General features: G+C 37.3%; 3 protein-coding genes across 6 annotated transcripts; all 3 read left to right on the top strand.

The window, feature by feature from the left end:
• Positions 1-4576: 4576 nt before the first annotated feature.
• Positions 4577-6791, top strand: LOC149831692 (FCS-Like Zinc finger 8-like). Its single transcript, XM_090012174.1, has 3 exons — positions 4577-4866; positions 4971-5725; positions 6248-6791. Exons 2-3 carry the CDS (start codon positions 4992-4994, stop codon positions 6384-6386), a joined length of 873 nt encoding a protein of 290 aa, XP_089868300.1. The 5' UTR covers positions 4577-4866; positions 4971-4991; the 3' UTR covers positions 6387-6791.
• A 20390-nt stretch (positions 6792-27181) lies between these two features.
• On the top strand, positions 27182-48433 carry LOC149831693 (folate-biopterin transporter 1, chloroplastic-like). 4 transcript variants are annotated; one of them, XM_090014069.1, is made up of 9 exons: positions 27184-27509; positions 28598-28860; positions 31078-31135; positions 31213-31344; positions 39434-39623; positions 39775-39946; positions 46263-46429; positions 46524-46616; positions 47196-48433. In XM_090014069.1, the coding sequence occupies exons 7-9, from the start codon at positions 46394-46396 to the stop codon at positions 47493-47495; spliced, it is 429 nt and encodes a 142-aa protein (XP_089870195.1). In that variant the 5' UTR covers positions 27184-27509; positions 28598-28860; positions 31078-31135; positions 31213-31344; positions 39434-39623; positions 39775-39946; positions 46263-46393; the 3' UTR covers positions 47496-48433. The 4 variants fall into 4 exon arrangements, 2 of the variants coding, with proteins under 2 accessions (XP_089870195.1, XP_089870196.1); XM_090014070.1 differs by lacking the exon at positions 27184-27509 and adding an exon at positions 28435-28504; XR_016433306.1 differs by lacking the exons at positions 46263-46429; positions 46524-46616; positions 47196-48433 and having other exon boundaries at positions 27182-27509; positions 31213-31314; positions 39434-41350.
• An 11066-nt stretch (positions 48434-59499) lies between these two features.
• LOC149831694 (uncharacterized) lies at positions 59500-59895 on the top strand. The gene has a single exon (XM_090013068.1). It carries the CDS (start codon positions 59500-59502, stop codon positions 59893-59895), a length of 396 nt encoding a protein of 131 aa, XP_089869194.1.
• Positions 59896-72089: the final 12194 nt, after the last annotated feature.

Raw genomic sequence — 72089 nt, forward strand, 5'->3', positions numbered from 1 at the left:
GGTATAATGGACTTTATTAAGATGCCAGTAAAGATCTTATGTGATAATGAAGCTATCATGCTCAAATAACAAGTGTTTCACCTTATATCGACATATGAAGTTAAAATACTTTGTTGTTAAATAAAGAACTAAAAATCATTTAATGTGTATAGATGCAATCAATACGAATGAAATGATTGTGGATCTCCTTACTAAAGGCTAGCACCGAGATTATATTATCAACATATAATTGAGATGGGTTTATTTGATTTTTTCTTATGTATGACAATACATTATGGTTATATGTGATCACATTTATTAAGCTATATTGATTTTCTATAATTTTTTGTATTGTTAATTATGTATAAAGAATCTCTTATTTGAGTAGAGAAAATAGCAAAATAACAATATTAAAGGACTAATAGAATGTATTAGAGACCAACATATTCATAAAGGTAGTCTTAACATGCTAAAACACTAAAAATGAATAATATTATAGTGCATAAAAATATGATATTTCATACAAAGGTGTTAAGCTCCATGACTCATGATTCATTCTTGTGATACCGAGTAACATGTGAACCCACATAAAAATTGAATCGAGATAACGATAAAGAACCCACATGAGAGAATATTGGGCATTTCGAATCAGGTCCAACCGTGAGTGACTCAGTTTGACACAAGGCACATTTAATGAAAGACATTAGTGGGGATGGGGTGACGTGAATGTGAAAGGTTCACATTCAATATGACATGTGAAGGGTTCAAATGTATGAATGTCATCCATAACCCCCACTATCCTCCAACTATATAAAGAGATGCATGGTTGCTTGATGAGTGCAATCGAGGTGCTCTCTCTCTCTCTCTCATTTGGGTTCAAGGGTCTTGCTCACCTTCGACTTGGAGGCCTTGGCTCATCACGGGTGTCGATAGGTTAAGGAGAATGTTGACCACCCACATCCACTGAAGTGTTGTTCGGATCGTCCAAGGTCACATCTGGTAAGTGGCTCTTTCACGATCCATTTTATGCTAACAAGTTTTACAAATTGAGAGTAAGACCGACTATTTTGCAAAATACACTAATTATATATGTTGCTTTATTCCTTGAAATAAGAATAAAAATGTAACTTTCTAGTTTATTAGGGCAATATGATAGTTAAAAGTCTAATCTGGTGCACAGTTTTTTTGGCCCAAGGCAGGGAATCATGTATTACAAACCTTAAGATATTTTTTATGATGAGAAACCCTTGTCGAGAACCAGTCTACTTACTAGACCTACCCCCCTACGAGGTAATCCTCCTGGTGGTGTCACTGACACCCAAGCCTTTATAGAGCCCACAAGTTAAAGGCACCCACACACACCCAACTAAAGTCTAACCTGGGACAAAGGGTCAACACCTTAATCTTAAGATCTGAGACCCTAGGATTTCATATTACATCAGATCTGAAATCTAAAGCAATCAAATACATATTCTAAATTGTGTGGTCAAGGGGTAAGCCCACGGAGTTTTACACTGCCAGGACAACGACCATAAGTACGGCAGGTAGAGCCAGTGCAGCTAGCTAGGTCTATGATCCTGGGGTGGTTTTTTTGTGTAAATATCAAAACAAGAAAAATTATGATGCGATACAAGATTGATCATCCTTTTAAAGATGAATAGTGCTTAAATTGACTCCTATCTCTACTTTATTTCGATAAGTATTGTCAAAGTTTCTATGCGTGAAATAGAATGGTACAAGATGTCATGGCCAGATGCTGAGTTTGAAATTTTTCAGAAGTGTAAAATAAACAAGTTAGAAGTATATATTGTCTAGAGATGTAATACAATTTGAGATATTGCTTTGCGTGCAAACTTTGAATAAAATGGCATATCCCAACTTGTCCTATGAAATGCATAGCAGGTGCTGCCAAACACCCCATAAATGTGGTTTCTTAAGGCTCATAAATTAAATGAAGAGTTCATCCAAAATGTATGAGCAATCGTACTTAGCATCATTAGTAAAAGGATAATATGAACAAAGTTAGCATATAAGAAATGACCTATATCAGGTGCTCCCAAACACCCCTTTTTTTCTTTTTTCTTTGACACGTTGCCAAATATCTTTTTCTTTTTCTTTGTGGATTTTCAAAATTTGCATTTTCTATAATGTTTTATGGTGCCAAAAATTTACAAGTCAAAATGTCAAGTATTAGAATAAAACATTGATAGTGTCCCGGACCGAGCTTGCTGGAATGTGACAGGTGCAGTGTTGAGCTCTATTGAGTGACAAATGCATCAGATGTGGTATTGCACAGTATGTGTTGAGCTATCAGTGACATGCAATGGTAGCATGGCATGCGATGAACAATGGTATCATCGTTGAGGCGATGGTATGTGATGGCACATACGTGGAGCATTGTTTGGTTAAGTAGTATGACAACGGATCAGAGGATGTTGCTTTTGGAGATTTGGTTAAGTACCTTCCAACTTGGATAAATTCACACGCGTAGCACTTGGTGCGCATAGGATATTTGGTGATAGTGGTATCGGGTCTAGCCTAAATTCATAGCAAGGCTTGGGACCTTCGGTCTAGGAAGGAGGAGTATATATGCACTTGGGTGCACTCCCTATCCAGGGAGTTCTCAGTGGTCTGTTTCTGTCAGGCGTATGGGGGAGGTAGCAGGTGGGTTTTTTATATGAGGATCTTGGTTGGTGAACAGTGTGTGGTGGTTGCCCTGCTCTCTTTGTAATAAGTTTAGCGGTTTTTTTTTTTAAACTCGATTTTTTTTTTGAAAAAACATGATAGTTGTTTTGTAATTTTTTAAGATTTTAATATATAAATATTATTTAAATTAAAATAATGTCTAGGTCATGTCATCACGTCAAAGCTTATCCAACTCGTGTCACCAGGAATAGTTGTGAAGTTAAATCCAACATATACATATAGCTTTCCCTTATATGGTTTTTCCCTACTTACATAACTTGGTACTATCATATAACCACTCATTTGATTACTAAGGACGTCATTGGGTAAGTTTTGCAATTTTTTGGCTGTTTCTGATTCAAATCTCCATGTATTTAACTGTTCCGGATACAAATAGTTTGCATCCAAGTTGGTTACATCCAACTTTTGTATGCATTAAGAATTTGAGCGGATCCGGTGCAATCACATTTCACAAAAAAATGCAATGCTCCGCCTAACCACGCAACATGTGTTCGTGGGTCCCATCAACACATGTCTTGTATTGTAGTCGGGGCAGCACATCACATTACACTGGTGAAACGGATCAGACACGACCATGCATGGTCCGACCCGTTTGCAGTCAGAGACAAAAATGTCATTTTGTAAATGTGCCCTTGCCAGACCCCCGTCCGCTTCCGAGAAAAAGGATAAAAAGTGATGGTGGTGGGGCCCGATGGATACTGGACGCGGAGGGCAGACGTTTGGGGCCCGCCGCGGAGGAGAACCTCCCCAGATGTTTAGCCTGCTGACGTGGCTCGGGTCCAGACGGTCCGTGAATCCTCCATTCCGTTCCCCTGTGGGTCCCACCAAAAACGGCACACCGTCTGAGGCTCCTAACAGCGTTAAGAATCCGTTCGGCGCGCAGTTAAGCACCGCGGCCTCATTAGTCATTATCACTCCTAATAATTACCCGGCACCGCGCGGAGTACGATTTTGGGGTTTGACTTTTAAATGACGAAATTACCCTTACAAGCTATTCCTGATTTTGAATTACATGGGAGCTTCTTCAATGGAGGGTAGCTTGGACATTTAGAGAGTCAAAAAGTCAGAACGTACGTTCTACAATGCGTAGGTCTTTTTTCGTCTTTGGTGGTAAACTCTGGAGGTTTTCGGTAAATTTTCTCTCTGTATTTAAATTAATCCGCTCTAGAATCCTCTCTTAGTAAAGGTCTTCCGTCAAAGCGTCAAATCATTTCTAGTTACTAATTTATCCCTATAAAAAAATTAAATTACCGTATCGCAAAGAGAGTTGCTGGTTTGGAAAGAGGTTATTTCTGTAATCACAGAGGTGCTGAGGCTCCCGTTTCCGGCTTGGGTTTAAGGGTACGTTCGCCATTTGAGAAAAGTCATATCAGGCCCCAAATTTGACGTTAAAATCCCTAATTCTCAATTATGCCCTCAGACTCTTTAAAAATGACATACATGATCGTGTTCCTACAATGCAATTCGTTAGGGACATATATGTCTTTATCAACAGTTATAGGGACGTATAAGCCATGAAGGGTCAGAAATTGTCAAATTCACATTCGCATTATCACTGAATATTCTATTGGGGACGACTTTCTTCAAATCAAAAGGCGAAAATACCCTCAATGATACCGTTTCCGTCCATGACTAAACGTTAGTACCTAATTTGGTAAATTCGTTTTGCGGGTGCGGTTGAACCCAGGTTAACTATTGTACGGCACCTGGGAGGTTTTAACTCTACGGAGAGACGTACTTTTGGCGTCACCTATTTTCTTTTCTTTTTTATTTTTTTAAAAAAAAAAGGAAAAATGTAATTAAGAGAAAAAAAATCAGAAAAATTGGGGAAAATTCGTCTATATAAACCCCAGGAGCTCCACCATCCTCTCTAAAGGCGGTTTTACCGAAACCACGATCTCCCTGATTCTCATGCAGACCGCCTTATACCTCCTGCAAATCCATGGTTGACTCCCCTTCCTGAAGGAGAACCACCCTTTTCTCTCTCTGAAATGAGGGTTTTCTCATATCACTCTGTTTCTCTCTAGAATGGTGGCGTTCTTATCACTCTCTCTCTAAAATGAAACTGATGGAATCAGTGATGTATCTCTTTTTGAGTACTCTAAAAATCCCACCTTCTCTGTAAAAAAAAATGGTGGGTTTGGGTTTTGAGGCAGGTTCTCTCAAGAACCAACCGCTAAGGTGAGCACCAAATGGGTTCTCATGGTGGTTTTTCATCATGGTTTTGGTTGTCTTGATGGCTTCCTACTGACCCAAGTTTTGTTTTTGTTTTCATGGATGGATAGGAGGGGTAGAGAGAGAAACTGATGTTGAAGAAGAGGTCTAGGGGTGTTGGTGGTAGTAAGACCAATCTGATGTGTGAGAATGGGCATTCTGGTGTTGTGCTATCACCCAGTGATAGGAGATATGGGAGGCCCAGTTGCTCATTTTTGAGCTCCCCTAGGTTGTTCATTGGGTTTAACACAAAGGGGTTTCAGGATGGTGAATCCATAATGAGCCCAACTTCCATTCTTGACAGCAAGCCAATCTCTGGGTTTGGGAACTACTTCTGGTCTGACAAGAGGTCTAAGTCACCTGAGCCAGTTGCTGAGTGTAAGCATCATCCATGGGTTGGGCTTGGTCTGGTTGATGCACTTGATCAGGAGATTAATGTGGAAAATGGGCTGTCTAAGCCAGAGAACAAGATGGTCCTGTTCGGTTCACATCTCAAGATTCAGATCCCCCTTCAAATGGAGTCCCCTGTTTCGGCAGCGAATTCTGCGGCGCCCGAGGCGTTTCTCAGGTGCCTTACGCCGAGGGAGATGGAGCTCTCAGAGGACTATACCTGCGTGATCACGCATGGTCCGAATCCGAGGACCACCCATATCTATGGAGATCGTATAGTAGAGACCTGTACTGCTGAGCAACCTGCTAGCAGGAAGAAGTGGCCAGTGTTTTCCGGTCGCCGGGGGCCCTGCTCCTTCCCTTCGGATGATTTTTTGAGCTTCTGCCATGCCTGCAAGAGAAAGCTCGGCGACAAAGATGATATCTTCATGTACAGGTCTTGTTTTAGATCTAATTGCAATGCATTTATTATGGCCAAGTCTTCTTGAAGTTGTTTATTGGATAAATGTTTGAATTGTTAGATAGATTGGACGGGGATCATTGTGATCACTATTGAAACAGTGAAAGGAGGCTACTGCTAGTGTTGGAATTATAATTTTGAAGTTTTCAATTGATCTTGATTGAGTTCCCTTTCCCTTTCCTTTAATTGATAAAAGAATGGGCTTCTTTTTGCTTTTTCTCCTTTATTGAAAAACTCTACTTTTTTGTAGTATGTGACTTCATCAAGAATTGTGGGTTATGCCCATCTTTGTTTGAACCTGTAGGCTGTCTTTGTGATATTAGAAATATTGTTCCACTTTGGTTTCTCTTGAAATTGTTCTTTGCTAGGTAACTGTAATCTTTGACACCCATTCTCTATTTTTTTGGTTGTTTGTTTCCTAATCTTGTTTCTCAAATCTAAGTCGGTTTAGTTTTTAATTAACAGCCCCTGATATTAGTTTTTTTTTTGTGATTTCAGAGGCGAGAAAGCGTTTTGCAGCAGCGAATGCCGGTACCAAGAGATTCTTTTTGATGAGAAAATGGAGAAACATACATCCAATTGGTTCGAGTCTCCTGCTCTGGCTCATGGTCGCGAGATCTTTGAAGCTGATTGCTGATGAGAGCAGCAGTTTTGCGGTTGGAACACTGTTCGATCTGTTTCCGAGGAGCTGTGTGTGATTTCTAGCAGCCAGGGACAATCTACATGTAAATTCTTTTCCGTTCGTCACCCGACCTGATCCAGTTTTTTAAACTTGGGACTTGCAGAGATAGTTTCTTTCATGTCGTCTTCGTGTTTGTTGATTACTCCATGAACTGCAGTCATCATATTAACATGCCAACAACCTCAAATTCTGCATGCCAGTATCAGAATTCGGAAGAGATTACTTGAGAGCAGGAGTTTAGTTCGTATAATACATACAAGACTATGTAATTTGCTCTCTGATTTCATCTGATGTTCTGTTGGAACTGTAAGTGGTGTTTGGTGTCAATGGTGATTACAGTGGGTGCTGTTGGTTTCTTAACAGTTTTTGCTAGATGATGTATGAACTATGAATTATCTTCTGTTCGATCATATTTTATGAATGATTTTTCCCCCCTCTGTGGATGTGATCAAACCCAGTGTGCTGCATTCATCCCCTGAACTCATGATGTAGGATTTCACAATGGTATTTAACAACTTGACGTGGAGTATTATTTCTTCTTGAATCATATTTTATGAATTTGGCTATGAATTCTCGTCATGGTGCTCCCCTTGAATATCTATCCGTCTTTGTTCTTCTTTGCTTTGTCTTACACAATCTGTTGCTTTCATATGATAAATTCATCTACAGAATACAAAATTCTACATTGGTGTAATTCTGTGGGGATGAAATCAAATTCTGTGGGGATGAAATCATGAGGGTTACTTGCAACTTGGAACATAAAAGATAGAAACTCTAGCACCCTATGTGCATGTAGCCAAGAAGGAAATCATATTATATATGAATGTCATAATCCCTTATCTTAAAAGTTATCTTAAAAGTAGATTCATTACTGTTGAAAATTAGGCAAAGTCTAATATTGTAGGCACTGGGCCCGTATTCACAATAATTTACTTATACTGTTGTGATTGGTATTATTATTTTTAGATGTTAAATCATAGAATTGGGAAACCGGGGATGCTCTGGTCGGCCATGTGACTCCAACATAAGACTCTTGGCATAAACAGCTTAGAAGTCCTGTCATACTTATCATGATCACATATAATGTGCTATGACAGTGATTCTTTTGTTGCTTTTCATATAAGAGGCCGGAGACTTTACTAATTGGCATTGGAATTTTTATATAAGGAAGAAGCTTTTTGTTTGTTGAAGCAACTGCTAGTTTATTTGTTAGTTGTATTGCATTGCTGTTACTTGATTAATATAAAACTGACAATTAATGGCTAGTTGGTGTTAGAATCTAATAATTATTGTGAATGAAGATGAGCATCTTTTTGGTGACCTATATATAGTTTGCCAGATTTCTAAGGGAATATATATATATATATATATATATATGGAAACCTACAAAATGGGCATACTGCTTAATGAAACAATGCTACTGGTTTTTGGGTGTGTTTTTTTCAAAATTCTGACATCATAGATGTGCTCAGTATCATTGATTTCAATTTCTGGAAAAAATGATATTTGAAGTCTCAAATTTATGAAATTGTAGGCTGTTGATTTTTGAAACCTTATAAAATCCATATGCATCTGAATCAAATGCTCCAAAGCATATAGATCACATCTCTAATTTTTAAAATTTTGAAAAAAGCACAGAAAATTCAATAACATTAAAGATTGTTTCTATTTTTTCTAAAATCTGACCATACAAATATGATGTACATGCTTGATTTTGTGGGAATAGGCTTTTGGATTGTTCAAAGATTAAAAAATCAATGGTCTACACTTTTAAAAAATAATCAATGCTTAAAAAATCATTTTTTTCAAAAAAAATGATCCAACTGGGATTTCTTAGCAAATGGATCATGCAAAACACAAAGTCAGATTTGAAAAAAGAAAAAAACCCTATCTAAGCTCGGTAGGGCACAAAAAAGATCAGCCATCTATCCTCATATATATATATATATATATATATATATATATATATATATATATATATATATATATAGTAACGAGTCCGTGGTAAATGAGTTTTTTGGGCTTTTTTATTTTATTTATAATTTCTGACCGTACAGATGTGATCTATTTACTTGATTTTAGATTAATCAGCTCTTGAAGCATTTGATTCCAACACGCTTGGGTTTTTATAAAGTTCTAAAAATAAACTGTCCAAAATCTTTGTAAATTTTTTAGGCTCCAAACATCATTTTTTTTCATAGAAAACACATGATCCAGGTGTGGATTCTTAGTAAATTGACTGTGCCCAACACATTTACGGGGCTGGAACTGCATAAAAAGCACGGGAGAAGTTCGAAAAACCCATTTAGCACGTGGTTTAGCACCTAATGGGTTTATCAAGAACCCATTTTCTTTTATATATATATATATATATATATAAACTAATCAAAGTGTGTTGGTCTTCCACTTGTGACAACATATGGAAGCAATGAATTAGTAAACTATGTTTAAATAAATCAATTTTTTTCTTGCCGGTTGGTTGGAAACTTGAATCCTACGTCACAACCAAAGTGGTATGCAGATTAAGTTTCCTAAGCTATATAATTAAGAGAATCATTAATTTTAGCCAGTTGGATAAGTGCATTGATCATAGAAGGCTTTATGCAACCACTACATGCCTTTTGTTCACAAGTAACACCTAGGGATGTAAACGTTCGGATTGGGGTCGGATGTGGCCAATACCATATCCGACTGATTGGATGTTGGCTAAACGGATTCCAATTCAAATTCGGATTTGGATGATGAAAAGCTCATACCATAACCAGTTATTTACATGTAACCTGATTCTGTTATCCATCAAGTCTGGGTATTTTTGGGATTCGGTTGCAAAAAATCAAGACCATATCCACATCTGATTATAATTGAATGTCATTTTGGCTTACCAAATCCGACTAAATGGAGTCAGATTTGTTGGGATAAAATCCAATCCATCTATCCCAGCTGAGTACATAAAAAACATTATCTCTTTTTCTTGTATTTGAGCTTATTCTGGCTGCTCTAAGTGAAGTTTTATAGATTTGAGAAATACTTTGACAATCAATGCTTAAAAATTCAGTTGACTTGGTTCAGTTGTGAGCTCATTTGAGCGGCTTGGTCTGTTGACCAACTCACACAATTTGGAAACTCTATAGTCAAAATCCATCTGGGCTTGTAGAAGCTTTCATTAATGGTGCAAGATTGCTTAGATGAGTCAAACATGACATCCTGTTGAAGTTGATCTTGAAGGGCAGTGACATTTTGCAAAGTGATAGTTACTGACCAGCTGCATCTGCCCAGGTCGCCTGAGTGCCAGCGGGCTTGGGGAGAAGGTGCTGACTAGGGGTGACAATCGGGTCGGGTTGGCGGGTCGTGTCGGTGGGTCAGCATACCTCAACACGAACCCGACCCGTTTATTAAACGGGTCGGCTGTGGCAAACATGAACCCGATCCATTTATTGAACGGGTAACCCGACACGACACAGTTAACCCGTTTAATAAACGGGCCGGGTAAACGGGTTCGTGGGCGGGTTGACGGGTCGGGTTTAGGGTTTTACATTGAAAAGTTTACGGGTTGGTGGGTCGGGTTCGGGTAAACGGGTTGACCCGACCCACCTAACCCATTTATTAAAATATGGTTGGCGGGTTGGCATACCCCTAACACGAACCCGACCCGTTTAACAAACAGGTTAGGCGGGTTGACCCGTTTACGACACGAACCCGTTTAAGCCAAACCCAAACCCGCCTAAAAAGCGGGTTGGCGGGTCGTGTCAGAAATTGCCACCCCTAGTGCTGACCCCCTTTGTCCTAGGTTTGACTCTCACCGGGTGTGTGAATCCCTTTAATTGGTGGGCTTTGTAAGGGCTTGGGTGTCAGTGGGGTTTACCGGTGAGCCCGGCGAGGGTTCCTCATCATAAAAAAAAATGGTTACTTACTGATCAACAATACAACTCACGGTAACCATACAGCTCACGTCCTCACTGAGCTAAGGACGGGACACTGGGGCCTGAACACAATAACATATTCATGATAAGTATTTTGTACAAATATACTGTCTAGTAGAAAACTATATTTTTATGTATGTGTAAGTGATGCATTCACGTGTATGATAATTTTTTTTTTATAGGCAAGCTGAGGTTAGGCAGACACCTACCAGATATCTCTTAAGCCCCATGTGACAGAGGGGTTAAAATCTGGGCCTTTAGCTTGGCACAGGACCCCGCTTACCACATGGAATACCACCTCGGTAGATAGGATGTGTATCTAACTCTTCATAAAATCTACATGATTTTTTTTTTTTTGAAAGGCAAGCTGGGGTTTGTTTTGAACTGCAACCTCCCACCACAAGGAGACGTGCACTGACCGCTCCTACCAACCGTGCTCAGAGCCCCGTTGGTATAAAATCTACATGGTTGGTTTAGTAGAAAATGAACTTATTCTATAGATTGAGATATCTACACAAGATTTGTTAAAATTTCAAAATAAAAGACCATGTTGGCAGAACACAATCCAGTGTGTGATACCTTGCAACTAGAACAGGCTAAATGCCAGTCGTCTCTCTCTCTCTCTCTGGGCCTGCGAGGCTCTGTCGGTGCCTGCTATCCGCCCTTGCTGTGGTCCTCTCTCTCTTCGGTCATTTGCCCTTGCTAGTGTTTTGTTTGTGTGTGTGTTCTTTTTCTTATTAATTAGCATTAAGCATGAATAATGAATGCTTGTTTTTTTGTTAAAAATATTAGAGCTTTTTTTTCAATCAGCATAAATCTATGATTTTTTTTAAGATTTTGGGTATTGATTTGTTTTTGTTTTTTTTTTAATTACATGATTATATAATGAAGTTTGGTTTTTCAAATGACATAAATATTTAATTAAGGTTTTTTTTTTCAATTAGCATATAATGTGATGTTTGTTAGGATTTAAGATATTTATTTGCTTTTTTGTAGAATGAAGTAAATGTTTAGTTTATGGTTTTAAGGTGTGTGTTTCTCTTTAATTACCATTAGGCATGAATCCATGAATATTATGTGGTTTGGTTTTTGTTAGAATATTAATGGTTTTTTATTAATTAATCATAATTACATAAGTATAATGTTTGTAGAGATTAGTTTTTTTTTAAATGACATAAATGTTTAGTTATGGTTTAAGGGGTTTTCTATGTTTTTTTTTTAATTTATCATTAGGAATGAATATATGAATATTGCAAGATGTGATTTTGGTTAGAATATTAGTGTTTTTTTATTACTTAGAATAAATGCATAATTTATGTTGTTTGTAGTGATTAATTTTGATTTATTTTTTTAGAATGATATAAATATTTAGTTTATAGTTTTAAGTTTTTTGTATTTTTTTTCTAATTACCATTAACATGAATCTATGAATATTGAGTGATTTGATTTTGGTTAGAATATTAAGGTTTTTTTGTCTAACATAAATGAACCATTTATGATGTTTGTAGAAAATGGGGTTTTGATTTGTTTTTTTAAACATATTATTTGTAATTTTTCTTAAAAAACATATTGTTTGTAATTTTTTTTTTACTTTGTATGCGTGCCCACCCTAGGTTAGAATCCTGGCTCCAAAGTGAGCTTTAGGTGAGTCAAATGGAAAGGAGATGCAAGTGGATGGGTTTTTTTACCAACCCTAGTTTTGTAGCAATGGTTTTTCAGCTAGATGGTACATACAGTCGGCGATACTATATTGTATACTTGGGATCAGCTTTACCAGGATATTTCTTCATTTTTTTTTCACAACAGTTCCAAGAGAGTCCGGATAGGGTTCTTCATTTTTTTTTCACAACAGTTCCAAGAGAGTCCGGATAGGGTGCAATTTGATTGCACAAAAATTGTGCATTAAGCAACTGATCGCCCTTTTGTGACCACACCTTTACAATTTTTTGTGCAATCATATTGCAACTGATCTTTTCAGGTTCTATGAAGGTTAGGGCAGTGGATCAGGTGCAATGTGATTACACAAAAAAGAAAAGAAAAGCAAAAGGTGCCTCCTCTTTGAATGCCACCTGTGGTTAATCAGTCAATTTGTAGGGCCCACTGCTTGAACTGGACAGGTGTCATTTAAGGGGATGGAGGCATATTTTTTGTGCAATCACATTGCACCTGATCCCCCGGGTACTTTACAAAATGGTCGGGTCAGCCCAAATACTTTGTAAAGTACTCTGGCCCGATATGCTAAAAACATTCGGACTCTCTCTCTCTCTCTCTCTCTCTCTCTCTCTCTCTCTCTCTCTCTCTCTCTCTCTCTCTCTCTCTCTCTCTCTCTCTCACACACACACACACACACACACACGGAGAATGAGAAAAAAGAATACCGTTATGAATATTATTTTGTATGAACAACACCATCATAAATATAAATAAATGAGTAACCCAAGGTTAAGACAGTTGACCTAATACTAGTAGCATTTAACCAGGTGAAATTGAACTTGTTGCAAATACTTAATATTAATGAAATTGGAAACTTAACAGGTTAAAAATGCACTTGGTTGTTTCTGGAAAGCTACCTAACACCAAATTTGTTTTCTTTTCAATATCCAGAGGTAAGATGGAATAATATGATTTATTTTCCGATAAAAACATTGGTGGCAAGCTACCAGATGGCTCATTAAATGGATTAAGCCTTTATTAAATGGTAAAATTATAATTTTAGTTTAAAATGTTTGATATTAGATTGGTAGCCGTCAGATGTGTTCTAAGCTCATTTTTTCTGGATTAAAACCTACTTTTAAGTTTTAATTGAAATCAGTCCTACTGATATTGATGCCAGGACTGCTGGAAGATCGGTATTAAACCCATAGATTTGATAGCAAAACTAAACTACAAGCTAGATCGTAAGAAAACTAGAAATAGCTGAAAATTAAACCAAAACTGAAAATAACAGGAAATAATAGAAACAAGAAATCGTCACATAACCAACTCTCTATAGTCTCCTACACATCTCATCTATTTATAGATGAGGAATTCTAATTTTGATAAACTTAAAACTTTCTAATTCTTATTAACTTTGTACTGTAGCAAATCAGGAAGAACATTCCTGAAACCTACAGATTTGATGCCGAAGCTAAAGCTGCACTAGATTATCTAGAAATATCTAAGAAAAACAGAAAATAGAAAGCAAAAGCAGGAAGTAACAAAGAAATTCACTGGAACTAGAAATATCTCACAATCCCACTCTCTATAACAAATAGATCCCCATTTAAAGAGGAAGATTTCTTAATTCTGGTAAAAACAAACTTCCTATTAAGATTAACTTAAAAAAAAAATCTATCATAAAATTGTGGAACAGATACAAGATCTAAATACAGGAATATCCAAAATAACAAACAAAAATTCAAAATACAAATGGATCAAAATGAATCCTTATAGACCCGGTTTTTCTGCTCCGCTCCTGCATCACTTTCTAATTATGATGAACTTTTAAACTCAGACACACTTCCTAATTCTGAATATGATCAGATATATAGATATAGAAGACCAAAAAGAAAAAAGAAAAAACAAATAACAAAATGCCGAATGGATTATGTTGGCCTGAATCAGGCCTCACCTTTGATCTGCATCACTAATCCAATTAATGTCACAAATCTTAGTATTTGGGATTTTCTCTTTTAAGGAAAATCTCACTAGATAAAACTTATATTTTTCAGAAAAATCTCAAGAATGTATCGAATTAAAAATAGTGTACACAAAATACAAAGAAAAATATAAATTTTTTAACAAAATAAAGTAAATTTTGTCACATCATTGTTATATGATCATGCACCGCAATAACTTCCATGAAACTTTTCTTTTTCCTTACACCATCTGATAGGAATTCTCAACCGATGATGATAAATTTCACCATCATGAGTGTAGCAAGACACTCATCATAAAACTTAGGCATGTTTTCTTTAGAATTAAGTTAGGATATGCATCATATTGCTTTCTCACTTGGTAACACAAAACCACATTCTTATACATGGCAGATCCTTATGTCTTCTTATGCACCTTAAAAAACTATGTTAAAAAATAAAAAATTTGGAGACATTTGTAGGATAATAGATCTTATATAGTTTCTAAATATGTTGACCATTTTACATTGTTCTCAACAGGGGTAACCAATATTCAGTAATAAGATTAACATTATCAACTGTTTTAAAAGTCACATCTCAGTATTCACTTACATGTAGGGGTGTCAACGGGTCGGGTTTGGTTGGGACCCTGGTGGAATCAGACTTGGATCAGATTTTCAGGTATTAAATCAGGTTCGGACCCTGGTCTAATCAGGTTCAGTATAAGAAAAACCATACCCAGTCCCAATAAAAACTACATGAACAAAACACGGACCATACCCGGTAAAACCATATTTTTTTACATTGAAAATTTGTGGGTCTTAATTGGAACTTGGGTCAGGTCTGGGTCTGGTATAAAATTTCACAAACTATACCCGGGTCCATGTATTAATCAATCAGACCATTGGGTCTGGACGCAGGTCTTAATCAGGTCTTCTTATTTATCACCATACCTGGACCCTATAGGGTTTGGTTCAGGTCAGGTTCGGGTAAACCAGGCCCGTTGACATCCCTACTTACATACTTAGGGATCTTTAATTTGTAGACAGTGATGGGGAGATGTAATTGGGTCAGACTCGTTTTGGATTTGGATTCAGATTCAGATTCAGTCCGATGAATGAAAGTCAATACTGGACCCAAGTCTGATTAGCTAATTGGACACATTTTATAAGTAAATGGGTTGGAATATCCATCAGATTCAGAGTTTGGTCTAGGTTCATATTTGGATTCAGATTGGATGAAAATATGCATACCAATCCAAAACTGATTATTAATTGGATTCTATGTGTTTTACTCGATCTAATTAATTAGATTTGGAATTGCTTGTATCTGACCCAAACCCTGTTTCCTTGGCATCCCTAGACATTAATATGCTATGTCACAGGGACACCATTTTGGTGGCGTGCCCCTGGTGACACAAGCGGACATGTGGACACTGACACGTACGGTGAATATTTTTACTATTAATTAAATATTTTATAGTTTTATTTCAATAAAAATATGTTTTTAATATTAAAATACCAAAAAGTAGTTTTATTGATTAATTTTTTTTTGTGTCCGCTTGTCCTATTTTCCAAAAAAAAAAACTTTCGAGTCGAACCCACATCAAGTGTCCTCGTACCCGCACCTTTGTGACAGTTAATAAGGCGGTGCACGTGTGCATGTGTGTGTGAACTATATAATCAATAAATATATAAGGAGAAAATGTGGTAAATGGCATCAAGTTGTCAAATTGATCTTAAAAAAATACGACACTAATACAATATACAGTAAATTGTATAAAAACAACTTAAGGTACAAGCAGTCAATTATATATTTATATACTGATTTCCACTTCTCTCATTTCATTCTTTAGGCATACCATTTTGGATCATATTCTAATAAAATAATAATGAATAAAATCTTTTGTTCATTTTATAGGTCTGCGTTATTTTATTAGGGGCCTACCTACTGCTTATTGACAAGTTGGTCAGGGTAATCAGACCGTGAGCACCACAACCGAGTATCTCCCAAAGAAAAGAAACTTACCATAGTTTATTCAACAAAACATTTTATATTTCCATTAGAAAAATTTATTATAACCAGTATCTGATATCCTTACCTACTTATTATATTGATTGCCAATGTAAAAAATGGTGTAGGAGTATAATCATTGCATAAAAGTATTGTCACAAGTATCTAAAATTAGACAATGTCAAAAAAGAAATAGACCACCATGTTCCTTAAATCACAATTTTCTATGTAGTCACTAAAATAAGTCATTGCATAAAAAATGTCATTGGAGTTCATTCACATACCATTAAAATGCTTAATAATACTTGGAAAAAATTAAGTATCATTATTAGATCGATGTTTATTATTTGTTGACTCGATAATGAAGAGATGTTGATCAATGTCAGCTTGATACGCCTCTCAAGCCTGACATATCTTAAGTGTGGCAAACAATAAACCAGAATTCAATGAAGTTCTGCATTTCTTGATTCAAAAGAATGACAGAATATACAAGGATGAAGCCCACAATGGCTCCCCATACCTGGTTAAGTGTGTGCCCCAGCTTGCTGCAAGGCTGAAGTAATAGGCTCTTTGATGGGTGAGGGGTAGGGCTGGTAAATGAACCGAGCAGCTCTTGATACTGGGCTCAGTTCGGCTCGTCAGGAATTGATTTGTGATCGGTTCTTATAGCTGGGGAGCTGAGCCATGAGCAGCTCCTTTAGCTTAAAGGAGTTGAGCCCGAACATAGGGTGTTCGGCTCAGGAGAGCTCGTATAGATAAAAGATATGTATTTTTTATGTATAATATATATTTTGAGTGTAATACATGAAAAGAATAATGCATAAAATATATATAAAAGGAGAAGGATGAATAAAAAATATAAACATAAATATGAACTATTAAGTGTAATATATATAATATAGAATTTTAAGTATAATAGATAAACAAAATTATATTTCATATATAAATAACATGAAATGTTTTTACACATGCAAGATCGTGTTTGGCTCATTTCATTCAGGGATGATCGGCTTGGCTAAAAATGAACACCTGCGCCGAGCCACAAACTCAATCCACTTGTAAACGAGTCGAGCCCAAGCCTGCCTTGTTCAATTCGTTCCACTCGTTTACCAGCCCTAGTGAGGGGTATAGCCTTGGGCCTTTATGCCATTAGGTATGACGACCATAGCTCGAGGCTGGATCAGGTTTTATCACATTGCACATTTGTGATGTGCCGCTGCACGCACCCTCCATCTTTACAGCCTGTCAACTATGGGTCCCAATAGTAGATGGTGGGTGTTCAGGTGCAGCAGCACATTTAAATGTGAAATGTGATTGCACTTGATCTTTTTTCACCATGGCCGGCAGGACTTAGGAGCATGGAAGGCTTCCCGACCTTTGTTTAATAAGAACGGTTGTCTTCAACAACAAGAATGGTTGAACTCGCTCCCATATTTTTCCTAAATTTTGGAATAAGTTGTAATTGTCACAAGGATGACATCCAATTGAATCCTTTTAATGAAAATTTTGTTGGCCCATATTGAATGCCTGCAACAAATTTACTGGATGGAGAAAGAAAGATACCGCAAGGATGAGAGGATTGATGGCTTGTTTCAAGGGAGTTTTTACTTTGTTGTTACAACTGTGCATCTCTTGAAGAGACGCATGAGCCCTTATAGATTACCTCCTTGGTGCTGTCATCTGCCCAAAAAATGTAGAGGAGTTATCACAAATTGTAAATAACCTACCTTACTATTCAATAACCACCCCCCACTATCTATGCATTCTAAAGGTCCACTACCTTGGTAGTCATTGGATTCTAGGGTGAGACCTAATGACCATAACTGAATCCATCTATCTTTCACTTTCAGTAGAGGTGAACAAATATATTATATAATATTGGTGCATCATGTATCATATATAACAAAACATCCAACAAGTGACTATGCATAATTTCAAGGGTTATATCAATATTTAAGTTTGATATTTTTCTCATGTTATGGGTTATTTTCTCATATAGACATGTGGTTTTTTCATTATCATATGAATCATGATTCTTTCATGCATATAGTATTAGTTTAACCATGACATCATGAGGTTTTACATACACTAGCTAGACTTTTCTCTTATGATATATCATTATCATGAATTCACAAACTAGGTTGATTTTTCAACATGATCATTTCATGCACTCATTTCACATAACTATATGGGTTTTACATAATATCAAAAATTTCAGTCATAACCTTTAATATCTAATGTCATGTGCAAAATTTATTCCTGTTTACTTTCACTGCATCATTAACTATGTAGTATATAGTTTTGTATCATCATGGTGAATTATTATGCACATATATAACTCTGTCATAGGACATCATCATGTCAACCTCGCACAAAATTCTCATGCATATTAGTGGAGTACTATAATTTTTTAGCATCCTATGAATTTATAAAAACGTAACATCTCATGAGTTCATAAAAAATGATTTGCCAAATATGTTAATGCTCTCACTTTTCAAGAATTCATTATTGACTATACTCTCACTATCCATGCGCATCATTACTCATGCAATATGCTTAAACTCTCTTCACCTTAACCACCACCTGATCATTTTGGATCAATATATCCATATCTAAATAGTCATAATTATTATTATAAAATTAATATAACCATATTGCATATCATGCATAAAACATCTAAAGCATGAAACATAAAATATATATTCATGCATTCAAATAAGCATTCATGCTAAATATCTACATACATGTGCAAGTTATAATTCAACTCTCACTTTTTTATGCATTGCAATGTCATATTTTTCTTGCATCTTGTGTAGTAAAATAAGATTTCATCACATGGTTAGTAGAGGTGGCCAACATCCACTAACCACGATTATTTCCTCACACGGTTAGTAAAGGTGACCAACCTCCACTAACCACATGGGCTCTAAGAAAAGCCATCATGACCACCAATCATTCTGACATGTCTTTTTTAGGAGGAATGCATGGTCCTTTTATGACCACCCATGAGTTAACTATCTCACAATTAGTTCAATATCAATTGCTCATATTTGTCACCAATAGTAAGTTCTTTGTCATACCGCTCATCAACCTATTGATGCAAGTTATCTATGTCAACATCTATATTGATAATAATTTTTAAGCATATTCATACTTAAAATCAACACTAATTGACCCTTATTTATATTCAAATTAAAAAATCAATCACATTGCATGCAATTTACATCCATAAGCTTCAAATATATCAAATCAAGCTTATTTAATCAATTCTTAAAATATAGCAAATGCTCTCAATTTTCATGTGCATTATGAAAAACATAAGTATGTTCTTTATTAAACATGTAATTATAGTTATTTTCTCTTACATTCTCAAAGTGAATCACAACCTGATCCTATCATCTTTGAATTTATGTATCCATATACAATCGTTATGTTTTGTTATCCAAAACCATAAACAAAAGCAATCACTTGTATGTTTTATGCACAATTTTTCATAATTATTTTTCTAAGCAATGAATTTTTCATTAAGCAATTTTTATTTTTTTACTTTTTATTTTTCAATTTTCTATTTTTTTTTTCTTTTTCAATTGAGCACTATTTCAATATTTTTTTTTAGGTTTTTGTGACCCATGTAGCGAGCTTTGGGTTAGTTACTCCCAAGCCAGATGACCTTAGGGCACCGGATGTTGAGTATCCCTCGAACTTAATTGCTTGAGTCACTAGACCTTACATTTTTATATTTATGTATAGTCCTCTTTCTGTCATGTCTATATCTCTTAGACTCTTTATTAAGTTCTTGTAATGGGTTTTTGGGTTGGTGGCTCCCAAACCAGATGGCTTTAGGGCACCAAGTGTAAACACCTCTCACAATCTACTTGCTCGAACCAAATAGGCTATAAATGCCGACTAGACAAGGAAGTGATCTTCTTCATTATCCTTTTTAGCATAGAAAGCAAACACTTCATTCTGTGTCGCAACCCAGCTATAGGAAACAACCAAGATATCAAACAAACTAAATGTATGCTCTTTTTCTTTTAAGCTCTTATTTTTTTATTTGATTAGTTTTTAATAAAAAACAAGACTGTGTATATTCATATGTGTGATTCAAAAAAAACTCTAACATTCATATACAATCTTTTCTTTAAAATCCACATAAATAAATACTCTTTCTATATTAGTTTTAGAGAAAAATTTTTACATAGGGTTTAAAAATCTCTAAAATGTCAGATTATGTAAAAACATTCATATATGCTTAAAACTTGTTTCTCAATGGCCTAATTTTATGAGTTTTTATAAAAAACAAATACATGGATAGAAAAAAAAATTATGTGTGCATCTCATACCCTCTCCCATGCTTGAATGACACTGTCCCTAGTGGCATATAATAATGTAATCATGCAGATGCTGATGCACACCTAAGAACATAAAAGAAATACATAAGGGAGGAAGAAAAAATACAACTTGTTTATGCGCAAAGTCTCATGAGTTGATGGTCGCCTTGACCTTGCACCACCACCATGCATACACAAATGCATGATTTCTTATTGGTCTGGCAAATGATACGCTCTTGAAAAAGTGCCATGTGTTTTGTAATTTGTAACTCATAACACTAAAGCACAAAAGATCAAGACATATATGCATGACAAAATCAAATCAAAAGAAAATAAAAATGAAAAGAAGCGAAACAATCTAATAAAAATTAAAGCATAAATGAAAAGAAAATAACAATCTAATCATACTCTTACTCTGTACATATGATAACTAAGGACTTTAACCAATACTTGGCCTTATCCTTCAATGAAAATGAGAAAAGAGTCCATTTTAAAGCATTGTTCTCAAAATTTTGAATTTTTATAGTGGAGCATATTTCAAGAAACTCAGCTAAATGTTTATAAAGATCTTCGTGACTAAGGCCATAAAAAGAAGGTAACATCTGAATCACCCTGACCTTAATTTTATATTGTGACACCCCTACAATAGGTCTCCTGATGCAAGATGCCTGGGTGTACTCTGTAGGTAAGAAGTACTCCCTCAGAGGGCGTGTAGGAGCAGTGGGTTCCATGTCACCTATTTCTCTTCGACCTTGAGGAGAATGAATAATTTTCTGAGGATCTTCGACAAAGGGCAGGTTATCCAAAGTCCAAAGCCCTTGCATACACTGGTGCCTGGACTAGATATGCACACGAACCTAATCTAATATAAGAATCTAATTATGCTAAACAAAAGAAAGTGAACCTATATGTACTAACTATGTTAAAACCTATATTAACTATCTATATATAAACTAAACTAACATATATATTAATAAAGCAAGTAGTGAACTATTGACTTAATAAAAGAGAGAACTAAATTAAAAGGGACAATTAAGAACTAATTAACTAAAAGACAAGAAAACACATGCTAACCGAAAATCAAGAAACTAAAGATTTAAACTAATTAATAACTAATTAAAGGTCTAATCAATCAAGAAATTCAAGAAAACAATACTAACCGAAAATTTGAAAGATTTTAACTAACTACTCAAGAAAGCACTAACCGAATTCAATATACTAACTAAAACTAACAAGAAGCAAACTAATTGAATAAAGAAAATAATTAAGCTAACAAATAATTAACTTATCTACCTAATATAAACTAATCAAAAGAATACTAGCCGAAATTCAAAACAATCAATTAAATTACTTCAAGAAACAAGAAAGCATTAACTAATTGTATTCAAGAATTAAAATCAATTAATTAATCTAACTAAACAAGAAACATTTAATCAACTAACAAACTAAATTGATGACTAACTAAACATGTTGGTGAATTCAATCTAACTAATAACAATCTGAAACAAAATAAAAACTAACTAGAACTATCTAATCTAATTAATTAATAATGGATTAAAACCAAAAGCAAGGAATCAACTAACAATAAATCTATTTGCAAGATAAAAATTAAAGTTGATTAAAACTGACATGAATCTAAGACTAATTTAACTACCTAATGAATTCTGAAAATAACTAAACTAAACTAAACTATTTCTAATCTAAACAATAAAATTAATGAATTACAAGAAAAACAAGAATCGTCTAGCTTAATAAACAATTAATCTATGCAATATTAAAATCTAAATCTAAAATAAAACTAACATGAATTAATCAACTGTAAATATAACTAATTAATTAAAAGTAGGACATTCTACAACTAATACGAATTAAGGAAAAATATTATTAACTATTCTAATTAAAAGAAAATGATAATTAAGCAAAAGACTAAATTGTCTAATCTATATTTAACTAAGCTAATTAATCTAATTAACTTTAAGCTCTTCTATTTTCTACTTACATTAAACTAAAAATACTATTAATATGATTAATGTAAAACAAACAAGAATTTAACAAAAATTTAAACTACTAATCAAAATAGGAATTACAATAATCTAAATTTGGCTATTATAAATCTATTAATTAAAAAGGATAATAACAAATAAAAATGATTAACTATAGAACAAGTTATTGAAATTAAATTCTGGACTGAATTAACAAATTAACTAATTAATAAAAAAAGAAACTAGAATACTCTATTCAACTGAATTAAAAACTCTTCTATTTAACTAATTAAGGCTATCAATTAATCTATCTATCAATAAAATAATTGCTACTTGACATTAATTAAAATTAATTAAGACTAACTATTATGCTGGAAAGGAAATAATGAACATGATATACAGGAATTAAACTATTCTATTGAACGAAAGTATGAAAAATACTTTAATCTATTTATTCTATTTATACCAATTTAACCAAAAAAGAATGACAAATAAGCACTAATTCAATAACGATGGACAAATGAAATAACCATTATCTAAATTGCTGGAAAACAATAAAAAGACATGAATTAACATGAACTAATTAATTATTGAACAAAAATAAATAAATTAAAATTAAATCTAACTATCAAAAATTAAGAAAGAATTAAAAAGATTAAACAAACCCTAATCAACTATTAATTTATTTTCTAAATAATTAAATCTACAAAATACCGAAAACAAAAAAAAACTGATCTAAATTAATCTAACCTAAATCTAACCTAACCGAATTAGAAATCACAAAAAATCTAAAAATAATCTAATCTACACTTAACGATTTTAATTAAAACGCAAAACTATGCCTGAAAAATACTAAAAATAAAAAAACCCTAATTTATCTATTTTTATTTTTTGAAAAACTTAAATCTAAAAATAAAGAAAATCAGATCTACTCTAAAACTTAATCAAATCAAAGCAAATAACTTAATCAAATCAAAGCAAATATAAAAATAAACTACTCTACGGATCAATACAGACAATTTTTATAAATTAGAACTTTCTCAATGTGCCTTTTTGGTTAAGTTCTTTGACCCAGATGACTCAAGACTCGACCAAAATACCAAAAAGAAAACGATTAGATATCAAAAACATATTCTAGATGGCAAATAACACATAATATCAAAAACTCAAAACAAAACAAAAAAGAAAAGGGACCAAGACTCAGGTTCTTTAAAAAAAAAAAGGGGTTAAAGACAAAATGTAGAGAGGGGGAGAAAGGTGCATCTCAAGGGCTGCCCGACGAATGTGGAGGTAGAAAGGAGCGGACTTATATCGTGGTTTTCATGCTACAAACATCTTTTTCATTGCTGAAATCCATTTTCGGCTGCAACATGTTAGAGACTGAGTTAACAAAGAGGGAGATAGGTGGTGGAAGAAAAGAGATCGGTCGGTTGCAAAGGGCGAGTTATTGACCGGCCGATTGTGAAGGTAGATGATGGTTCACACCAAATTCAAGTTAGAATCCTCCAGTCGTGGGTACCTGCAGCAAATACGAAACCAAACAAGAAAAAAAATATGCAATACAATGAAAGAAAAGAATATTAAAAATCGCATGCAAATATGAACAAGAGAGAAAAAGAAGAAATCTAGAAAACAAAAGGGAAGCAAGGGGATGAAAAGGGTGTCATGAAACCCTAGGCGAAGCCAATGAGAACAATGTTGGACGTCTCCTATATGTAGAAGTAAGTTTACAGATCTTTAAATCAAGACCTACTTTTAACTATTTACAAATTACTACCCAAACTTTTAAATTTTGCTAAAAACCACCTGTACCAATTCTAGATGGACTTTTTGGAAAATTTGCAATATGAATCATGGACTTTGGGTCTAGAGCACGTGTGAACCAGATCTAGACTTTATTTGTACGATTTTGGATTGGATCTGGATCCACTTCAAATTGGTACGTACCGATTCGATTTTCCAGAAAATACTCTAATTTCATCTTATGATGAAATTCAAGTCGTAGCTCCTTCGTACCTAAAATAACATAAACAAAGGTACTTAAGATATAAAAGATCATATGAATGCATGATTTTATGATAATATGATATGCATTCCATGCATTATCAGCTCAAATGAGCTTGTTCACTGTTATGATGGGTGTCATTTATTTTTAAGATAAATGACATCCAATGAATGATCATCTCTTTCTTTTGAATGCACTAACAAATTTTTTTTTAGGGAAGAAAGTTGTCACATTCACATTTTTCTTCATAATTTTATTTTTTAAAATTGTCATACCCTATGAGGTTCTATTTTTTTCTTTTTTAAAGAAACTTATCTAATAAGACACTTTAATTATAAATATAAATTTATCATGCATTTGAGAGGGCCTGAGAAAAAAGTGAAGGGCCCTTTTCTGTTTCTCTGACAAGTTTCCCATTATGACAATTGACAACCCTTTTTTATAAAACAACCCTTAATGGAGGTCAATCATGTGCAATCGCATTTCACAAAAAAATGTGATGCCCCAACTGATCACTAGGCATGTGATACCCACCAATCTTTTTTTTTTCTTTCTTCTTTTCGATAGAGGAAGCTTGGGTTAGGCAGACCCCTACAATTTAGAGTTGGAACTTGCAACGACCCAACACAAGGTGACGTGCACTAACTGCACCTACCAGACAAGCGGAGCCCCCCTCCCCCCGTTGGTCTTAAGCACACTTATTCAATGATGTCTTGCATTTAGATGGGCATCACTTTATTTTTCTTGGATCAAAATGTGATTGCACCTTGCAAGCATTGTGACCAATATCACCAAATTTATGAAATTCTTGCAAAAAATGCAAGAAATTACCTAAAAGTTAAAAACAATAATTTCTTATGATTTTTTGTCAAAAATATAAATATCATGTTTTAAACATGATGTTTATGTTTTCATCTGTTATTTATCATAAACACAATGTGTGTTTTATTTTTAATAATAATATTTTTATTTTTTATAAAAATAAATTTTTTTGTTTTTAATTTTTTATTATTGCAATTTTGCCAAAAAAACATGAGATTTACAAAAAAAACTATTTTTTGCAACTTTTTGGCTGACAAGATTTATGAAATTCTTGCAAAAAAACTGCAAGAAACTACCTAAAAGTTAAAAACGATAATTTCTTATGATTTTTTGTCAAAAATGTAATTATCATATTTTAAACATGATATTTATGTTTTTATCAGCTATTTATCATAAAAACAATGTGTGTTTTATTTTAAAATTAATATTTTTATTTTTTATAAAAAAAGTTTTTTTGTTTTTTATTTTTTTATTACTGCAATTTTGCCCAAGATTTAAAAAAAAAGTTTTTTTTTTTGCAATTGCCATTTTTTTTAGTTTTTAATAATTTAAAAATATTAAAATAATTGTAATATTATTTCAAAATTTCCTAACGCGTGTCATTTGTTGCCGATTCAACCGACTGCTTTCAAAACCCATTCAGGATCCGATATCATTTTGACAACATTACGATGCAGTGAATTTTCGCTGCATTAGATATTTTCGCAAAACTGGTTCAGCTAAAAGCCATTTCAAAGACCTTGGAGCGACTCTAAACCAACAACATATTTTTTGTATTTTTTAATATATTAATATAATTTCTAGCTTAGATTAGGATTACTTAGGTTTTTTAATTAGAGTTAGGTGCTAATTAGGGTCCCAAGTAAAAATCCTGAACGTTGGAGTAGAGTTAAGATAGAAAGTATGTAGGGTTTTTAAATAGTTTTTTTTTTTTTGTCTTTATGTCTCTTCTTTTATTTTAACCAACCCATTTAACATTTAAAGTAGAGTTTTCAATAAAATTAAAACTTTTGGAATTTTTCTTCTTTGTGTGTGTGTTTTCTATGTGAAAGACACATTATGAATTGTAGACTTGAGTATAGGTTGGTTTGTCCTAGTCACCGTTTGCTATGAGTGAAACGTTGTATTGGCCGGCCTATGCTAGAGCTAACCTCGTCGATGTTTCGGCTCACTAAGGACCTTTGAGTGTTGATCGAGTTACGGTCAGCATAGTCTTGTTGCACGCTCTAACTTTGTCCGCTCTATGGGTTTTCATTCCCGATGTCGCCATCAAAATCCGGGTTCGGGTCCTCTCGGCCACATCAAAGGTAAAATCATATGTATTAAAAAATTGCATATCGTAATCAGGACTCGGGTTGAGCTTGATCTGGTATAATTATTCCATAAACCATACCATACTCCATATGCAGTTAGAGGAGCTTGTGAGTTATGAGCCAACTCAACAGTTAATCTGACTTCTTTCTTTATTATTAAACCTGCATATTATTGAATCTGATATAGACCGAAATCAGGTCATACCCGATCCATTAGGGGATGTTTGAAAACTAGTTCCCACGCCCCCGCAAACACGGGACTTATGGACAGGGATTTGGTGCATCCTGCAGATATGCTTATTTGGCGTCTGCCACGACTCCATGCCCTACTAAAACAGTGGAGGACGGACACTCTCGGACAGAAAAACAAAAAAAAAAAAAACTTTCTTTTTGGAAAGTGTGGTCCTGTCCTGTTCGCGGACTTGCCGGAACTTCCCAGCGCGTCCGCGATTCAAACCCGCCCAAAGCCATATGAACGGCAGATCAGGCGCCACGTCATCGTACAAATATTCTCTGAAAGATTCAGAGCGTGGGCCCCACATAAATCATTGAATGGTCGGCATGCGTTATGTGTGGGGGCCCACCAACCTGTGTCGTGGGAGGAAATGCCGAGCAGTCCAACTTGTACTTTTCTGCACTTAAAACTTTCACCTTATGACAAGACACCTCTTGGTTGGATGAACTAAGTTTAAGGCTATTTTAGTAAATTCATTATAAGTATTTATTTGCTTTGCCCAACGCTCCGGCACTGTGGGTTGGACGGTAACACTAACCAGACGGCCCTCTCCCCATCTTTGTAACATGCACACTGACAGCACTCCCCGAATTGGCGTCCCCTTTCTCTCGCTTTTCCTCCCAACCGCCCTCGCGTTTTCCATCGGTTCCCGGGCCCCGATTCGGAGGCGCCCACCCCGGAGGACGCGTCGGGAATGCCATTCCGGCGATCCGGGAGCGAAGATGCCGGCGATCACCGCCTCTTTCGGGCGGGGTAGTGGCAAATCGGACGGTACCCTTTTGGAGGCGATCGCCCATTCCGACGGTCCCGACCGAGAAACGCTTCTAGGGGAGTCAAGAAATTGTGGGTCACGAAGTTTTTTTTTTTCGTAATTTCGTTTCTGAATTCTTTGTGGCGGTGGTTTGAGATTTTGATCTCGTGGTTCTCGACTTCTTTCATTGGGTGGTGATGATAAATCTTTGATTTTTATGATTATCGTGACGTTTTCCTTTTGCTGAGAAAAGCCTGAGAATGATGGTCTTGAATTATCTAGATATCTGAAGTTTAGCATTCTCGTGATGGATTAATCGGCAATTAAACTTGAATTTGTTGCTGGAGATAGTAGTTTTCATGGTTGGGAATCTTGAGATGCTACCTGTATATACGTTTTTTGTCGGGTGTGAGTAGGATTGCTTTTTTAGTGTCTAATTTGGTTCAAAATCGCGTCCCTTGCCGTAAAGCCAAAGCACCAAGCTCCCTGGTGGGTAGCCGAAGGGATGGACCATATGGCAAAGTGTCAATCCCTCTGGGCCCCACTACCTAAACTGGGGTTTCACTAAATATCAAAAATTTTGGTTCAGGGTTAACTACTTAGTCTACTTGTAACACATGCATGTATTGGTATAGGTCTGCATCCTTAAGGATATAACTGCATAGATGTGATAGTCATATCTTGCATACGTACTCGATAGAAACGTTGCATGTATAGATGTTTGCCAAGCATAATGAAAAATGAAAAATTGTAAAGTGACCGAAAGTTTTAGCTCTAGATAGACAGGATTGAAGAAATAGGACTCATAAAGCTGACCCCATGTATTTGGGATAAAGCTTGATGATGATAATAATGCACGATGCATACACAGAATTTATGTTAGGATCCTGGCGGTTTAAGGACTTGACTTTACGCACCTTAATCACCCTGGGCTTTTTGGTGTATTGGTTAGGCACCAAACATTTGGTATCAAAGAAACCTTTGTGTGTGTGCACACGCTCCTGTCTAACAGTGTTTGTGGAGCTATTTGCATATGTTTACATTCACAACCCACCCAACTCTGATTGTTGAAATTTAAAGAAAAGAAGTAATGTCATCTCTTGAAATTGTTGTATGTCAAACTTTGTACTTGTGAATTATTTTTTTATATGCTAATTAGTTCAGCTTCATTTCCATTCAGGTTCTCAATCATCAAAACACCAACAAATACCAGGCAATGAGAAATTGACAAGAAGAGATGATGAAGGGAAACCCCGTTCTCATAGTTCAAATTTTCTTCCCAGAATCCTGTCCTCTATGAGGAATATAAAATGCTTTGGGGTAGAGATGTCTCCAGACACTGTTGCAATTGCTATGGTTTATTTTGTCCAAGGAGTTTTAGGTCTTTCTAGGCTTGCTGCCAGCTTTTACTTTAAGGATGGTCTTCATCTTGATCCGGCCGAGGTAAGATCCATGTATCAACTTGCTAACTAGTTTGCAGCCTATAAACAATTAAAATGAAGTTCAATCTGGATAGTAAGTGATACCTTTTTGTGTAGTCATGCAGGTCAATACATTTTCGGAAACTTAGTTTTGCCCTTTTTCTGTGAGAAAAAAAAAAGACTTAGTTTTGTCCTCAGAATGTCCATACCCATCGTATTTGAGAAATTAGTGAAAACTATCAAAGATCATGATTTTTAAAGCTATGAGGAGTGATTGGATGGTTAGTAAAACTAGTGATTTATCAGGTAGATCGTGGATGTGTCCTGCGCCATCATATATTTAGAGTAAGGATGGCATTGTTTTTGACGGAAGCTATGATTGCTATAAAATTTGAAGGGCATATCAATTCTGGAGAGGGAAACTCCATACTTATCTGAAGATTCTGAACTCTAGGAGCTTGTAAACTTATTTCTTCCATGAAAGATTGTCTGTATAGTCTGTGGACTTTAGAATTTAGTTAGTTGCATATTTCGTAAACATAATTCACTAGATTAGGGGAAATTAGTAAAATCTCGTTTTCACGATTGTGGAACATTTGTCTCTTCAAATTGGAGTGTTGCACTCTGTGTGTGTGTGTGTGTAGGGTGGGGGGGCGGAGCGTGGGGGTCTAGATTTTAGATCTAGATTGGACCGATATAGGTCTAGGTCATACAAAGGCTTTAGATTGGATCCAAGTTAAAGTTGATATTTTGCAAGGTAAATTTTATTTTATTTTCTATTTCACTGTTGTAAAAACAAAAAGAAACCTGAAATTATCTCCCTTCTAGTTAATTATCCTGATAGTTTGCGTTAGTAGGTTAATCCAACCTTTGATCAGGATATGCACTCGGAAGTCTTGGATCTCCATCTATATAAGGTTATCCAACATAATCTATGACCAGAACACAAACCATGTTCGTCCTATTAAGATACTACTCAATTAAGTTTTTCTGTATACCCTCAAGCTAAATAAAACCAATGAGCTCTGGCACCATCATTTAGCACCCAATAGGGGTTATACGAACATAGTTTGATTATATTGACTCATATATTTCATAGATATCCAGTTCCTTTACTTTGGTCCATGACTTTTAGCTTGTGACCTAGCATACTAGATCATGCTTCTCCAGGGAGTTTGTCTCCATATTGAGTGCTGTTGACCTGTGACTCTTGGCTATAAATGAAAAAATTCCACTTTAGAGTCGTGAAAGTTGAATAGAAAAGGACAGTACTGCACTAGTTTTAGTTCTGGAGGTATGAAATTGTTATATATAGTAAGAATCCTATCCTGTAATACCAAGTTCTCTAGGTTCAGTGCAGACAACTGCTTGTGACATGGATGCTCTAGTGTCCTAGGCAACCACTATCTGTGCCTTGACCTTTTTTTTTTTGTGTTTTGTTTTGAAGAAGTATACCTTGATCTTTTTTAACCAAGTCGCCTACACCCTGTTGAAGAAATTATCAGAAATTATTGGGTCCACTTGAACCGTGGTTACCAGATGCTTATTTTTAGGTCATGATTACTGGGTTACTGGTTACGGGCCTCTGGTGCACTAGTTCCTCATATCTAGCAATCACAAACTTGAAAATTCTATGTTTGAATCTGGATATGTATTTGTTTGTGATTTAGAAATTTCAATAGAACACTATGAAGCTCAATCATAGCTTAGATGCATACTCACTACCCGAGTGTTAATGGACTAATGGGTCTCTATGTAACTAGTGACTAGCAAGTCAATGGCCTTGGTGATGACCTGAACCTTGTTTCTGTAGCCATCTGGATGTCATCAAACTTGTACCCCTTTAGGGGTGTCCTATTTTTTACTGGAAGTTTCTCATTTCTGCCCAAGTATGATTAATGTTACTAGTGTGTATCAATGTCGATGATTGTGGTTTGGTGATCTTTCACTCAACCAAGAGGCATTTATGATCCAGAGGACCGGTGATTGCTCTTAGCAATTTTTTTCCCTCTCCAATAAATGGTTGCTTTCTGTCACCTATGAGTTATATGTTTGCTTTGGGCATTAATTTGCACTAGAAATTGGTTCTGTGGAGATCTTTGGGAACTCCATGTTACTTTATTTAACCAATGGAACTTGTTATACAATGCACAGTACTTTTGGATAACACTGTTGCACTGAAGTATACTGTGAACTGTACACAGACTAATGATTTCCATCTGGTTAATTTAAACTTCAGTGATATCCAGTTTCTCAGCTTTACCATGGCTTATAAAGCCACTTTCTGGGTTTATCAGGTCAGTAGTCTTTATTGTTTGTCAAGAAAAGTCGGTCTTGCTTTGCATATCTTGCCTAACGGTCTAAAACTTTGCAGTGACTCCTTCCCACTTTTTGGTTACCGAAGATCATACCTTGTTCTTTCTGGGTTTCTGGGAGCTCTTTCATGGAGTATGATGGCCACCTTCCTGAACAGAAAGTACAGTGCTGCTTTCTGTATTCTTCTTGGGTCTCTTTCAGTTGCTTTTTCTGATGTTAAGTATTTGCAGTTTGCATGTTTATGTTAACTACTATCTTCATTTCTCGTTTGATAACTTCAACAGTATTTACCATGGTCTCTTTTGTTTTAATTATGTCTTTTAGTTGCCTTTCTGTGTGTTTCCTACTACTAATAGTTAGCCTTCTACAGAATAGCATATTGTTAGCAGTTTAGAGTAAGCTGCAACAGCAACTTGCTGTTGCACTTGAAATTGCATTATGCTTCAATTCCATGGTAAACACCAATTTTATGAACTATTCATTCTAATATGTGATACCAAGTGGGCATAGGATGTTTACAAATCTATGTCATGAAAATTGTTCGGCAACTCTAGTATATGTTACCATATTGACATGGGACCTATGCCACATGTATACGGCTGTGGATATGGGGATATGAGACACAATCCGTGAGCTAAAATGGAGACATACATAGCATGGGACCTTTTAGATCAATGTTGTCACTTGTGAACGGTGTCAATTGTAGCATAGGCTTGGGGTTAGCGAAATGAGCCAAGTAGCTTGAGCTCAGCTCATACTTATTTGATAAAAAAGGTTGAGCTTGAGCCTTAAGTGCAAAGATAACACATTTAACCTCCAATCTGGCATAATGAACGAGCTAAGATCAAGTGAGTGTGACTGGATAGGCTTGGCAGCCCTGTTGGGCACGTTACAAAATTAATTATTTCATCTAAAGGGGCCAAAACCACCGATAAGGGCAGAATGATCAGATTTCTCAAATCTGGACACTATTCATGCCCTTATCCTAAAAACATAAGAAAATCCATATAAAATCCAATAGTCCGCATTCTTGATTCATTAAATCTCTAAAATCAAGATCTACGTGAATCCTGCCTTAGATGACCCAAATATGATGGACTGTACTAGCGTGATGATGACACCCTCCTCTTTCATGCTTCGGGGAGAGGCGTGCACGCATGGCTAAGAGGCCGGGAGAGGACTGGGTGACCGCTGGTACGCAGTAGCAGCAACAACAACAGGAGAGGGGTGGTGACAACAACAACTGTGGGGCAGGGGGAGGCATGTCCGGGTGCAATCGGGCATGATGTAGCATGTGGCGAGAGAGAGTGGGTGAGCCCCCGGCAAGGAAGGTGAGGCCGCGGGGGACATGGCCAGGGGGCTAACAGGATCAGCAGGGGAGAGAGAGAGAAAGACATGTCTCTCCTGGGCTGGCCATACAGGCGTGGGGCAGGGGGTCGGCGCCAGAGAGGAATCCTCCCTCCTCTCTGGCGGCGTGCGATAGACAGACGGTGAGGGAGAAGAGTCTTTCCCTCTTAAGGCAAAACAACACAAGAACCATAACCTATTATTGAGAGAATTCCTGCCTTGAGTCTTCCTCTTCCTAGGTCACTTTGTTAACCCCACTTTTGGTCCACACCTCAGTGACCAAGCGATCATCCTTCTTTCGCCTTCCCTTCCTAAGAACCCTAAACGGCTGAGGTAAGGTATCTCCAAGATCAGGCAGGGCTGGACACCTGTAAGGCAACTCTCCTTTGTATGACTTAAAGCATGAGATATGAAACACAGGGTGGACCTAGGCTCCTATCGGAAGGTCCAAGCGATAAGCCACTGTCCCGGCCTTCTCCAAGACTATGAAAGGCCCATAGAAGAGAAGTGTCAACTTGTGTTGTTGTACTCGTCGTACAGTGCCTTGTCGGCTGGGTGGCGACTTGAAGAGCACAAGGTCACCCACTTGGAACTGTCGTGGACGATGCCTCTGGTCATATGTCCGCTTCATCCGCTTTTAGGTGACAGCCATATTCTTACGCAACAATCGCAAGAGATGATCTCTTTCCAACAAGGCTGACTCAACTGCATTCGCTCGTGCAACTCCACCAACATAATCGGCTATAGTCGAAGGGGGGTCGTTCATACACAGCCTAGAATGCAGTCGCCTGTATGGCAGAGTGGTAGGCCGTGTTGTCAGATCACTCGGCCTAGGGGAGGAGCCTCACCCACACCTTGGGTCTATCACTACAAAGGCACGAAGGTAGCACTTGTTCATTGCCTCGGTCTGGTCGTCTGTCTGGGGATGATAGGTAGTATTCATAGCCAGCTTGGTCTCCTGCAATCGAAAGAACTTCACCCAAAAGGTATTGATGAACACCAGGTCCTGAACACCTTGTGCATAAACAACTTTGTGATTGATGTGGCAGTGTACGAGGTGAGACACAACCAAGAAGTGCCTGTACCATGACAATGGACTTTCCCTGCATGGAAGGAAGTCCATCGATATGTCCTCCCATACCCTGTCCGGTACCAGAAGAGGCTACAACAATCTGGCGGGGGAGACAAACTTATACTTGAGTCTTTGACACACATCACAATGCCCCATAATCTGTCGAACCTGCTTCTCCATGCCCCTCCACGCAAACTCCCTATTCAAACGTTAGTAGGTCTGCTGAACCCCCTCGTGACCCGCAATAGGAGTTACATGGTAATGATCTACGAGAAGAGCAGTAAGATCGAACTTGGGAGGAACTACTATCCGCCCACGGTGCATCACCAAATTCCCCCAAATCTCAAGTTTGGGAGTCTCCCCTCTCTGGATCTGCGCTCTGATGGTAGAGAGGAAGTCGTTGACCGCATACTCCCTTTGGAGATCATCCAAGAACAGGAAAGTGATTGCAGTCATGCTGAGACATGTCAACTCATCCTCATGTTCTCGACGCCAGAGGGCGTCAACCACCTAATTACTAGCTCCCTTGCGCTACTGGATCTCAAAGTCGTACCCAAGAGCTTCAAGACCCACTTTTGTTGGGAGTGCTCACCTGTTGTTTAAGAATGAACTTAAGACACCTATGGTTTGTCTTGACTATACAATGTCGACCAATCAGATACGGCCGTCATTTATCCACGGTGAGGATGGCGGTCATGAATTCCTTCTCGTACATGGACTTCTCACTTGCGATGACCTTGTTTAAATAGGCGAGGGGGTGTTTTTGTTGCATGAGAACAACCCCTATACTTAGCCTTGATGTGTTGGTTTCAACCACGAAAGTCTTCATGAAATCTGGTAAGGCCAACACGGGCACTCGAGTCATAGCCTCCTTCAGGAACTCGAAGGTTGTGACCGCCTCAGAGTTCCATTCGAAGGCACCTTTCTTTAGCAGGGTGGTCAAGGGGTGGGTGATCTGAGCATACCCTTGTACAAACTTTCGGTAATACCCGGTAAGGCCAAGGAATCCCCACAGTCCCTTGAGCGATTGGGGCACCAACCAACTCTGCATTGCCTCAATCTTCTCAAGGTCCACCTCCACGCCCTAACCTGAGATGACATGTCCCAAGTAATGGATACAGGACTGGCCAAGGATGCATTTATCTCGCTTGGCGTATAATCGATGCTTTGCGAGAGTCTCCAGGGCAATCCGCACGAGGCGCATATGGTCTTCCCAAGAGGGGTTGTAGATCATAATGTCATCAAAGAAGACCAATATGAACCGCTGAAGGTAGAGTTGGAATACGACATTCATCGTACCTTGGAAGGTTGTTGGAGCGTTGGTGATATCGAAAGGCATTATTAGGAACTCGTAGTGGCCATCATGAGTCTGGAAAGTGGTCTTCTGGACATCATCTGGGGCTATGCGGATCTGGTGGTAGCTAGACCAAAGATCCAGCTTCGAAAAATAGTGTGTCCCATGCAGTTCATCCAACAACTCATCAATCATCGAGATCAAGTACTTGTCCTTAATCATAATTTGATTAAGGGTCTGGTAATCAATACAGAATCACCAAGATTTATCCTTCTTTACTAATAGAATCGGAGAAGAATACGAACTCTCGCTTGTCCTCACTGCTAAAAGGTTAGACATTTCAAAAGTCAAATTGGGGAAGCATGCAATCCAGATCAGTGGATATGATAGCAACACTACAACCATAATGGGGACCATAATATTGGATGTGGTAATAGGTCCCATTGTTCAGAAGACATTGTTTCATGTGGTGGACATGCCTCCTTCGTACAACCTATTGTTAGGGAGACCTTGGATTCATGACCTCAAAGTTGTCCCTTCCAAATTCTACCTATGCATTAAAATACCATGGCAAGATCAAATTGTGCTAGTGTATGCTGATGACCCTACCATCAGAACGGTGTAACCCATGTTGTCCAAACCCGATAAGCAAATTGACATGCCAATTGTTTGGCCAAAGAAAGAAACACTCTCTTCATCAAGCTCAGTTGTGAGTGTAGCATCATTTAGTTCGGGCCAAATGTCACTTGTAGACTTTTCCAAAAGACCTTGGTCTTTAGGCTCAAAGGGAGGATAGATGACTCTCATCTCAAGGGTCACCCCTAATATCAACATGTGCTAAAATATATCAATGGATGAAGAATTACCTTGTACATGTGGTATGAGCCATTTAAGGGACTGAGAAAAGGCCAACAAGGGATAAAAGTACCTCTCACAGCCGTACCTAAGGTGGGAACCCAGGGTCTTGTTTATAAGAGGCCTAGAGGGAAGGAAGTTAAAAAAAAATGGGCCACCATCATCAACTCAGTAGGGGGTCTGATTACTTTAAATGACTAAGGATGTGCAATTCCTTTGCATGAACTCAACCTTCAATTTCAGAAATTGAGCAACCATCCAAACTCTTCTTTTTCTCTTCTTGAAGAGAATCAACACAAGGTGACGAAAAGTCAGGTAAGAACTGCAGCTGTATAGAAGAGAATAGATCTCCTGCATGAGTCATCATCCCACAACCCCGAGTAAACCTAGATTTTGTAAAATAGTCTTCTGAAAACAAAAACAAAAATCAAACAAGTGAAAAAATAGAAAATCATTTAAAAAATCATGTGGGCAAAATCATCCAAAAATAAAAACATTTCAAAAATCCAAAAAATGGAAAAGCCAAAAAAAATCAAAAGGTTTTTTTCTCTTAAGGTCCAAGCTATCCTCTTCATTGCATGAGCATACTATTCCTATTAACAAGACTTAGGAAGCTTTTGTCAAACCCCCTGTTTTTGTTTTCTCTAACCTATCCAATAATGTCTTTTTGTCAAAATCATGTGAGGACAAGTCAAGAGAATCTGAACCTAAGTATGGAACCTAGGGAGAGGATATCATTGAGTTACCCGACCTCGAGTCTCTCTTTGAAAAGTAGAAAAACCCTTCCCTATTAGAAGAGAGGAGTCTTCTAGCAGTTGAGCATGCAAACAATTATAGGAGGGCTATGCCACAGGGATTCGACCAACCAGGTGCTGCACCCGCGTCGATGTGATGCGACGTTGGTGCGGCACCCAGTGCAATCAACCTGACCCTGGGTGTAGTCAACGCACCCAGGGTCATTTTGGTCCAGTTTTTTGATTAAAAAAAAATCTGCCTGATGAAATGGGTTGCGGAGGGGATAATTAGGGCAAATTTTTTTTGCCCTAATCCTCCCTTCGTCTCCTCTCTGACTCCCTCTGCTCTCCGCCGACCCTGCCGCCGCCGCCGACCACTCTGCCACTATTGACCGCTCCAGGTATGGCCCCGACTCCCTCTGCTCTCCTCATCTCCTCTGCGTCTTTCCTCTCTCCCTCTTAGAATGCCGGGGTCTCTGTGTGCACAGCTTGTGCTTTTTTGGGTCTCTGTGTTTGCTTTCCCTTTGTTGTAGCGGAATCGTGTCCCTACTCGGTGCTAACAGCTCAACTGCAAGGTTCCTTGTGTATCTTGCGAGAGGGCTTGGACATGCGGTTTGACAGGCCACACTGCAGCGTTCTATCGTTGTTGGTTCCCTTGCCACTATGTGGGCTTTCAGATGTTCGGTATGTGTTGGCTTAGGTGGGGAGTCAAAACAACTCTCCTTCCTGCACTGATATTTTCAATGTCGGAATCGACAGATGACGCTTCGCAGTTGTGCGGCCTTCGGGGCCAGTGTTGTGTTGACGTCATCACAAGAGGAGTACAATCATGTCAGTTTTGAGGATTTTGAGGGTTTTGAGTGGGGGATTCACTAGCTTGTGTTTTTAGAAGATTTTTTAACCAAGTTTCAGTTGATTTGGAGAAGTATTAGATTTTTTGGTGTATTTTCCAAGGATTGCTGAATTGTAGAAACGTCCTTGACAAGATTCAAGAAATCTATTGAATTTGATCGATTTTAGTGTTTTTGGTTGGGAGAATAACATCATTCAGGTCATTTTTGATATAGAAGTGTGAGAAAATTGTTTGCGTAAACAGATTTGACACTTTGGGTGAGATTTAATGTGTTTTTTAGCGGGTTCTTGCATGTGGTAGCCTAGTTTCAGGCTATATTGGGCACAACCCTCTTTGTGTTGAGTTTGGGCAGTGTGTTTATTGATTTAGCATTGGTATTGTATTTCTTCATGTTTTAATGTTATTCTTTCGGCTAAGTCAATGTTTTTTAGTTGGTTTACCATCCATTTTTTAGTGTTGACTGCTTGTGTGTGATGTTATTCTCTATTTCATTTATACTTTGTTGGGGCTTTTACCTGATACAACATATTGTTGCTTGTTTTTGTTGTAGTTATTGAGTTGTGTAGCACTTTGTTGGGGCTTTTACCTGATTTAATTGTGGTGTTAGTTTTTGTGATGAAGAATAAAATTGTAGATTGTTAATTTGATTTATTGCATGCATGACGAATTGATTTGATGATATTGTAATATTTGTTTTTTATTTCATTAGTGTTAATGTTGTTAACTGATAAAACTTAAAAATTATACATATATATTTTGCCGCATCCCCGCACCCAAGGTTTTTGAAAGTGCTGCACCCACACTCACACCCATGTGACATAGTAGGAGGGTAGAGTGTCATTATGCAAAACATGCAATTAAGCGATCATTTAATGTTGATGATATTTTCCTCAAACAGATCCACCACACTGATAGCCATCCTTTAGAGAACTAGTGCCCAAATTGAGAGGGTCCGTATGTGGTAAAAAAGGTTCTTTCTAGGAACTCATATTGGTTGATCAACACCGATGGGGTCGAACTATCAAATCCGATCAACTCATCACTTCTAAAAAAATATTATCCTTGAGTCTTTCCAAAATGGCTCCTCCCTCAAGTGTGTCCCTGCACACGAGATCCTACCACGTAGGACATTCAAGTCTTAGGAAAAAATAAGGTAGCGATACAGTGAGGCTAGGTATTTTAATCCAATAGTTCTAGTCCATGAGTCTATAAAAATGAATTATAGAGGCGCAAGATTATCATCAATGCATAAGTGTAGATCCTTTGAAAACCCACCTAGGCAACCAACTCTCCAAAAAAAGAGTTAGGTGTTGAATACCTTTTGATGCTAATGTGTCTTATTGGTCAGTCTCCTAAAAGGTCTTTTTTTATCTCGATAGGAAAAAACAATGAAAAAGTCTACAAAAAAAAATGCACAAAGTAGGCAACACATTTAGGCTAACACCTACTTTGTGTTTATGGCGTAGTGGCAGACTCTGGTTATACAACTACCTTAGGGGTAGAGGTTGGAATAGAAAAATGTGTGCTAGAAAAAAAAATACTCGCCTCTGGAATAGAAAAATGCATGTACATTTATCTCCTTGAGCTGGCTCATAAATTGTTTATTATAATCCACCTCACAGTTATTTGTACTTAAGGTTAATATTTGATTTCCTTTTGATTACTTGGGAGTTGAATACATGTAATTATGTGCTTGTTAACTATTACATAAAATGACCAAACCATCAAAAGCATGCTTTTTATAGTCTAGCTGATTGTGCTCGATCCATGAATCATTTTGCTCCAGAGTCCTCATATTGGATTTATTGTGTTTCCCTACAAGAATGATTTTTGCAATGGCATATTATCCTTGATTGTGGCTATATTTCTTAGCGTTCGACATGGTTATTTCAACTTTTATATTCTTCATCATGAAACTCAACCTGTGATGATATTTGGAAAACCTTTTTTTAATTCATATGGCATGCACTAAAAGAATCAGTGTTAAAGTTGTGTGGGAAAAAAGAAAAATATGGAAAATACTAATCTAGCATGCTTTTAGTGTAGGTCTTGCAGAGAAACTGTTATATTTTTGCTTCTTACAAACTATCAGCTTGATTCCTGAATCCAAAGAGCATGTTGCAGGTTGTAGATTCCATGGTTGTGGAAAGAGCTGGTGGTGAGACCCAGAGCACAGCTGGATCCTTACAATCTCTATGTTGGGGCTCTTCTGCTTTTGGTGGTATCATAAGTGCCTATTTTAGTGGCTCACTGGTGGACACTTATGGCACAACAAGGCATGCCTGATGATCTCATATTCCTTAAATCTACCAGGGTGATGACTTGTCATTCCTGGCACATTGTTGTGAATACATTTTACCTTATTGACTTAAAAAAAGAGTGTAAAATACTTCAATTGATACCATATAGGAGCTTCTTGTAATTTTCTGTTTGTCTAAAGCTTCCATCTCGATGCCAATTTGCAGGTTTGTTTTTGGTGTCACTGCTTTCCTTCCCTTGATGACATCTGCAGTTGCCATTCTTGTCAAAGAATAGGCTGTGCAGGAGCAGGGCCCAATAAGTGGGCACGATTTTTCTGTGAAGAGCAACAGCTTTCTTCAGAGCTCCAAACAGCAAGTCATGCAGCTATGGAATACTGTCAGGCAGCCCAACATATTTTTGCCCACTTTATTTATATTCTTATGGCAGGCCACACCGCACTCTGATTCAGCAATGTTCTTCTTTACTTAAGTTTCTTATTGTTTGTGGTTTATTTTTGTTGCTCCAGATGTCATGCCATAATAGTTACTTTTGGTGTTCTATTTCTATAGGCTGGTTGATTTTTTTTTTCTATATAATGATGTTATTCTGTTATCCTTCTACATCACATAGATAATATATTGTATGCTACCAATTAGAACTGGAGACAAGATCAGGCCGCAGTGTTGAGGTTGGTCTTGGACCCTTAAGGGCACGTCAACCCTTGGGGGAATGAGGCCTCAACAGCCCTAGCACTGAAATCATAGTCACAAATACCAGCCATTGTTTGAAAATCTTCTGATTTTAAAAACTGATATATCTTAAAAAAATGAATTTTCAAAATGTTGCATATTTTGAAAATATCATTTTTTTATCATGATATTTTCACATTATGAATGTAATATTTATATTTTAATGTTTTCTATTTTTATATATTCTATTATATATTTTTTGTGAGAAAATAATTCTTTTTTAATTTTTCGCAAGATTTTCCTTTGTCAAGAAAATGCATAATGAGATATGTGGCTATGATTGAAATATTGGCTCAGTCCTGGACCAAGCCTGATTATACATGTAATCAGGCTGTGTCTGTTGAAAAGCGATCGCAGGGCTGATGCTGGCCTGGTCACTTATTAGGCTGATCCCTACCGAGTACCCAGAGTGTAGTGCTACTTAGCCTGAGCCTACTCTAAGTAGTCAAAAGTGCTAGTCGGCGCCTAGGTGCCAGCCCCCTAAGTGGCCTAGTCAGTGCCTAGGAGGGACTACTCAACCTAGTCGGTACCAAAAAAAAAATAATAAAAAAATAAAAATGCAATAAATTCTTAAAAGTAATAGATAATACATATTCAACACAATTTATGAAGCAAAACAATTGAAACAAACACATAATACATGAATGAATCTAAACAATTAAAACATAATTGCATTTCTAACTTTCAAACCCATCTGAACAGATATTTGTTTAGTTGTATTTGCCTAGAGACCACAAAATAATATGATGTAAAAAAATAGAAACAAAAATTTTAAAAACACTGAGAAATTTAAATGTTTCTAAATATTCGATCAATTCATGATTATAATGTTATAGACATTATGAAAAAATATAAACATAAAATATAAACCTGGTGTCCCCCACCTAGGTACTCAGCTAAGCACCTAGGCACTCCTAGGTGGTAGGCTTGTACCTAGGTAGCATAGGTGGGATTTTAACTACATAGACCCTGTAACGAAATGGCATGGATCCAAAATGAACTCCAAGAATCGAAACATAATGTATTTAGACAAAAACATAAGAACTAAAAATTAAACATAAGAGATGTGAATGAATGAATAATTTCATTAATAAAAAAATTAAAAATACATAATATCCTCACTACAAAAATACATTCAAACTCATAAACCTAAAACTACCCATCACTCTCTCACTTTACAAGGCACACACTCACCCATATTTATAAGAGAGGAAGAGAGAAAGAAAAAGAGTAAAGAGAGAAGAGAGAGGACTCTCTAGCCATTGGACAGGTTCAAACGGCTAGTTTGACTAGTTGTTAGACTAGATCCCAATGGCTAGTCAAAGGTCAACTTAAGTTGACTCAATATATATATATATGTATGTATAAAGATACTATATACATATATTTAAATATATATACATATATATTTATATGTATATAATATATTATATATACAATAATTATATTCTATATATAAATATATATGTGCACGCACATATATATATATTATATATAAAATATATACAAAAGATGCATTTATCTTAACATCCCCTCTCAAACTTACAGTGACTCATCATAAGTTTGTAATTACAAAAGAAGAAACTCATTACATAAAATGTCTTCATTGACTTCATCAAGATTTTCTATTCGTTGCTTCCTTAAAGGGTGCTCTTCATCTTCAATCATATGCTTTATTGTACAAGGGGTCTTTAGGATCTTCAATATCATCAATACTTGAGAACCTGTAAATAAAGCTAATAAACCATCCCAACTATATACATATATATCATAAAAGATTTCAAAAAATTAACTGCATTAATTATATATTATTGAGAGAGGATGGATAAACACCCCAAAAGTACACTATATATATAATATCCAAAAAGACAAGGGTTAAGACAAGTTTTGAATATTAATTTTAAGCACAAAATTTTAAAAATAATTTCAAAAGCATATATTTTTAACATGAAGTCATCAATATGAACCTTTAAATATCACAAACAAGATCACAAGAGAAAAATTAAACAAGTCAACTCACCAGGGAGTTAAATCCATAAAAGGAATAAAATATTCATGAAAAAGATTTTTCAAATAAATAATCATATGCACAGCGGAAATAATGAGAAAATTTACAAAAAACCATGTACAAGAGAAATGATATTTTGCAACAATGGAAAATATGGATCAACAATTTATATCAATCAACATAGATAAAAGGGGATACTTTAAAGAGGTACAAAGACCCAATCTGATTATAACAATTTAAGTTTAAAAATATATTAACCTATGCAACCAAGACACATTATAAGCATGCTAATGGACTATGTAATGATTAAAATAGAAGAACAATGAAAATGCCTATAAGAGAAAAAGAGTAACATGTAAAGCACTCATACACAAGAACCAAACTCGCAAGAGAGAATATATATATATATATATATATATATATATATATATATATATATATTATTTCACAATAATTTGCTTAGAAAAAGTCTCAAGATCTTACAAAGTCTCAAAAGAGTGCCACAGAGGCCACAAGAGATACCAATACAATAGTGGTCACTTATGGACCAAAAGAACTCTCACAATGGAGATACACACCAACAATTTACAAAGAGAGCCACAAGTAAAAAATATAAGAGATCTTTTATTAACAAATGCTTACAAAAACATTAATTAAATTTATGCAAAACATGCAAGACAATCAATCATGGAACAAATTTAAAATATCCTTGATCATGCAATTAAAGCATATTGAATGCAAAATGCATGAAAATTTTTCAATAACCATTTTCAATATAAGGGTGGATGAGTAGTAAACGTTTAGAAACTTTATGGAGAGATTTAAAAAATCCCACATAATACAATGAATGATATTTGAAAATCTCAACAATAGTTCGACCACCACAAGCAATCACCTAACTAGGCCTTCAAACCTCAAAATTCAAGTGTATCAGCTACTAGAACATAAGCACAATACAAATGTCAATCATTACCAAACTAGTGACCATGCACCAACAAATTGGTAATTGAAACTGAACATAAATGTCAACAATAATCATTCCAGTGACTATGCATAGGCAATACAGGCTCCCTGACAATACAAACTAGTTACAACCATAAGAGGTGTGCATAACTCACTTCACAAATGATTGTAAAACTGCAAATAACATCAATGGGCGCACATAACTCACTACATCAAAAAACATCTCTTGTCTATATAAAATGACACTTAAATAAGAGGCGTAACAAGGGGAAACACACAAGGTAAGAGGGCTTGTAATAAAAACAAACTAATGTCACCAAGAAGAATAGAGAAAGATTTACAAATCAAGGTAGAGATATTAAATTTTACAAACTTTCGAAACACCATAGTTTAAAAAAAAATAGATAGCCATCACAAATAAACATAATTATAAGCATCCTTAATAAGGATGGACAAATATACAAATGAGTGATACAACACACTCACGGAACCAAAGATCAAACAACTGTCGGTTAGAGCCAAACTATAAGCCGACAATCTAAACTGACAAAACCGACGTGCACACAACTCATCCCAACAAACAACCCTGGTTCAAGAAAAGCAACATGGATCCAGATGCCAATCAACTATCAATCATATCTAAGACAAGTGTCAACATAACACTCATAAACATTGATAATTATAGACTGATAAGATGACTTGAGGTGCACACATAACTCACCTCATCGACTAACTTTGACCCAACAACAACAAGGCCAAAAAGAAATGATGCATAGTATAAAAATCTGTGATAGACAAACAAATGCCATAAGAAGGCAATAAATACTCATGGAAATCAATTTTCAAATAAGTGAGTTCATATTACAAGAACCGATTTGAAAAACAAAGTTTCAAATCAAATCCAATAAAGGTAGATGAAAACTTAAAATGAATATAGTGCAATCATATGTACAACAAGATGTCAATTGATGCCATCATATGCATGGTCAATATAAGCAAGTTATATTGGAGAGATAGCTCAATCTAGATTGCAAGTCTATTATGAGACAACAATGACATATAACATTAAAGAGAGTCAAAATATATAGAGATTCTCAAAGAACCATATAGAAAACCAAGAACATACAAAAGTACTACTAATCATGGATACTCACAAAGAGATAAAAAAAATGCAATAATCTTAATAACTTAAATTTACATATCCTATACAAAAGCTATGAAGAATCACATAAGATATGCATAGGAACACATTTAAGCATATATGCAAGTGATAAATTAGTCAAATGCAAGATATATATGAGAAGTAATATATGATACGTGGCATAATTATCCACCAAGGGATGATCACAAAGGCCACTAAGGGGTATATAAAATCCACTAAAGGCATATACCAAAGAGGGTACAATAAAAAATTAATATTTTAAAATTAACAAGTATACAATGAATCAAGAGCCTTCAATCAAGAACAAAAGTGTCCACCAAATATGTAAGTGGACAAGTACAACAAGTGTCCGCTAAGGGCACACCAAGAAAGCCCACAAGAGGGCATACACAAGAAGGCTCAATTATGAAATAAGTATTTTATTCATTCAACAAAATGCAAGAAGCATGAAAAACATATAATCATAGTATTTAGAATCCTTAAGAGATTTTAAAATAGTTCTAATTTCAATTAATTTGAAAACACGTCCAATTTTTCAACATAAAATACTAAAAACAAATTTTAAAAATTTACCATAGATACTTCTCCAATCACGTACCACATACCGGAATGTGAGAGCATTGAGTCCAAGCCATATATCAATTAAAATTTTCTTTTGAAGGACAAACACAAACAAGATACAAAGACCACGATGCTTTTTTCTGATACCATGTAACAAAATGGCATGGATCCCAATGCACTCCAAAATGAACTCCAAAAATCGAAACATAATGTATTTGGACAAAAACATAACTAAAAATGAAACACAAGGGATGTGAATAATTGAATAATTTCATTAATAAAGAAATTAAAAATACATAATATCCTCACTACAAAAATACACTCACACTCATAAACCTAAAACTACCCATCACTCTCTCAATTTACAAGGCACCCACCCACCCATATTTATAAGAGAGGGAGAGAGAAAGAAAAGAGAGTAAAGAGAGAAGAGAAAGGACTCTCTAGCCGTTGGACAAGTTCCAACGGCTAGTCAAAGGTCAACTTAAGTTGACTCAATTTATATATATTATAAAGATACTATATACATATATTTAAATATATATACATATATTTAAATATATATACATATATATTCATATGTATATATAATATATTATATATACAATAATTATATTATATATATAAATATATATGTACACATTCATATATAGATTATATATAATATATACAAAAGATGCATTTATCTTAACAGACCCTAGTAGAAATAAGTAAAAATAGGATAAGCTTATTCCTGAGAGCAGATTGTAGCTACCGTCCTGATCTTGTGTTTCATGACCTATCACATTCTTCCTCAACCAAATTTGCGTCTCTCCTCCTTTTATTTTATTTTTTTCCCTCTTTAAGATTGAAAAGAAAAGTAATAATGATGGCGTTTTCCCTCAATCAACGTAGATTTTTGTTGTTTTTCAGTCTCTAAGTGCCCATAAGAGAAATTTGAAGCAAAGACACATTATTTCTACTGGGACTCTTTAGAATATTTGCACCAGCCCAATTGCTCTAGGAAGTCCAGTTATTTTCTCCTCCCCCCTTCATATTTCTGTTGTTTAAGGTCCTTCTTGGGTTAATTTAAATAGAGGTATATTTTTGTAAATTTTCCAGCATTTAGGGGCTCATATTTCTGCATGTAGCTATCCCTGTTTCTGCCTTTTTCTTTTCTGAAATTTGAAATTTTAGTTAGTCCTTTTTCTTAATGAAAAAAAATCAAAATGTCACATTGTCCTTTTCTTGTGTATTTTCTATTTTGACCTTTAAATGTGTGTTTTTCAGCACAAATAAACTTGGATTCACACCAGAATTTTTGGGTCGTGTGAAGCTTGTCACATCTATTGCATCACTGATGGGTTTTGGACTCTAATGGATTTCTAAAGAATGTTCCTTTGCGGCTAATTTTTTTAGTGATGACAGTTACAGGTGCAGGTCTTGATATGACACAGGTGACTAGCACACTATATCTCTATAGCCGAATTAATATATTGGACGTATATGGTTTATTATTCCAAGTGTATGACTACACATGACATCATACAGGTTCTTCTTGTTACTGGGTTAAATCGTCGTTTTGGTGTGAGTAACGAGTGGTTTGCTATTGGGGATTCGCTGATTTTAACAGTACTTGGTCAGGTGATGCTCTGAACTTAAATTTTATGTCCCAAAAAAAACATTTAACAGATATAGCATATAGGTTCTATGATTTAGAAGTGAAAAATTGCAAATTATCCCATCTCTATCTTTTGTTTGTTTTCGCTTGCAAAAAAAAATTGACCAATGCTGCATAATGTGATGGTATTTTTGGTAGGATCACCAAATCCAGTAGAATATTCAACTGAAATATGTATTCTATTGGCTGGATAGGATGTTTGGAGTCATCTAGTGGTTTGGTTACAGGAAGCCAATTTCTTAATTTCTTTTGCTGGCTTATTATCAAAGACTCCTACATGTTGGATGTGATTACTATCTCCCATATTTGTTCTCCCTCCTTTCGTAATTTGGCCTTAGGCATAATTGTTGTTACTTCACATTATTTTTATTTGAAGCTTAGGAAAATATCATGATGTTTTTAGCTGCTTTTTCTGCTTCAAATGATTTGTTTTTTAAAATTTTCATCTGAGCAATTATGAAATCAAGGATTCTTTTTTCTTCACAAGATATTATGTGCTTCTCTAGAAATAGGGAAATAATCAAAGTTCAATCTATTTGCAGGCATCCTTCATGCCTGTGCTGGTGTTGGCAGCAAGGCTATGTCCTCCAGGTGTCGAAGCCATCCTGTTTGGCACCTTGATATCTATTTCTAATGGTGGCAGTGTAGCCGGACTGATTGGTGCCAGTCTTACTCGACTTTTTGGCATCACGAAAGACAGCTTCACAAACTTGCCGTTATTGATTATACTCTGCAATCTCAGCTCCTTGCTTCCTCTACCACTGCTTGGTCACCCTGATACATCGACAGTGGATGATCTGGAAAATGCCCTCAACAGTATGGAAGAGATGAAGCTAAAATGAGCACCAAAGGGATATGGCCATCATCCTCCAGAGTTGGAAAATAATGGCCCTGACCCAACATTTGCACTGATGCTGATTCTAAATTAGCTCAGTGAGTCTTGGCACTGTTCCCGACGACCAGACTTATCTTAGATCGCCCCAGACAAGGAGGATCATCTTGCCTGTTTCTACAGCTGAGTTGTCATGTCTTTATACAGCATCATTTTATCTCCAGTGGCAGTGAACAATTTTATGGTGGAATTGCTATGTCAATGTATACAGGAGTATGTTTTGGCAATTGGGTCCCTCTTTTTCTTCTTGACACTGATCATTGGGACAATGTAGTATGGAATAGTCGTGGCTCCTTTGGTCCTGGTTGTTTGGTTCCTTTTATAGATCGAGTGAACCCTTCCACACCACTTTTACTTTTGACTGCTAACCTCTATGCTATCCTGATCTCACAAGGAGAATATTCCTTCATCTCTTGTTGTTCACAAGTTTAGCAGAGATTCAGGCATGGAGGCCAGTTTTCTCACTACACGTGGGAGACATTATTTGAGCCATTACCAAACCTTGCTTTTTGTTTTCTTCTGGTGACACTGGGAACATATAGCTCAGTTTTGTTACGTATCTCATATCACAGTACAAGCTTTGTAGATAAAATGGGTGGGCACACTTCTGTCAACAATCTATCACTCCTTTTGCCTCATTGAGCCATCACATGGTGGGGCCGTTCAGAACCGGTGACTACGTGTGCTGTCCATTGGGCCCCAGTCCTTTGTTGGTTAAAAAAGGGTTCCATCCTGCTCTTTCTTTTTCCACTCTGATGCAGATAATCATGTAATTTTAATATTAATTTTTTGTTGGTACTTCTTTTGACTTGTGGTATTCCATTATATTTTATGTTCTATATGAGAAAGTCATCTAAAGTTTATTATCTTCTTCAAGACTGGATAAATGTTTAGTTTGTGGTTCTTGCAGACATTGTTTTGGTGAAAGTTATGGAGCAGTGTTTCAAATGATTGGAGTGTGCTTTTAAAATGGCCATCTTAGGAGCTATAAGGAAGAGGAAAGATTTATTGTTTTTTTTTTCAGTGTAAAGCAGATGCATGTGATGCCATTTAATATAAGAGCCACCCAGTGACCAAGTTATTCACCTACACTTGATGGTGAGCATTCCCAGAAGCCCCATGTGGAAAATCATTAAGCTCTGAGTGGTGGACATGACCTACCCATTAGCAAATAGAAAACAGAAGCCTGGCACATACCTTTTCCTTGTTTTTCATTAGTTGGGTACATGAGACCAACTGGATGATGTTGGTAGGGAATGACGCTTCGACCTATTGATCAGGGGTGTAGCTAGGATTCATGTGAGGGGGGGGCAAACAGGGTTTTCGCAAAAAAAAATTATTTGTGTGATAGTGGGGGGTTCGGGGGCAGCGCCCCCGAAAAAATTTTTTTTTGAGATAAAATAAAAAATGGCTACAATTATTAATAAAAATCTATTTCATATGGACAAATCAAACTATTTGCTCCAGTCAGGGCTGGGCTAGGACTGGGCTGGGCTAAAAAATGGATAAAAATCTATTTCATATGGAATCAGGGCAGGGCTAGGACTGAGCTTTTAAAAAAAAAAAAAATTTTAACTGTTGCTACACCCCTGCTACTGATGGATCGAAGAAACAAGACGAAAAAATAAAAGGAGAAAAAACAGCCACACACAAAAAACAAGGATTTTACGTGGTTTAGCAATAATTGCTTGCGTCCACAACCATACTGGGTCTTCTTCTTTATTGATTGGGATACGCAACAATGACGAGGATGCTTGGAGAAGTTTAGGAATTTTACACGGAGTCTACTAGTATTGTTGGATACAACAAGGAATATAGAGTAAAATTACATAACTACTCTCCAGGTAAGAAACTGGCTCCACACTCCAACAATTAGGTGTAGGTTTGGCCCTTGATCTGCCTGTCGGGCTTTAAGTGCAGATCGGCCCATAGATGGCCCGGCCCGTTTACTAATGAGCCGGGTTTTGGTCTTGTTCTTAACGGACTCGGGTTTGAAGAGAAGCCCATGGCCCGACCCATTGGTTCAACGGGCCAATGTGAAGTGGGTCGGGTTCGGCCTAGCCCCACCCAAATCCATTTGTAAATAATAATAATTAACAAGTTCCCAACTTCTCATGTATCCAACTAATTATCTTTTTAGTTTTTGGAAAATTAATATAATTAAGTAAGTAAATAATAATAATTACCAAGTTACAATGCAATGGTTAATTTTTTAAAATTTTATATTGTTAAAAAAATAATAAATAACTCAGGCCCATCGAGCCAGGCTGGGCCTAAAATCTTGGCCCAAACCTGGCCCACCCCATTGCCCACCCTTACTTCTTGCATCTAGTTAAATGTGGAAACTAAGACCAAACTAATTGATCACGCTTGAGTGTTTGGCCACTTTCAGGGAAACAACTGGACCTGATGCCTGTCTGATAAATATGTGTGGACAACGTTGCAGTATTTCTTAGATGTGTTTCATCAAACCGCAGTCACAAATCCTGGAACTGGGAAATTCTCATTAATGGCAAATTTTGTGATAAATTAAAAAAAAAGTCTTGTTTCTATACATAAACTAACTTCTAAATAAAGAAAATGTGAAAAATATAGATACAAATTATAACTACATTATAGTTGTATTTTTTTTTTAAAGGCAAGCTGGGGTTAGGCAGACCCTTACTAGTTATACAACTATGCCATTAGGTTTTGAACCTGCAACGTCCCAACACAAGGTGGCGTGCACTAGCTGAGCCCCCTTTGGTAAAACCACATTATAACTGTCGTGCTTATCATACTGTGATGAATTCAGAAAATCGGCAATGCGCATTTGTGCCATAACATCAAACAGAAAAAATCAAACCTGATCTTTGAGCCTTAAATATGTGGACAGGGTCATTTGTTGGTGCAATGGTAAAGCGTTTGGGCTGTCAGTGTGAAAACACTGGCTCGAGTCTTCAAGGCATCCACTTCTTGCAAAAAACTTAGCATGCACCACCCAGCACCCTGAAGTAGAGGACCACAAGGTGTGGTCCTTTAGGTCTAGTAGAGCTGGTGCACATACTCAACAAGATAAAAGAAAGAGATTAATCTGTTTGCGATGCATTTGGTGGCTTATCCGATAGCATGGCATGTGCTGGACAGTGAAGTTGATGTAGAGATGGATGAGAGGGTACAAGAGAAGGCTGGTCTAAGACATGAAATGTAAACTAGAGCCTACCACGTGCATCAGCTTGAGACTTTGTGGGCACGACGAAAAAGAACTCTTCTCTAACAAAAGGACAAATTGATCAGATGGAGCACTCAAAATTTGGCTAGACAAAGGAGTTAATGGCTCCAAGAAATTAGTGAAATTGCCACAGAGAGAGAGAGAGAGAGACGTTTCAGTTAAAACGTGTATTCGATTAAAAAAAAAATGAAGAAGATATTATTAAAGAACTTGAAGTAAACTTCGACATGTTTCTTTTCTTGATAAATTGGAACTGTGTTTAGTAAAAGTGAAACTTAGTGGCCATGACCTTGGGAATTTAGTGGAAAATAAAATCACAGGGAATACCTGCTTAGGAATTAAAAAAAAAAAAAAATTCTTTCACTCGAATGTAACAACAAAAGTGATGAACATAAGAAAGTAGTAGGGGAAGAGAAATCTTTGATATCTCCTAAGAAATTGATGCATTATTATTATTATCATTATTTTTTGCAACTAAGGAATACCACCTCACTCACTTGCAAGCCCATTGATGTAAAAAAAACACAGGTCCTCTTACCCAACCCAGCTTCGTCTGGCAAGGGACACGCATAGATTTAGATTTCGAAATCTATGCATTATTAACAACAAATAATGCAAGCCTCTGCTCAAAAAGGATCGCATGGGTTTCATCTTATGTCAATCCTAGCCCTCTGGATGGCTAAGATCAGTCTACATCCAGATGAAAATGTGGACAAATCCTGGCCGTTGATTGGATGGTTAGGATTGAATGTAGGATGGAACCCATCTTATGTCAAATGATGGGATCCGTACTTGCAGGTGCTTCAAGTTTGGTTTCTTTTCCTTGATAATGACTGTTTTAAGCTGCTTGCACCACATAATGGCATCAACAGTATATTGCCTTTCAAGACATGTACTTTAACCTGAATTTACTTTCAAAACGGTCCACGGAATCAACCAATTCAGGCTCGAATTGAATCAAGCTGAATTAGTTAATTTTATTTTTTTTAATTCTAAAAAATATGGAACAAAAGGGACGATTCTAAAAGAATAACGATAGATAAGGAAACCTGCTTAGACTCACACTTCTTTCGTGAGTGCAGGGTTAAATCATATTAAAGCATTTGTGAGTGTCATCCAATATACAGTGGTTACAAAAAATCGATAAACACTTACAAATTGAGATAAGGTGAGATCACTTTAAAGGATTACAAATGACTACATTAGAGGAGACGGTTCAAGGATTGTTGCTACATTAGAGGAACCGGCCTGCTTAATGTGAGGAGCCAACCTACATTAGAGGTACCGGCCAACTATATTAGAGGAACCGTGAGTCGATAACTGTGGTAACTCCAAATTTCAACCTAGAGGTTTATCACTTGAAATTATCGGTTCTTGTATGCTTATCTTATCACGCTCCTGCAAGCTCAACGGGAGAAGGCTGCACGTTGAGCTTGTGACGAAGATTGACAAAATGCACAAACAGGAGCAGTTTGGTGAGACCATTTGCAAGCTAGTCATGAGAGAAAATAAATTGAATTTGAAGGTGGCCCTTGTGAATGTAATCACGAACAAAGTGAAAGTCAATTTCAATGTGCTTGATTTGAGCATGAAAAATAGGATTGGCAGCAAAGTAGAGCTTCGATATTATTGCACCATAACACAGGGGGTGCACGAGGAGGAAACCTGAGTTCATAGAGGAGAGAGTGTAACCAAAGTAGATCAGAGGCAACGCAGGCCATTGATTTATATTCAGCCTCGGTACTCAAGCAAGCCACATTTTTTTGCTTATGAGATGACCAAGAAATGACATTAGGACCAAGAAAAACAACAAAGTTGACAGTAGATTCTCGATCATCGGAACAGTCTGCCCAGTCTGCATCCGAGTAGGCACTGAGCTGAAGAGAGGAGGAGAATTAAAGGAAGAGGTCATGATGTAAAGTCTCCTTCAAGTAACAAAAGATTTGTTTGACAACAGTCCAATGAGCATCAATCGATTGATGCATATTCTGACAAACCTTGTTGACAACAAAGGCAATGTTAGGACGAGTAAGAGAGATATTGCAGGCAACCAACAATGTTGTGATAAAGTGTGGGATCCTGGAACAACAGAGAGTCATCTTTGGATAACTTGGAGGAGGAGCCCATAGGAGTAGAAACGGGTTTGGTGTCAACCATGGAGGTTCACTAAGTAGATTGAGAGTGTAGAGTCATTGAGAGAGGGTTACGCCAGCAGAGGAATATAACACTTCGATGCCAAGAAAATAACTAAGCCGCCTAAGATTCTTAATAGAGAAAGCCACACCAATATGAGAAATAAGGTGAGAGATCTTCAAGGAGGAGTTGTCGATGATGATGATGTTGTCTACATAAACTAAAATATAGATAATAAGACCACCTTATTAGAAAATAAAAAGAAAAACATCTGATTGAGAAATAACAAAGTCATGAGAGACCAAGTAAGAGCTGAGGCACTGGTACCAGGCCCGCAGAGCCTACTTGAGACCATAGATAGCGCAATCAAGCTTACAAACATGACGAGGAAATTGGGAATGCACAAAACTAAGCGGTTGGTTCATATAAACGTCTTCATTCAAGAAGTCATTAAGGAAGGCATTATTGAAGTCCAGTTGATGGATATGCCACTTAAATAAGACCACAAGAGACAAAACCATGCGAATGGTGGTGGATTTAAAAACAAGACTATAAGTCTTAAAAAAATCAATCCCTTTCTCCTGATGAAAGCCTTTGGCCACAAGACGAGTCTTATAACGAGTAATAGAACCATCTACATATCGTTTGATGTGATACACCCACTTAGAACTAACAACATTTAACTGTGGATATGGAGGAACGAGATGTGAGGTGCGATTTTGCAAGAGAGCAGTGTATTTATCTTCCATGGCAGAGCGCCAATGTTGATGCTTGATGGCTTGCTTGTAGGTGGTGGGCTCAGGCTTAAGAAGTTGGGCATTGAAAGCAGTATAAGCAATGGGGTATAAAGACGCAGAGAGAGATTTGGGTTTAAGCGAACCCGTCATGGAACGGGCTACCATCTGATGAATGTGATTAGGAGGACGGGCTATAGGCTAGACCGAGACGAATGGGACAGACACAGAAGGCACCAATGGGTCAGGAGAGACAAAAACGACTATAGGAAAACTGGGTGAACAAGGTGCAGTGAGACCTAGGGTAGGAGACGCTGGGGAGGAGGAGGGATCAGACGGGTCAGGCACAGGGTTGGTAGCGAGTGATGGGGTTATAGAATCAGAGGAGGGTGAGGGATTGACCAAAACCATCATGAGGGAAACACCCTACTGCGCAAGATCGGGCTCAGAGACAGGAGAGGAAAGATCGGGTGGAGCAGAGAGAGACTCGTCAAAGAGCACATGACGAGTGACATAGGTGCAAGAGGTTGGAGGATAAAATCAAATATAACCCTTATGATGAGGAGGGTAACCGAGAAAGATAGAAGATTTGGTTTTCGGATGGAACTTGGTGAAGTTGTAGGGGGGCACAACGGAGTAGAAGACACATCCAAATACACGAAGATTGATGATAGGCAAGGGATTGGTTGAGGATAAGTTCACAAGAGGTTTTATGGTTAAGTACTAGTGTAGGTAAACGGTTGATAAGATAGACCGCGGTTCGAAAAGCATCAACCCAGAAGCCGTAGGGTAAGGAAGCACCATTTAAGAGACTGAGACCCATTTTCACAACAAGCATATTCTTTCACTCAATCAGTCTGTTTTGTTCGGGCATGTGGGGGTAGGAGAAGCGATGAAAAATACCATTGCTTTGAAGATAAGTCTAGAATTCACCACTAGTGAATTCACCACCATTATCGGATTAAAAAGATTTAATGTAAAACCCAACTTGACTTTTCATAATAGATTTGAAACCTTTGAAGCAGTCAAACACTTGAGATTTGGGTTTTAAAGGAAAGAACCATGAAAAATGACTAAAATCATCTACAATTAAAAGATAGAAACGAAAACCTTCACAAGAGATAACAAAAGTGGAGCCCTAGACATCGACATACAAAAGTTCAAGAGGTTGTGAGTTGTATGATAAGGAACATCCAAATAAAAGTTTTCTGGATTTTCCAACAAGACAGTGTTCACAAACTGTGGTACTCTTATTATTATTAAACGAAACACTATAAGAAACTTGTGTATTAGCGACGACCTAAATCCATTGCTAATCTGTCGCTAAATGGTTTAGCGATGGATTAGCATCAGATTAGCGATGAATAACTTTCATCGCAAATTTTCGATGCTAAGTAGTGACAGAACTTATTTGTCGCTACTTTCGATGCTAATTTGCGATGGATTAGCGACGAACATGATCCATCGCGAGTCCTTTGCTATTTTAAATTAGCGATGGATAATATCCGTCGTTAAATTTAAAAAAAAAAAAATTAAAAATGCTCTGCCGGCATTCTCCGGCAGAGAGCAAATTTTTTTGCACAGAACCAGCGCGTTCCAACGTCAGGACGCTCTTCCGCAGCGAGCCAATCACGGTGGGAGAAGGGGCGCGGGCAGCCGCAGGCGGCCGATCGGGCGAGGGAGAATGACTCCCTCTGGAAGGAGACCGACAAGCTCTGTGTCGACGGCCAGAGGACCTCCAGCGCCCGCTTCACAGAATAAACTGTCGGTGAAGGAGTGGACACACGGGAGGGGGTAGAGAAGCGGCGCTGATCGACCGACTGTGAGCTTTTCGGGGTCGTAGTGGAGACGTGATCCGGCGAGGGAGAGGCGGGATGGGCGGTGGAGACTGGCGAGGGGCACCGTCGAGAGGATGAGGATGGCACGGAGGAGAGGTAGCGGGAGGAGGAGGACGGTCTGGGGGCTGACGCCAATCACGCTCGGAAGGCCTCAGACGAGGGAGAGACGAAATGGGCGGTGGAGACCGGCAAGGGGCACCGCCAGGAGGAGGAGGACGGCGCGGGGGAGAGGTAGCGGGAGGAGGAGGACGCTCGGAGGGCCGACGCCAGTGTCACGGCTCGGGGGGCCGCTGCGCGTCGTCAGAGGAAGGGCGGTTTAAATCGAACAGGGGGAGGAAAAAACTGATGGAGGAAAAATTAGCGACGGAATTAGCGTGGGAATTTTTTCGTCACTAATCCGTCGCTATTTAGCGACAAAAAAATTCCCTTGCTAATTCTGTCGCTAATTAGTATTTTTTTGTAGTGTTTGGGCGACGAAAAAAATTTGTCACTGATCCATCACTAAGTAGCGATGGATTTAGCGAGAGAAATATTTTCGTCGCTATGTTTGCAAATATTTTGAATGTTAGCGACAAATAGTTTTCTCTTGCTAATCCGTCGCAAATTTGCGACGAAAAAAATCCGTCGCAAATTTCTGTCGCTAATTAGCATTTTTCTTATAGTGAAATAGCATTATTAGTTTTAAGGAAAGAAACAATCTTCTTATTTGCATGCCCGAGACGCTGGTGCCAAAGATCAAACATAGTTGGAAGTCCTGCATAGGCTGCCATCATTGAGGTGCTACTCACCTTAATTAGGAAAAGTACCGTGGTGGTTTTCAGTCCCTGAAGAAGAATCTTGCCTGTCTATCAATCCTTGACAAAAAAGTCAAATGGAGTGAATTTAAAAACATAATCATTATCCTCCGTGAATTTGCCCACAAACAATAAATTTTTGGCAATGTCAGGCACGTGAAGAACATTCTTTAAATCAAATGTAGAGTCTTTAGAAGATAAAACCAAATCACCAACATGAGAGATGGGTAACGTCTTACCATTTTTTATCATAATGGAGTCATTGCCCTGATAGAGGGATTTGTTTGCAAACTGTTGATCATCCATAGTCAGATGATTAGTGGTACCAATGGTCATCAATCGGTGATTGTAATGACATAGCCAAAAAAGTTTTGAGAATGTCCTAACAGTTTTTCGCAACATGACCTTGCTTGCCGCATGACTGACAAATGACATGACCCCATTGTATGTTGGGGGGTTGATTAAAGTTTCCTGAGGGACCCCTACCCTAACCACGACCTTGATTCCAACAACCCTTATAGAGACCACGTCCATGGCCTCTTTCTCGGGAGGTCGTAAAGGCAGTTTGAGATGATTCTTAGTTTTCCACCTGTTTGGGATGAAGCATGGTGACCTTCCTTTCCTGATTGATCATGATATCATACAAATCAGCAAATGAGTGACGAACAACTCCGGTGATAATGGAGGTAACAAAGCTCTCATATTCGGTGGGAACACTGTTGAGAGAGATTTACACGATATCGATGTTGCCAACAAGACTATTTGCAGCAACAAAAGAATCAACCAAAATTTTGATTTTATTTACATAGGTGTCCATGTCTATGCTTTCTTTCTTAATGAAGGTAAGATTTTTCTTCATGAGCATAATCCTTAGTGGCGATTGAGAACTATGAGACTTCTCTAGCACGACCCATGCTTCTTGTATAGTTTTGGTTCTCATAATTTGGCCAAGCATCGACTCAAAGACTGTAGCTTTGATCCAACTTAAGGCAAGTTGGTCGGACTTGCGCCAAATGTAAAACGTGAGATTTGCTTCTTGTTTTCCGCCTTCTGAGAGGACAAACTCGGGAGGTTCAGGAGATGAGCCATCTACAAATCTAAGAAGATCTTGACTCATCATGACAGACTCTAGTTGAGATCTCCAGAAAAGATAGTTTTCTCTGTTCAACTTGATTGATACAAGACTTGCGATGACATTCCACTGGGTTGCGGCAGTGCTGAAAACCATTGAAATGCTCAGGAGAGCTTCAAGCTCTAATACCATGAAAGAATAATGATAGATGGGGAAACCTGCTTAAACTCACACGACTTTCGTGAGTGCAGGGTTAAATCATATTAAAACATTTGTGAGTGGTTATCCAATATACAGTGGTTACAAAAAATAGATAAACACTCTTACAAATTAAGATAAGGTGAGATCACTTTACAAGATTACAAATGACTACATTAGATGAGACAGTTTAGGGATTGTTGCTACATTAGAGGAATCGACCTGCTTAATGTGAGGAGCCAACCTACATCAGAGATACCGGCCAACTATATTAGAGGAACCGTGAGTCCATAACTGTGGTAACTCCAAATTTCAACCTAGAGGTTTATCACTTGAAATTACCGGTACTTGTATGCTTATCTTGTCATATTCAACCTCGATTCAGCCCGATTTGGGTTGATCTGAGCTGAATCAGGGTTGAATCAGCTGAATTTTTTAGGTGGGCTTGAACCGAATTTTGGCTGACTCGATTTTAATTGGCTCATTTAGGCCGATTAGATTCACTCCAATTCTGATAACACTGCTTTGAAGTTGAAAGGGAGAACTGTGTTCCGCTATAATTGCACTACAATAAAAGGAAAGCAAAAGAAAAATAAAGTGCCATTCATTTTTTTAATCATCGACTTCCAAGGGGTACTTTAGGCATTCTTAAAAGTTGAAACCTCAAATATGTCTGTCATCATTATGTAAAAACTCAATCTTTTTTTAGGGTGTATCATTCAGTAATTTAGCTATAATCTTATTGTTTGCTATGCTTCTGATTATTCTCTGTAATTTGCTACCACATTGGGATGAAAAAAGACAAAGGCCCCACTAGTGAAGAGTTCTTCATGATAAAACGCATCTTACTAATAAAGTTACAAGTGAATAACATCAGAAAATACAGAGGATTTGGACCCGTGCAGGAATCAAATTCCCAATCCCAACAGTTTTAAATGCAGGAAAAGGCCACCCATGAGGCCCCCAGCATCCCTGGCTCAGTTTCCAAACCTACAGAACAGGGAAGAAATGAAGGGGTAGATTTTTCAATTTACAAACTGCTTTCCTTTGTTGCTCTCTCTCTCTCTCTCTCCTATATAAATGCATGCTCCCTTCTTTCTCGTAAGAACTCCATACCCTCACAAAGCATAACCTTTGCCAATTCAGAGGACCCATCTCAGAAAGGAACATCTGAAAGAAGTGAAAGCTCAAAACCTTGCTGCTCTAGTACTTGGTTCTTCTTTGTCATTGTGAAAATTTGCTAGGCATGAACTAGGCATTCTCTTTTATTTGTTGAAAATGTTTTCTTCTGCTCTTTTTTCTATATAAATTCTCTCCTTGCTCACCTGTGAACTCTCTACTTACAGAGAACACGGACTATTATTATCTCTCCTTCAAGAAGGTTTTGTTTTAAAAAGAAACGCCAAAAAGAAACCGAGTGAAAATCTTCAGAATTTTGAGTGGTAAATTTTTTTTCTCCTTGATATTGACCTTTGAAGCTTTGGTGATCTGTTTTAATTTATTGATTTTTCTGGGGAAGGATATGTATATTACTGTATTTCATCTATCTGTGAACCCCTAAACTTTTAAAACACACATCTCCCTATTCCAAGAACCATTTCATTTGACAAGTGCTGAAAGAAAACCCAAATTCAAGTCTTTTGTCTTACCAATCATTGGAAGCTTATAGTAATTTGATTTTATATATTGCCACAGAATTTGTTGTTTATATGTAGATTCAATAGTTCCATCTGAACTCATAAAAAAAATCATCACAACCTAGAATTCTTTCAAATCGAAGGACCCATTTCAGTTTTTCTCTTTTGTTTGTTGCTGATCACAATCCCCTGATGGTTACAGAGTTTGACAGGTATCCAACATGAGAAAAACAACTTTGATCATTTCAAGGCACTAAGATCTCTATCTTACCTCTGGTGCTCCAGTTCTTTACCAGAAAAGCATCTTATAAGTACCAACCTTTTGTCAGAATTCTCAATGGAGATTGAATTGGTAAAGTGTGAGTGCTGTGGGCTCAAAGAGGACTGCACCCAGGAGTACATCACAGAGGTGAAGGCAAAATTCATTGGGAAATGGCTATGCGGGTTGTGTGCAGAGGCAGTAAGAGATGAAAACATCAAAGGAAAGGCCACATGTGGGATTGAAGAAGCAATCAAGGCGCACATGTCGTTCTGCAGGAAATTCAAGTCGAACCCGGCCGTGAAGGTCGCCGAAGGCGTGCGCCAAATGCTGAGAAGAAGATCAGGGGAGGCTTCCTCAACCAAGAAGCTCCTGAGGTCTACCACTTCACCACAAATGTGCCAAGATAGACGTTCATCATCCCCTACTGCACTCTCAAGTACAGCAGGTTTCCTTTCTAGCTATGCTAGATGATGGGGGTGAAGGCGGCGGTTCTCTATGTTTCTCTTGCTGTGTACTGCACTCTTGATCAGAATTTGTGTACAGAAATCATTGGTTTCGAGTTTCAACTGAGCCTTGCTTCTATAGTTTCTTCTTATTATTATACCAATTGATTTATTTAGGAGCTCAAATCAAATTTTTCAGGTTGAAATGAGAAAACAGAAGATTTGCTTTCCTTGTTTGATGAATGATTGAAACCACAGCAGACTTGGCTAGGCACTCGGCTTGGTCTTGGTTGACACTTGAAAAAGCTGTCTAGCAAGCTAGCTCCGTCAGTTTCTTCTCATCATTTGAGTCTCATGCTAAATAGCAGCTTGTGTAAAGCCTAAGGCTTGCAATGGCTCAGGCCTGGCCATCAACAAAATGTAGTGCTGTGAATCATATTACTGAGCTGTACCAAACATCGACAATTGCAGCCAAAAGCATTGCATTTTCAGTGTTTTCACCATTCTATGGATTCTCTCCACTGTTTGTACCACATTGGTAATATTACATGAATTGTGACTAGGTTTCATGAAGGCCTTACATAGGAACCATGCTTTTACTAATATTAGACACCTTGGAGCTCATGATTTGAATTAATTTTTACATGAAGTTCAAACGATCATTGAAACCTATATCTAAATGATGCATACACATCACAATTTTTACATGAAGTAAACAAATTGATTGGCTTTAAGTTAAGCATGTAAAAAAAAACTAGCCACGAATTAGTCGTATTTATCATTTATAGACCATTTAATCCCTTCAGCAAGTTGCATTTAAACTTGCTGGTTTAGCAACTTCTCTCAATGGGCCTTGGCACTTAATTAACCTGAAAGGCTGGTTCGGGTCCAGAGAATCGAAGATTCTGAATCTTTAAGCACAAGTTCAGTGCATGTTGTTTTGGCATAATAAATTTTCATTGGCACTATTGGAAGATTAATAGTTTCTCCAAATAGGTTTTGGCTTTTTGTTAGTAGTGGTATATATCTTGGTATGGAGCATTTCTCTCTATGAAAGATTTTCCTGCTCAAGAGCTCCATGTTAAGTTGCAAGTTGTGTATGTTATCTGGTACATCTCTTGGGGCTTGCATGGCTGGATCAATTAGACCATGCATAACTCCCATATTTTGTTCCGTGTGCAAGCTATGCCAAATCAAATTATGGCACTAGCATCCACAGACCAACTTTTTAACTAGTCAATCAAGAAGACCCTATGGTTTTTACTATGGAAAATGCTGTGTGTGTGTTGTGTGTGTGTATATATATATATATATACCGAAGTTTCTTTTTTCATGTTTTTCTCAAATCTGACAGTATGGATGTGTTCTACATGCTTGATTTTTATAGGAATAGATTGTTGGATCGTCCACACATGGGTAGGTTTTTACAAGGATTGAAAATTGACCGTCTACAACTTTCATAAATATTCAAACTGTAAACTTGACGGTTTTTCATTGAAAAAACACGATTCAAGTGTTGTTCTCTAGCAAATCGTCTGGCTTCGACTGAGAAAGAAATAAGCAACTTATTAATGCAAGGGGTTTCACACTAGTGGGAATGAAACCCTGACTACCCGTTACTGGCCAAGGCTCCTTCCACTGCACCAAACCCTTGGGAGTCGTACCATGTGTGTGCTTGAGACAAGTTTTCCTAACCATGGATGCTTGTATTGTGAGAATTATGTTCCCCAACCATATAGAATTATCTCCCTATTATAATCGACCCATAAGATATCTTACCTTAATCAACTTCCAACCTCAAATTAGTTTTTTTTTTATGACGAGAAACCCTACCAACCTCATACATATTAGTTGAATGCATTAACCCGAGTGAGAGAGAGGGGGGAATTGGGTACGATGATTAGGGCTGTCAACGGGTCGGGTTTACTGGGACCCAACCCGGACCAAACCCTATAGGGTCTGGGTATAGTGACAAATAAGAAGAACCGATTAAGACTTGAGTCCGGACTCAAAGGTCCGATTAATACATAAACCCAGGTATAGTTTGTGAAACTTTATACCAGACATGGGCCCAACCCGAGTTCCGATTAAGACCCACAAATTTTCATTGTAAAAATGCTAAAAAATATTATTTTATCGAGTATGGTCTAGGTCTGGTTCATGTAATTCTTATCGGGTCCGGTATGGTTTCTCTTATAGTGGACCCGATTACACCCGAGTCTGGATCAAATACCACACCCGAAAATCTAGTCTAGAGGTCTGGTTCCACCTAGATCCGAACCTGTTGACACCCCTAATGATGATTGATGCTCATCATACACTTCTTTCTAATTTTTTCATGTATTTTAACATTGTCATGTTATCTTTTCGGTTTCTAATTATATAAATCATTTCAACTATTTGAGATCGAGCATTCAGAATGAGGCAGGTAGAGCTTTACTGAGTGAAAAATGCATCGAGTGTAGGAATGTGCAATATGTGTTGGCTTGATCGGTGACATGCGATGATAGCACATCACACGATAGGCATCGTCGTTAGTGCATCGCTTTGTGACGGCACAAACATGGAGTGTTGTTTGGTTAAGCAATGCTAGCGGATCAGAGGATGTTGTTTTTGGAGATTTGGTTAATGACCTTTCAGCTTATAGAAAGGTCCCACGTGTAATGATTGGATGCATGGGTGTGTGTGTGGGTTAGGGCTAATTATCTTAGAATTCACCTTAGGTTATTTTAACCTAGTATGGTGACTCGGGGCTATGCGAGAATGCCTAGGCGCCAACGAATGAGTGTGGGTGGTGCTCTTCGTTATGGTGTTCAATCATCAACTGGTCTTCAGACTGGGAGCCACAAGGTCTTGTTCCTTCAGTGGCATGGTTTGATGTAGCATGTGCATGAAGTCGCAATATGTTTCATAGCAAGCAAAGCTAAGGCAAAGTTTGTGCCCCTTTTTGAAAGTAATAGCTAGTATGAGACGACTATGTACTAAGTGACATGGACTATATAGAATGTGCATTTGAAAATGTGCTTGATCAGCTTCCGCTAGGCAGCTGCTCTTGAGGTGATGTGTAGGGCCAATGAAATGATTCAACACATGGAAAAGTGTTGGTATACGACATTCGGCCATTAGGCTGACCAAATTGGATAGTCTAGCGCATCATGGGTTTGCAAAAAAATTTATGCTCATGATAAATTAGTTGCAAGTGAGTGACTGAAAGGCTTGCGGTGCTAAGGAAGGATCGTCGCATTGCACTGGATTATTGAAGAAATAGGCCTGTGACACCAACCTTTGAAGAAACAATCTCTCTCTCCATGCGTGTGTGCAAGCCAAAGTTCTCCAACCATGCTCCACCCTAAGATACATGTTCCCCCAACCATATAAAATATCTCGATTGCCATGAAGATAAATGTTCTCCAGGTAGAGCTGCAACGAGTCTGGTATCTGATCCATTTGGGTGTACCCGAATCCGACCAGATAACAGAGTCAGGTTCAGGCCCACACTATATTAACTAGGTTCAGAAATTGAGAGCCCAAACAGAATCAGTATAATTTTGAAAAGCATCAAGTTAAAAAATTTCTTTTGAAAGAATTTTAATTTTGTTGACAGGATTTTTATAATAAAGTGCTCAGGTAGGTCGGTCAAGTTGGATATCCGACAAAAATTGAAGGACAAATCCAGCCAAAGTGACATTTGAGCCGACCTGAATCCAACCCGAATATCCTTTACTTTTATAACATCTTTGGATATTTAGGTTTAGTTCGTGTCAAATACCTGACCCACATCACAACCCTATCTCAAGCCCCCCAGAAAACCATAAAAAAAATCAACTTGATTCTTGTTGAGAGTCTTTTCACTATCTAAGTGCATTGGTAAACCCTTGAGTTTGTATACCCAACTTAACCTTGCGGCAAAGATGCGCTTGTGGGTTTTGAGCTCGTGATGTCCTATCAATTTGGTGACAGCTCACAAGTGGCGCATACCTAGGGGTGGTGGCAGTGGACCAGGAGAAAACGGGCCCCAACCCCGCCTTGCCCTATTTGAACTAGGGATGGAGGAGAGGAAGCGGGGATAGAAGCAGGGATGGAGGTTAAAATCAAAACCCATGTGGGGATGGACTTAGACTTTTCTTCACCGGCATGCCCCATCCCTGCCCCGTCTCACCCCGGCCTGTCCCCAATCCTTCTTTAGAGATGACAAAGGACCAAGAGGAAACGGGGCTCCGCCCTGCCTCGCCCCTTTTGGACTAGTGATGGAGCTTAAAATTCAAACCCATGTGGGGATGGAGGCGGGGATGAAGGTCCGGATTTTGAGGCAATGCAGGGGTGAAGACCTTGTCCCCCGCCCCCGTTCCACCCCTACGCGTACCTCATAAGTGCAATATATGTAATTATTATTTTATTATCACCTTGAAATCCCCCACTATATATTCTTTTCTATTTTTTCTTACCATTGGTCTCGTTTGGCCATCATAACTTACCTGTCTGTTAAAAGGTGGTGTCCCTTTGGCCCACCCACTCAGGTCAATAACATCATAATTTTGGCTAGGAATCGTGTTTGGCTGTAATAAAATCCTAATTTTTTGAATTGTGAAATTTAGGTATATTGTGAGAATGTGAGCCATTGATTTCGGTGGCTCCTAACGAGACCTTACATATCATAATCACATGGTTCATTTTTTTTTTATACAAACCCTATGCAAGATATCTATTGGTTTTTTTGGCCATCCAATTATTATGTGTGTGCGCGCACACATATATAGAGAAAGAGATTTACTCAATAAGAAAATTTGTTATTATACTAAGGCTTTGTTTGTCTCATGCAACTTACATGGGGGAAAGTGTTGAGTTGGCAACCTGATGTACTCACGAATGAAACAAACATTAAATCATGAAGAAAGGGTCATGCTTGCACAAGTGGGTATCAGTTTTTTTTCAAGGGAGTTGGCGTTATGGGGTGAGGGGGCCTTGGCTACTAGACGGGCAATTAAGGTTACATAGGTGCACCTTTCTGCACAAGCCAATGCGTGGCATAGGCCCCGGGTGCAGGGTTCTAGCCTTCAAGTTTTACGCAGCTGACACGACAACCGTAGGTATGACAAAATGAGCCAGTGTCTTCATGCCGTGTGTGGTTTCTTCGGGTTAAAAATTAAAAAAAAAAAAACTTTTTATACTTGAATTCATTCATACCTCATCTTATGAAACTTTCACATGGGCTAACTTGTCCATACTTTTTAAAAATCAGTGTTGATTCCCATGTAAAGTCCTTCCTTTGCTTGTGAATGAAACAAATGATGCCCAAGAAAAACATATAAAAGCCAGAATTATTGTTTCCTGTCTTCCAGCTAGTGCAATGCTTCAGTAATGTCACTAGCAAGAGACCAAAAGCACAAGAAAATTTTGAAGATGCATGGGTTTGGATTTTTATTAGTAAGCATGGCCGAGACTTAGCCAACATCAAGTTTCACTGAGTTAGCCAAGCGTCTTTGAAAGAAAACCATTAGTGCTTATCAAGAAAATTACAAAACAAAAACTGAAAGAAGAATTCCGGTTCAACAACAAAAGAACTAATTTTTTCCTTGCCAAAAAAAAACCCAAAAAAAAAACAATTGCTCTTTTTTTGTTCTTATTTTAATCTTACCCCATTTATTCTCTCTCAACAACAAAATCCAAGAAGTAAAAGAAGACTTATGTTTGGTTGCTCTTTACAAATGTGAAAGTAAATCTCACAAGAATCAAAATCATGTGAAATGAGTTTTTACGAGATTCCACTTCTCATGTTTGATTGGTGTGAGGAAAGTAATCTCGTTTATATGAGATTCATTTTTTTGTTTGATAAGTTGACACGGATTCATTTTCTCATGTTATACATAATTGGAACAAGGATTGGATACAGACCATGGATTGTATCAATGCTTTTTTTTTTAATTTAATGACTAGATTGAATCTAATGGATCATGAATTAGATAAATGTATTTTCTGGATTTAATGAATCATGGATTGTTTCAATGATTTTTTTGGATTTAGTGGATCATTGATTGGATTTAATGGACATGTACATGGATTTTTATTGGATCATAATTTGAATTGATCATATTTAGATCCCGTTAGGCTTAAGCTTGGATATGATAAAGTAGTTTTAAACAAATTATGAATTTTTTGACATGGATTTTTAATTCTTCATGGATTGGATTGATCATATCATTCTTAGAAAAAAATAAAAATATTGAAATATTCAAAATATCACCACTTATAAATTTTATTTTTTAAAATTTTTCAAAAGAAAACTCATGGAATATTGATATACATAAGAAACTAAAATTATATAATTCTAAAAATATAAAAAGCAGACAAGGTTTTGCTTTTATTATATTTGTATAAGGATAAAGCATGAATTTTCAAACTGGTGATATTTTGAAATATCATTTTTTAAAGATAGTGATAAAAAGTTACTGATATCCCACCCCGACAGAGGCCAAAGAGCTCTTCCCACACGACGGAAACAAAAAAATCTCAGGGTTTAAGTGATTTAGAATCACATGATATTCTAAATCTGTTTGGTTGTGCATGAAATTTGGGGTCATATGAGAAACACTTTCATTCAAATCAGAGTGATTATAGAACCAAACCAAAGCAAATCGGATGTTCTTGGCAAAATGCATCTTTAATGGAATAAGGAAAAAAGTGCATTTTATTTCAAGAAGCCACTGACACTGACAAAAACTGACGCAATGTCATGAATTTGACTATCTGAAAGCAAAACTTTAATTGTTGAAAGGCACATATTACCAAAACTTAGAGCATATTAAATGCAATGATAAAGAAGTTAGGTAAAATATGAAAAGATGGTATTTAATAGAGCTTCTGTAAAGTAGAAACTTGATGAAAAAGATATTTTCTGAGTGAAAACTTCCTTTGTTTGTAGTTTTGGTGTGTTAATGCTCGAGTGCAGCCATTCTCCAAAAAAAAATTGCTCCTGTCTAACCATCTTTTCACATGTTAAATCAAGTTCCAGATGCATAGGGATGGCAGCCTGCCTGACAATCATCTATCTTGGCATTTCTGCGTACAGCGCCACTGCATAAAAAATGATCATATTTTACACATGTAAGTATTAATTTTATTATACCTTAGGGGTTGCCCACATGGTCTCCAGAAGTCTCTTCCTACCATGAGTTTAAGTCTCTGTATGGGCGCAGGAGGCACCTTGGGGGTTGAGAGGGAGTAGGTTATATGTTTTCCTTCTTTGGGGTCCTGATTGAGCCTCATGTGGCACTCAGTTGGGTGTACGGGACCCGTACATCACCGGGGACAAGTACCACGCGGTGCTCAGTCGGAACCCCAAACATGCACTGTAGCTACAGTGCATGTTCGGGGGAGAACACACAACACCCTCTCGTTGAGAGGGGCAGACACATGGTTGATAGGTCTCTGATTCTAGGTGTGGTTTCTCTGTGTAATAAACAAGAAAAAAATATTAACTTTATTCACTGCCTACATGCCAGATGGAACATGAAGGCCACAATGCCAAATTTTGATTAACCATCTTAAATTATCATTTAGATACATCACTATGATGTTTTCATCATGACCATAGCCATTGACATCATACTTTAGCTTCGCCACTAAAATCCTCATTGTTTTTGTTGCAATGATAATAAGCAGCAAGGCAACTGTATCTATGTTGATACCGACGAGGGTACGAGTAGACCATTTTTTATGAAGTTTCCAATATGAGTAATAGATAAAGAGATACAGATTGAGAGTCAAAATGGAGTATCCCTGTAACTAGGGGTATCAATGGGTCGGGTTTGACCTGGACCCAAACCCATACCAAACCCTATAGAGTCAGGGTTTGGTGATAAATAAAAAGGCCTGATTAGAATTCGGGTTGGATGCAAAGGGTCCGATTAATATATGAAGCTGGGTACGGTTTGTGAAATTTTCAATATAAAAATAATAATAAATATTATTTTACTGGGTATGATTCAGCTCTGGTTCATGAAATTCTTATAGGATCCAGGTATGGTTTTTCTTATAGTAGGTCTGATTAGACCCGGATCCAGACAGATTCCATAATCTCAAATCAGGTTTGGGTCTGGTTTCACCTGGGTCCAAACTCCTTTACTAAGTTGGGGTACCTTAATTGTTGCCATAGGACCCGGTATAACTGATGCACAAAATGGGTGCCTTGATCTGACCATTTATACAGAAAAATGGATTATCTAGGATATTGCATTTTAGAGTGTCAAGCAAAACTAGCTTGTATCCCACTTTTCTGAATAGGTGGTGCACATGAACACCACAAACACCTAATATTACCATCCATCTATTAGCCCACTAGGGCTTTGCTTATTTGGTAGAGGTGACTCATGAACACGCCAAAACCAGAAAAAAAAATGTTTTTTAACTAAGAGAGGGATAGATGATATCTTTTGCACCTTTAATGTAGATTTTCTCCCCTCTTCCAAAAAGAAATCAGCGACCACACATTGGTACCAAACATTTGGTTGGGAAAAAGTAGGGGTGTCAATGGGTCCACCAAACCCTATAAATAAGAAGATCTGATTAAGACCCGAGTCTGGACCCGAAGGTCCAATTAATACACGAATTCAGGTATAGTTTGTGAAATTTTATACTGTGCCCGACCCGAGTTCTGATTAAGACCTGCAATTTTTTAATGTAAAAATGATAAACAAAAATAGTATTTTATTGGGTATGGCCCTGGTCTGGTTCATGTGGTTTTTATTGGGTCCGGGTATGGTTTCTCTTATGATGGGTCCGATTAAACCCAAGTCTGGACCCAATACTATACCCAAAAATAAAAGCCAGGTCTGGTTCCACTTGGGTTTGAACCAAAACCCGACCCGTTGACATGACCCCTAGGAAAAACCCTTGAGGTCCTCCCTACCATATAATAAGTAAAAACCCACGGGGGTTTCGAACTTGTGACATCTTTTCAGCTTGCTGACATTAACAAGCTGCCTCTAGATGAGTGAAGCTCTTGTAATTTTTTTTGTAAAAAAAATGAAAGCAATATGACTAGGTAAGATTCAAAATTTTCAGACACATGCAACAATTGGTTTAAATGTGGATTTAAAGTCTAAAGTCTCTTTCAGGAAAGCACAAGAAAACCATTTAAAATAGCAAATAACACAAAAAAAAATACATTTATGTCATGGTATGTCACGTTTGATGTCACTTGGGACATATGGCTCAGAAGTCAGAACCAGGTCTGTGTGTCTTAGCAATTGAGGGCATGTTTAATGCTCTGGGGACCTATTGTGGGGCTATTGCCAGATCAGTCAAATGGAGGATCTCAAATCTCTTATATGCAATGAGGCCAATTTTTATGCAGCTCTACTATTATCTACGTACCTCAACATTTTTCAGATTGACAATGCACTCGTTTCCAGAAATGCCAAGATGGATGATTGCCAAGCAGGTTACTGCATGCCCACCATGCAAGGACGCTGTATATAATGTGAAGTATGCAATTCTCATTTCTCATAATAGATCCCCTTTTTGGTTTGATTTAGGGGGTCCGGATAGGTATATACAATATATCATTCCCATTTCTTATATCATGGATATGAAATAATATCTAAAGACGCTAAAGAAAGTAGCATAGCAATATCATGGCCTTGATACAATGAGTTTTGGCTCTCTTGCTTAAAACAATCACATTGATATGATGGATAAGCATTCTGAGATTGCCCTTATCAAGCAGTTGAGGGTTGTGGATGGAAATTACCCTTAACTGTGTCACAAAGATACTCTATTTTATTCTGAAGTCATGTCCTCTTATATATATATATATATATATATCATTTTTATGGCAAATTCCACAAAACTGTGGACGTTTGTTTAGGCCTCATGAGAATTTAATTTTATTTTGACTAAGAAAGCTGGGGTTAGGCAGACCCCCACCAGTTGTATAACTCATACCATTGGGTTTTCAACTTGCAATGTCCCAACACAAGGTGATGTGCACTAACCGTTTCTACCAGAGAAAACCTTTTTTGTGGCGCAGTTTGTTTCTGCACCAGTAAAAGAAGCTTTACACCAGTGCTACCATTGGGGTGCGCCTGTAAAAGTTGTTTTTCTTGTAGTGCAAGCGGAGCCCCTGTTGGTATCATGAGAATCATTTTCTCACACAAATGATAAAGTGATTCTCATTTTCCTTGCATAAACAACATGAGAAAATGCAGCATTTAGTAAACGAGAGGGTCATTTTCTCGTTTGCACCAGAATCAGAATAGCAAGGGTTCCCTCCTTGTGATTTTTGGTTCATAGGACTCCAAGCATGTGACCAGCAAACCAAACGTGGCCAAATAAATGTAAAATCAATTGGTAATTGGGTTATATTGATTTAGTTATCATCACCATCATGTCTAAATAATCCAATTTAGCTCCTTTGTTTTTAATGACAAAGTTCTTTCGCCAAAGCAGGTAATCTTGGGATGGAGTCACCAACACCCGAGCCCTTATAGTGCCCATCAGTGGAAGGCACCCACATATCCAATGAGAGTCGAATCTGAATAGCAAGGGTGAACACCTTTCCCCAAGCCCCCCTACCACCCAGGCTGTGTGAATTTGTAATAATACTTTGTCCTTAAATGAATGTGACCTACATGGCTGATTTTTTCAACGTTCACAAAGGAATTTCACATTTTTTTGGCACGTCTTGTTGGCTCCATGGTGATTCTTAGATCTTGGACAAGCTAGCTAACTCACTAACCAGCTTGCACATGATTAGACATCTTTTCCGACTACCTTGTCCTTTGAATCCGTGAGATTTGATGACTTGAGGTGGCATGGGGGTTCGTTGATGTGACAGGGCTCGTATCAAAATCGCACATCTTGGGATTATAAATCCTTTATATAAAGAGAAGGGGGGGAGAGGGATCATCTCAAAAATTCAAAGCTATTAGAAGATTCATATGAAACCTGACATGTGAACCCCAAAACCACGCCTTTTCTTGTTCAAGGATTAGGCTTGTTTGTTTACCTAATGCTTCATGAGAAAAAGCAAATAAAAACTAGAGAGGAAAAGAACCACAGTTTTTTTCTGTTTGTAAACATGAGAAATAACATAACATCCCAGCTAATGTCTCAGGCCTGGTTTTCTAAAATCAAGTCCAAATGGAACCCACTGTGTCCTCCCACACTTTTTTCGGACTGGTCAGACCTTGAGAAAAATATTCATATGTAAAATACGTAAAATATATATATTACAAAATGTAAAAATATAAAATCTTAAAATTTGTTATTATTGTGTTAATGGCAAGATACAAACATGTTATTTTCAAAACATGCACTCTTTTTAAAAAACACCACATTTTTTTGAGGAATGAGTCTTGGAAAATATCATGATAAAATCGCGAGAGTCAAAATATCATTGGTATTTACGGCACAGTTTTACGTAATAAGATATCAGCAGCAGTAAAGGACAGAAGGTAGGGTTGTTATGGCCACCCAATGATCCATTCCTTGTTAATTTTGCTATTGTTTAAGGGAGGAATTAAACTATAACTATGAAAAAAGCTTGCTTTTCGAGTGCCAATTTTTAGCTATCATGGTAAAACAAAGCAGGGGAAAATATTAATATATTATCATCACCTATTCACCTTCCAATAGCCCAAACCTTAAACCCGATATATATATATATATATATATATATATAGGAAAATGGGTCCGTGCTAAACTGTGTACTAAATGGGTTTTTTCAGGCTTCTTCGGTGCTTTTTATGTGGTTCCGGCCCTGTAAATGTATTGGGCATGGTTGACTTACTGAGAATCCATACCTGGATCATGTGTTTTCTATGAAAAAATAGATGTGTGGAGGCTCAAAATTTTACAAAGATTTTGGTCGGTTGATTTTTTTAGCTTTATAAAAGCTCATCCATGTGTTGGAATCAAACACTTCAAGAGCTGATCTCTATAGAGTCAATTTCATAGATCACATCTGTATGGTTAGAATTTAAAAAAAATGAAAAAAGCCTAAAAAACCTATTTAGCATGTGGTTTGGCACCAAATGGGTTTAGCGCGACGCATTTCTCTCTCTCTTTATATATATATATATATTAGAATCACTGGAACCAAAATATGAGAAAGGAAAATCTGAGCATTTCGAACGCTTTTTTTTGCAAATCCAACCAAGTGGATGTGCTTGGCATAATGAATTTACTAGAAATCAACCATTGGATAGTGTACTTTTGATAAAA

This window comes from Nuphar pumila, chromosome 7 (genome assembly GCF_984573655.1).
Source record: "Nuphar pumila chromosome 7, dmNupPumi1.hap1.1, whole genome shotgun sequence".
Lineage (NCBI taxonomy): Eukaryota > Viridiplantae > Streptophyta > Magnoliopsida > Nymphaeales > Nymphaeaceae > Nuphar > Nuphar pumila.

Coding starts and splice junctions, on each gene's coding strand:
- LOC149831693 (XM_090014069.1), top strand. CDS start 46,394: ATGACAGTTACAGGTGCAGGTCTTGATATGACACAG. Junction 46,430..46,523: donor CAGGTCTTGATATGACACAG/GTGACTAGCACA, acceptor GACATCATACAG/GTTCTTCTTGTTACTGGGTT. Junction 46,617..47,195: donor TTTTAACAGTACTTGGTCAG/GTGATGCTCTGA, acceptor ATCTATTTGCAG/GCATCCTTCATGCCTGTGCT.
- LOC149831694 (XM_090013068.1), top strand. CDS start 59,500: ATGGAGATTGAATTGGTAAAGTGTGAGTGCTGTGGGCTCAAAGAGGAC.
- LOC149831692 (XM_090012174.1), top strand. CDS start 4,992: ATGTTGAAGAAGAGGTCTAGGGGTGTTGGTGGTAGTAAGACCAATCTG. Junction 5,726..6,247: donor GATGATATCTTCATGTACAG/GTCTTGTTTTAG, acceptor TTGTGATTTCAG/AGGCGAGAAAGCGTTTTGCA.